Genomic DNA, 71103 nt, shown 5'->3' with positions numbered 1-71103 from the left:
GTTGCTATTCTCAGAAGCTGTGGGACCAGACACCCATTGAACTGTGAAAACTGCATTGCATGTAAGTCCAGTATAAATTTAATTCTAGTTGGGCCAACATTCAAAGAAAACCACAGAGGGTTCTCCTAGTCACATCCCTCAGGTATGAGTATAGGCTGGTGCAATGTCTCCATGAGAGCACTAGAGTACTGTGAAAAATACTGGCTGCCCCTGACCCAGATAGAATCACCAGAAGGGACAGCACTTGTTGAGCTGGAGTGGGGTGGTCTCAGGAATTGGAAGTGAAGAGAGACAAGGAATGTGAAAGAGGGTGTGCCCAAGACCTCCAAAGCTGAAGTGGGATAGTCTGTAAATAACTCCGTAGAATTCCCCATGTGGGCAGAAGCAGTGATTTTAGAAACTCTGGAGTTAGTCTTATGTGTTTTCTGAGATTAATATACCATTGGAATTTCAGAGTGAAAGAATTTAAAATATGGCTCATATTTGTTCAATTTGCAAATAAGAAAGCTGAGGCTGAGAGGTGCTGGGGGACTTGCCACACTGTAGGTTGGAGGCAGCATTGGGGGCAGAAATGGGGGAAGAGAGAGGCCTGCTCCAGGATCCCTGCTCCCTGCCCTGTGCTTTTGCATACTCTGCTCCTTTGTGTGCCATGAAGGAGAAAGCCAGGCTCTACCTGGGTTGTGATGGCAGCCTCAGTTCTTCAGTTTTCACGGCTTTGCCTTGGGAAGGTATCTGAGTGACTAGAGAGACATTGTGGCACTCTGCCTGGCCTTGAGTGTGCATGGGCAGTGCCGTTCATGCAGGACTGTCTCCACTCACAGAGACGAGGAGAGCAGGTAGCTTGGATGTTGGAGGTCTTGCCCTGGTTCTCATTCCGATATGAGGGTCTGGACAGTGAGTGGATGGTCCTGGCAGGTATAAATGAGGCCAGGAGATTGTCATCTCTGATGATTCTGATGGTGACTTTCTCATCACTGTGGGGGATAAAGGATCTTCTGGGGGGCCTCAAACATACTGCAAATTGTGAGTCTGTTCTGGAGGGCCACAGCCTTTCACATTCATGGAGTGTGCTATGAGTCAGTGTGGATGGAATTTAGAAAGGACATTATCCAGAAGTCTGGCTGCTTTTTACTCTGCCAGCCTTCAGGAATGCCATGAAGCAAACCCACTTGCAAAAGGGGTCCCACACTTCGGGAACAGCACAACTCTATGGAGCAGGCTCAGGGTTGGCTCAGCCATCCTGGGCTTTACCTCCTGCCTCTTCTCACTCTGGCTGGTGGTTTGCTGAGCAGTGCTGGGTTTCCCTGCAGCCACAGGGCTTTGATCCATGATGCTGCAATTATAGGCAGTATAGGTGTTGCAGCTGTGTAGGAAGCTGAAATGGACATAACCATTCTCCCACACTTCATCATTGCTACCAAGTCCTTTTCTCATCAAGAAATGGAAATGGGAAGGGGAGGTGAGCTGGTCCCTTCACAAAGCCATTCCCAAACTCCCAACCAATTGTGTTCTCACCCCCCCCCCCCGACCTTCTTCGATGCTTTATTTTTTTCTGTTGTTGTTGTTTTGTTTTACATTTGAACTGGTGCCCAGCTTTTCATCTGCTATCTAAAGGAAGAGGATAGAAATCCAGAAAACATCAACAAAGAAGAGCAGATTTTGGATATTCCAAGCAAAGACTTTAAAAAATAATCTTCAATATACTCAAGGAGATGAAGGAAAATACAGAAAAAGAAGTAATGGATATCAGGAAAACAAAGACTGACCAATATGAGAATATCAATAAAGAGATAGGAAACAAATAAAACTACTGGACCTGAAGACCATAATAACTGAATTGAAAAATTCTCTAGAGATTTCAATAACAGATCGGAGCTGGCAGAAGAAAGAGCCAGTGAACTTGAATTTCTCTGTATCCTCTCCCCACTTGGCTCCTGAATTGGTCCCCTTTGAGAGCAGGGACTGTATCTGACTTTTCTTTGTGGAACAGAGAGCCTTCAGCCCTTGGCTGTGCACACAGGGAAGGCTCTACAGTATCCTTTACCCAATTCTAAAATGACTGCAGTTTACTCTGCCAGCAACTTCAATACAGTTCAATTCTGACTACCTACTCAGAGTTAGTCACATATTCCAGGGAGCCAGAGTTGGGCCAGCCAATCACACCAACTCCATATACTGCAAAAAGTTCAACAACTTCTACAACTCAACAGTAAAAGAGCAAGCAATCCAATTAAAATATGGAAAAAGTTTTAAATAGACATTTCTCCAAAGAGGAAATATAAATGACCAAAAAGCACATGAAAAAATGTTCAATATCACTAGTTATTAAGGAAATGCAAATCAAAACAACAATGAAATATCATCTCACACCACATGTTTTTATTAAAAAAACAGAAAATAAGTGCTGTTGAGACTGTGGAGAAATAGGAACACTCCTTCACTGTTGGTGGGAATGTAAAATGTGAAGGCTCTGTGGAAGACAGTTTGGCAGTTCCTCAGGAAGCTAAATATAGAACTGGCATATTATCCAGCAATTCCTCTATTAGGAATATATCCAGAAGAACTGAAAACTGTGACACAAACAGACATTTGCACACCAATGTTGTAAGTGGCATTATTAACAATTGCCAAAAGGTTGAAACAACCCAAGTGTCTATCAACCAATGAATGGAGAAACAAAATGTGGTGTATTCATTTGATGGAGTACTATGCTACAGTAAGAAGAAATGAAATTCGGACACACATATGATAACATGGATGAGTCTTGAAGACATTATGGGACTGAATAACGCAGTGAATTCAGAGGTTGATTAGAATTGTGGTTGATAGTACAAATGCAAGAATGTCCTTCTGTGGACTAGAATGGATGTATGTCACAATTGCAGGGTGGTGGGAATGTGGAGAAACATGGGAAAAATACAATTAATGTAAACTATGGACTATAGTTAGTAGCAATACTGTAAATTTTTGCATCAATGAAAAAGATGTACTAAGTTAAAAATAGGGGGTATGGAAAAATATGCCAAATATATGCTATGGACCATAGTAAGTGGTAATAGTCTAATGATATTATCTCATAATTTGTAACAAATATTCCACAAAGGTGTGGTGTGTTTGGTGAAGGGTTATTGTATGGGAATTCTACACATGTGCATGATTGTTTTATAAGTTTACAACATCTGTAATAAAAATGTATTTTTTAAAAAGTAACTACCCCTTGGGGTTTTCCTTTCGGAGTAATGAAAAGATTTTAAAATTGACTGAGATGATGGCAGCACAACTCTGTGGTGAAAATGAGAGCCACTGAGTGTACACTTTGAATGGATTGTACAAACCATGGGGTTAGGTAACACAGGGAATCTGGTGGTAGAAGATGGACTGTGGTTAACAGAACAATATGAGAACATTCTCTCATGAACTATAACAAATGTATAAAACTGGTTCTCCTGAGGGCTGCAGAGACCCACAGGCTCTATGGTCATGGCAAATGGCTCTGGAGTTCAGGGCCATGTAAGTTGGCCCTACTTTGGAGTTTGTGTTCCTGAGTGTGATGGAGTTGGACTCAGATATGACCTTTCTACACATGCCTCTTCTGTTACTTTTACCAGACCTGTGGTTGGTGTTTGGGTTGGTGTATATTCAGGAGACTTGAATCTCTGAACTGTCCATGTGATGGCCAGGTCCTGGGCCTCAGCAGACTTACAGCTCCTACCCTCTGGTTTGTTGGACTTACCCTGGCCAGCTGACAGGGAGGTGAAGAAGGTCAACCACCACACCAGGGAGCCAAGAGTACCTACAACTGCAAGCAGGAGAATTGCAACCATCATCTTTGTGGAATCTAAGCTCCCTCTTGATGAAGAGGGTGACTGGACATAACCATCCCAGGGTCCACAGGATGGAGGAATAGAGTATAGATTTGAGTGGACTTACTGGTGTTCTGCTGGGGAACTATTGTGATTAGTAAGGGAAGAAATTGTACTAGTGTTGTGAAGAGGGTGGCCACGTTGGCTGCTGATGGTAGGGAAATGGAAGAAGAGATATGGTGCGGGGGCATTTTCAGGATTTGGAGTTGCTGCAGGGACGGATGCTGGATGTTGTGTGTCCTGTCATGGCCCACTGGTTCGACTGAGGGAGAATGTGGACTACAATGTGGACCACTGTCCATGTGGTGCAGCAGTGCTCCAGAACGTATTCACCAGGTGCAGTGGATGTGCCGCAATGATGGAAGATGTTGTTGATGTGGGGTGGGGGGTATATGGGGACTTCATATTTTTTGAATGTAACATTTAAAAGAAAATAAAGAATAAAACAAACAAATAAATAAATAACCAAAAAGACTAATACAGGGTGCTAATAATTGGGTGGGTTTGAGGAAGAATCCATCAAATACAAGATGTGGGCTACAGTTAGTAGTAATATTTTGATGATGGTATTTCATAGTTTGCAACAAAAATTTCATAATGCAAGGTGTAGGTGGTGGGGTGATGTATGGGAGCCCTGTATGATGATATGCATGTTTGTTTAGTAAGTTCACAACTTTTACTATAAAGTATTATTTACATATGTTCATGTATAAATGATTTACTTCAATAAAATTTTATTCAAAATTCACACCTAAAAAAAATGTTCAACAACTTCAATATAACTCAATTCTGATTCTAACTACCCAGATTTAGGCCATGTTCCTGCAGGCAGCAGCTGCAAGTTCAAGAGCCAAGGCCACCTGTACTTCTGATTAACCAGCTACAAATTTGGGGGCTCCCACCACACCTTTGGGTTCTATAATTCTCTGTAATGATTCACAGAACTCACTAAAAGAGCAATAATTATGATTATGGTTTTATTACAGCAAAAAGGATAAAAGTAAGAAGAAGCCAAAAAGAAAACATGCACAAGGTGTGGTCTGGGAGGGTCTCACACACAAGCTTCCATGTCCTTTCCACGTGGAGTCAGGACATGTCACTCTCCCTGCTCAGCTATGTATGTCTTTTCAATCACGGAAGCTCACTCAGGCTTTGAGTATTCCAAGTTTATATGGCGTTTCATTATATAGGCATGGTTGGTAGAATCAGTGCCCACATGTTGCAACTCAGACTGCAGCTTCCTCCCCTTCCAGAGGTCTGGCAGACCTGAGGTGGTGCAAAGCTCCAACCCCCAACCACACAGTTGGCCATTCTGTTGTAGCCTGACCTCACCCTAAGACTACAGGTGTGGCTGACACCTCCCTGTCATCTCAACGGAGTATAAACTATTAGGTGTGTTCCTGGGCCCACCAATCACGGGCAATCCCACCAAAGATTTAGAAGTTACACACCCAGGGATCAGGGCAAAGACCATACTTCTTTTTTGGAGGCCAAATTCATTATTATTCACTGTCACTGAAAGAAGAAATGCTAGAGAAAAGAGGAAAAATAAGTTAGGGAATGAAGAAAAGAGGAAAAAGAAGAGATATAGAAAAGGAGAGGAAGCAGAGAGCCTTATAATTTCTTTGGAGGCAACTGGCTTCCCAGTAAAAGACTTGGTGACTCAATGCTAGAGCTTTCTGACCTGGAGGACGTGATCTCTGGGGGGTGGGGGGTGGATAGAGTGTCCATTATCAAAAGAGATTCTTTCTTAGGAGTATTTGAGTGCTTTGGAATTCTCTCTCTGACTCTCTGAGTAACATGGGTGGTAGGAGCTATGAAGGCAAAGGAAAGGGTGATAAGAGACTATACCCCTAATGCTGTTAAATTTATAAGATATGTTCTGCCCCCATCACTTTCTAGCTGTGTGACCCTGGTATGATGGTTTGAAGCTGTGTGGACCCCAGAAAATCATATTCTTAAAGTGTCTCCACTACAGTGGGTGTATACTTATTGTAAGTTGGACCTTGTGATGAGGTTACTTCAGTTAAGGATGGCCCAGTGTGGGTCTTAATCCTCTTACTGGAGTCCTATATAAGAGAATGAAATTCAGATGAAGAAAGAGAAAGTCACAAAAGCAGGAAGCTGGAAACAACAAAACCCAGTAGAGAAGGGAGAGAACAGCTGTATTTGTCAGCCAAAGGGATACTGATGCAAAGTACCAGAAATCTGGTTGGCTTTTATAAAGGGTATTTATTTATAAAAGCTGACAGTTACAAGGACCTAAAGAGTCCAACTCAAGGTTACTTCCGTACCAAACTCTATTGCCTCATGTTGAAGCAAGGTGGTGGGCAATGTCTGTGAGAGTTCAGCATTCCTCTTCCCTCTTAAGGCTCTGTGTGTCCAGTTTCTTCCAGTCTCAGCTGTAAGTAGGCATAGGGTTCGTCTCTCTTCCTGAGGTTCATTTTTTTCCAGGCCCACCTGCCCTGGTCTCTGCACAAGGTCAGCTATAAACTATCAGGCGAATGGTTCATCTCTTTTCCCTGGGCCTCTGCTGTGTCTATAGAGCTGTCTCTCTTTCTCTGTGTATCTTCTCTGTGTATCTACTTCTCTGCGTCTCCTTGATTGAGTGTCTGTTTATAGCCCACCAAGGGGGTGGGGACTCAACCCGTGTCCCCTAATCAAAGCCTTAATCTTGATTTAATCAAGTAAACATACAGTCTTTGATTTTAAATCAATCAAAGGGTATCATACCCAAAGGAACAGACCAGTTTACAAATATAATCAATATCTCTTTCTGGAATTCATAAATAATATTGAACTGCCACACCAGCAGATGCCACCATGTGCCTTGCCATGTGACAGAGGAGTCCAGGATTGCTGGCAGGTGGTCTTTAGGAAAAAGGTTTTGTCTTGATGATGCCTTGATTTGGCCATTTTTCTTGGTCTCAGAACTGTAAGCTTGTAAGCTAATAAATCCCCATTGTAAAAGCCAACCCATTTCTGGTATATTGCATTTTGGAAGCCTAGCAGATTAAAACACCTGGGCCAGCTTCTGTCATTTCTGTGCTTATTTTCTCACATGGAAAGGGAGGGCAAGAGCCTGCACCTCTAAGGGTCAGGAATTGTGGCTATTGCTATCATTTTTGCCATTCCTGAGATATAAGATAAGCCCCAGGTTCCCAAGGGAAACCTTGTCAGGCACAGCCTACTTCTGGTCACCTGTACTGCAAACACACAGCTTTCAGCACGACAGTGGGTTCCCTAGGTGCAAAGGCCTGGTATTGCCCAGGAGACCTGAGCTGGGAAGATACTGTTAGCAGCACTGTTGGATGGCCTGTGGTTCTCAGAACTGCTGAGGGGCCGATGGGACAGCAGTCTTGTGGGCACACAGCCAGTATGGAATGGGGTGGGGTGGGTCGAGGTAAGCCTTCTTCTAGTTCCAGATTTGGTCACTGGCTGCTAGCAGGGAGGCAGCAGGTTCAGGTCTCAGCCTCCAGGGTTGAGACACTTAGGAGGAAGCTCCTAAACTCACCTTTTGGGCCAAAGTGGTGTAATGTGGGCTGCAGGAAGTGTAATTCTGCCCCAACAGGATTTGAAATGTTTTATGTACACACAGTCACTTCTCTGGATCCAACCTGAAGGAAAGGGGAACTATGTATTTTTATATTTTAAAGCAAGGTTAAGACTCTCTACTTTTGCCATTATAAAAGTATAGACATTTAGAAAGGAAAATAAGAAAAAGAGCAGGCATCACTTATGAGTTCCCCATGGTTACCGTTGATGTGTTTTTGTGTTTAGTCTTTTTCCATTTATTCAAGAAATACATGCCAGGCCTAGTTCCCCATTTGGGCATACCATCGCAAGCAAATCTCAAAGAGCTTCCCCGCTAGTGATGGGGAGAGAGAAAACAAACAAATAAAGTGCTAATACATAAGAGCCATGGAGAAAACTAAAGTAAGGCACTGAGACTAGGGAGTGTGGGATTGAGGTGGTGATTTATGGAGGTGACAAGGAAGACCTCTTTGAAGAGACCTGAAGAAAGTGAGGCAGGGATCCAAGGGATATCTGGGGACAGTCTTCTGGGCACAGTATGTACAAAGCCCTTGGGGTGGGAAGCATGCCTGGTGGGTTGGAGGGAAAGAAGACAAGCATGCTTGCTGCAGAGGAAGTGAGGGGAGAGTGGGAGGAGATCGGATCATGGAGGGGAACGGCTGGGTCAGGTGGGACAGCACTTCTGGAACTTGAATGTGCACATGCATCTCCTGCAAGCCTGTTGAAGTGCAGGCTCTGATTCAATAGGTCTGAGATGGCGCCAGAGAGTCTGCATTTCTAAGGAGTGCCCAGGTGATGTTGATACTGCTGGGCCTGGCAGGTGTTTGAGTAGGGTGGGTTGAGGATGCAGTCTGTTAGCCAGAGTAAGAGCAGGGGTGTGGCTTTTATTTGGAGGGAATCAGGAATCTTTTTGATCATTCCAAATTGTGGAGGAACTTGATCTGGCCTGTTTTAATGGAATTGTGCTGGCTGCTAGAGGGGAAGGATGTAAGCTATTAAAAGCTTATTGTAAGGTCCCGAAAAGCCAAAACAATCTTGAAAAAGAACAAAGTTGGAGGACTCATATTTCCTGCTTTCAAGACTGAGTATAGAGCTAGAGTAATTAAAACAGTGTGGTAGGGGCATAAAGTTAGGCATAGAGACCAAGGGAATAGAATTGAGAGCCCAGAAATAAACCCACACATCTGTGGCTGTATGATTGTTGACAAAGGTTCCAAGTCCATTTAATAGAGAAAGAACAGTCTTTTCAACAAATGGTGCTGGGATAACTGGAAATCCACATGCAAAAGAATGAATTTGGATCCCTACCTCTCACCATACACAAAAATCAGTTCAGGGGAGTAGATGTCGCTCAAGCAGTTGATTGCCTGCTTCCCACATGGGAGATCCTGGGTTCAGTCCCCAATACCTCCTAAAAACAAAAACAAACAAGCAAACAAATGAAAAAAACAACACAGGGGGAGCAGATGTTGACTCAGTGGTTGAGTATTGGCTTCCCACATACGAGGCCTCAGGTCCAATCCCTGGCCTTAGTACCTCAAAAAACAAAACAAAACAAAACAGAACAAAAACCAAAGCAATCAATTCAAAATGGAGGAATAATTTGAGTATAAGAGCTAAAACTATAAAACTATTACAAGAAAACACAGGGAAATATTTTCAGGACCATGTATTAGGCATTAGACTCTTAGATTTTACACCAAAAGCATGAACAACAAAAGGAAAAAAAAATAGATAAATTGGACCTCATCAAAACCCAAAACTTATGTGCATCAAAGGACATTATCAAGAAAGGGAAAAGACAGGGAAACGGACTTGGCCCAGTGGTTAGGGCGTCCGTCTACCACATGGGAGGTCTGCGGTTCAAACCCCGGGCCTCCTTGACCGGTGTGGAGCTGGCCCATAAGGAGTGCCGCGCCACGCAGGGGTGTCCCCTGCAAAGGGGAGCCCCACCGGCAAGGAGTGCGCCTTGTAAGGAGAGCTGCCCAGCGTGAAAGAAAGTATAGCCTGCCCAGGAATGGCGCCGCCCACACTTCCCATGCCGCTAACGACAACAGAAGCGAACAAAGAAACAAGACGCAGCAAATAGACACAGAGAACAGACAATCGGGGGTGGGGGTGGGGGTGGATTAAATAAATAAAATAAACCTTTAAAAAAAATAATAAGAAAGGGAAAAGACAAACTACAGAATAGAAAAATTATTTGGAAACCATATATCTATCTGGTAAGGACTTACCATCCAGAATATACAAAGAACCACTTTAACTCAACAACAAAAAGACAAAGAATCCAGTAAAAAAAGGGGCAAAGGACTTGAGTAGACATTTCTCAAAGAAGCCATACAAATGGCCAATAAGCACATGAAAAGATACCTAATATCATTAGCCATTAGAGAAATGCAAATCTAAGTCACATTAAGATACCACTTCATTCCTAGGAGCATAGTTATTATAAAAAGACAAAGAAACAAAAACCAAGCAAGAAATAACAATGTCGGGAAGGATGTGAGGAAATAGGAACCCTCATACGTTTTTGGTGGGAATGTGAAATGATGCAGGCCTTCTGGAAAAGTTTTTCTGTTCCTCAGAAAGTTAAACATAGAAATACCTGGCAGACCCAGGAATTCCACTACTAGGTATCTATTCTAAGAACTGAAAACAGGGACTCAAATAGATATTTGTATGCCAGTGTTCATCACAGTTCATCACAATAGCCTAAAGGTGGAAGCCACCCAAATGACCATCACTAGATGAATGGATAAACAAAATGTAGTATACCCACACAATGGAATATTATTCAGCCATAAAAAGGAGTGAAATTCTGATGCATATGACAACATGGATGACACTTGAAGATATCACGTTGAGTGAAATAAGCCAGACAGCAAAGGACAAATATTGTGTGATTTCTTTTATATGAAATACTTAGAATAAACAAATTTACAGAGACAGAAAACAGAGTGGTTACAAAGGGTCAGGGGGAGGGAGGGAGGAATGGGGAGTTATTGCTTAATGGATATGAACTTCTGCTTGGGATGATGCAAATGTTCTGGAAATAATGGTGAAAGTTTACACAATATTTCCAATGTACTCAATGTCATAGGATTGCTCACTTAAAAATGGTTAAAATTATTTTTATGTTATGAATATTTCCCCACAATAAAAAAGTTAATAATTTTTAAAAAAGCCTATTGTAAGAATCCAAAAAAGAGATGACTGCAGTTTGGATTGGAGGAAGAGGGAGGGGTGATGATACGTAGAAGAGGCCAGATGCTGCAGATATTTGGAAGGTGAGCACTAGGATTTGCTGATGAATTGCATATGGAGGGTTAAAGGCAGGAACCTAGGATGACCAGGATTTAGGCCTGAACAACAAGAAAATGTAATTTCCACCTACTGACCTGGGGAGGTTCTGTAGGAGGATCACAGTCTGAGGGAAGAATCCCAAGCACATGACACATTTGAGATGCTATTTAGACGTTGGAATCAGGAGGAATTAAAGCTAGAGATGCCAATTTAAGAGCCTGAGATTAGAGAGAAGCCTGCTCTCTCCCAGGGTAGGGGAGAAGAGGAGAGGGAGGTTTAATGGCTGAGCTTTGAGGAGCACTTCAATACTTTGAAGGCAGGGAGATATAGGGTAACCAGTAAAGGGGGTTGAGAAACAGCAGCCAGTAAGAGGAGAACCATGCATTTCTTGTCACAGTTGTATCAGTTATCTACTGCTGTGTAACAAACCACCTCTAAATTTAGCAGCTTAAAACAACAATACTTCAGTATTTCTCACAATTCTCTGGACAGACAGGGTGATTTTCCTGCACTGTGTAGTGTTGTCTGGGGTCTCCCCATGTGCCTGTTGCGGCTGGCCTAGAACATCCAAAATGGCTTTGCTTATATATTTAAATTGGTCTTGAACATCAGCTGGGGGGCTCAGCTCTTCTCCAGGTAGTCTCTTTCCCTTCAGGAGAGCAGCAGCTGTATCTCTCAGGACCTAGATTTGGAGCTGTCACCTCCTACTGGTCCAAGCAAGAAGGTTAGATTAGGCTCAAGGAGAGGGAAAAGAGACCCCACCTCCTGATAGAGTAGGATGCCATCAAATACGTGGGAAGGGATGAAGTGTTGGTGGCCATTTTGGGAGACCACCTGCCACAGTTATGATTGTTCTCTATTTACAATTTATACAATTTTAAAAATAGGAATTTAGGTCAAGTGGTATAGTAATATTGAAATAGGAGTTTGGGGTGGTAAGAGTGCTGGGTGTGAGTCTTGATCTTCCGTGAGCCAACAGTATGTCTTTTAGGACATCCTTTAACTTGCTTGGGCCTCAGTTTCCTTATTTGTTCCACCCCATTTTTTTTGTGTTTTGTTTTTAAACTAAGTGAAAAAAATGCAAGTGAGCATTTTGCAGGAACACTGCATAATAAATGTTCAGTAAATTCTAGCCATCATCACTGTTTCTTTAAACTTAAGTTTCTCTACTTTTCCACTGAGGCAGGTATTCCACGTTCAGGGCTGGTGGTTGGTCCTCAGGAGAAGCTCCTGAGAAAGGCAACTTCCTCTGCAGATTGCACAGCTAGCATGAAGGAATCCTTCCCAAATCCAAAGATTTTCTAAAATCCTGTTTCCTCTGTGTTTACCTACCTTATTGTAGTTTAACTTCTTGGGATTTGAAATATTCAAGAATCTTGTTGAGACAAGTTTTTATGTTTCTTTCTAGCTTTCCTGGCTGGAAAACAAGAACCTCACCCCATAATATGGCATTGGAATGTAAGATAAGATAATGCAGTAAGAGCTATGAGTATAATAAAAAAAATTTGTTTTTAAAAATTGTCTTTTTTTAAAGATAACATAGATCACAAGAAATGTTACATTAAAAAATATAAGAGATTCCCATATACCCCGCACCCCACCTCCCCCCCACACTCCTCCCACATCAACAACCTCTTTCATCATTGTGGTACATTCATTGCATTTGGTGAATGCATTTTAGAGCACTACTGTACCAGCATGGATTATAGTTTACATTGCAGCTTACACTTTCTCCCGGTCCATTCAGTTGGTTATGACAGGATACATAATGTCCAGCATCTGTCCCTGCAATATAATTTAGGACAGCTCCAACTCCAGAATATGCCCCCATATCACATCTCTTCTTCCCTCTCCCTGTCCTCAGCAACTACTGTGGCCACTGTCTCCGTATCAATGATACAATTTTTACCATTGCTAGAGGCACAATAGTTCTATAGAATATCAGTAAGTCCACTCTAATCCATATTTTATTCCTCCATCCTGTGGACCCTGGGATGTCCACTTCACCTCTAAATAGAGAGGGAGCTTAGATCCCACATGGCTGATGGATGTGAGTCTCCTGCTTGCAGTTGTAGGCAGTCTTGGTACCCTGGTGTGGTGGTTGACCATCTTGCCCTCCCTGTTAGCTGACCTGGGTAAGTACAACAAACCAGAGAGTAGATGTTGCAACTCTGCTGAGGCTCAAGGCCCAGCTGACACATGGTCAGTCCAGAGATACAAGTTTTCTGAGTATACACCAACCCTAGCGCCAACCACAGTTTCAATAAAAGTGACAGAAGAGTCATGTGTAGAAAGGTCACATCTGAGTCCAACTCCATCAGACTCAGGAGCACAAATTCCAAAGTAGGGCCCACTGACAAGGCACTGAACTCCAGGACCATCTGTCATGACTGTAGAACCTGTGTGTCTCCATAGCCCTGAGGAGCACCCCTACCTGGGGTTGTAGCCACTTTGGCTGTCTCTGGGATCCTGCTGAGACGTGCATAAGTGCAACCCCTCTAATGACTTCCCAACTCATTTTGAAGTCTCTTAGCCATTCTATTTCCCCCTTTCATTCAAGGTCTTTTTCTAGTAGCATCACCAGCTGGTAATTGGTAGTAACCCCTTGGTGTCAAGGAGGCTCATCCCCGGGAGTCATGTCCCATGCTGGGGTAAAGGTAATGCATTTACATGCTGAGTTTGGCTTAGAAAGTGGCCACATTTGAGCAACATGGGGGCTCTCAGGAGGTAATGCTTAGGCACCCTGCAGCTCTAGGCCTACTTCAAATTTTAGGTATATGGGCTCATAAGCATACTCATCAGTATCAAGGGCTCATCTTTGGACCATCCTTCTTCACCAGTCTTTGCCCTTGCAGTTGGAGGATTGTTGCTGTTCAATTGGGGAATGTGACAGAACTCCCCTGGATAGGAAGTCAGCACTCCTTCAGTTTTTGTTTGTAACTCTAACTAGTATGAAAATACCCAATGAATACCCGAACATTTTTATCTACCCTATATACATGCCCTGGAGAACTCCCTCCCAACCATGTGCCCCCCTTCCATAACACCCCACACAAGTGTTCCTCTCCTGCCATAGTTGAACACCTCTGTGGTCCAAAACTTCTTCAAAAAAGAAGCTTAATATATTGCCAAAATCAATTAATAGGAAAACAAAATATTAATGATAGGTTAACAGATTACTTGTTTATGGCTATAGTTTCATTGGAGGTACATGTTTGCAATCAAAACACCACCCATGTTACTAGGGTGCAGGCAGGGTTTAATTCCACACTCCTAGCCATTTCTCAGTTGCTATTTCTCATATGCCACCTGTGGTGGATTGAATTGTGTACCCCAGTATTAGTCTACATTCTGGTGGCTGTGGACCCCTTGTGAACAAGATCTCTTCAAGATGCATCTTCAGTTAAGGTGTGGCCCAAGTGTATCAGGTTGGGCTTTAATCCAGGATACTGGAGTCTCTTATAAGCAAAGGGAAGTCCGGCAGAGAAATCACTGGGAGCATCCTGAAGCTGGAAGTCCACGGAATCCACAAGAGAAAGGAGAAGACACGGCCATGTGCATTGTCATGAAACACAGAGCCAGTGACCAAGGAGAGAGCTGGCAGCCAGGCCCAGAGTGACACAGCCTTCTGGTGAAAGCATAGCTTTATTGATGCCTAGATTTTGGACTTCTCCTAGCCTTAAAGCTGTGAGCCAATGAATTCCCATTTTTAAGCCAAAACAGAAACAAAAATAAAAACAACCCACCACCCACAGTGGTGGAACTTCCTATGTGCCAGTTCTGAGCCACATGTTTTGTAAATGTTAGCCCATTTATTCTTCATGAACGCCTGGCCAGGAATTCCCATTTTGCAGAAAAGGAAACTGAGGCACAAAAAGGGTTAGGAACTTGCCCAAGGTCACAGAGCTAGTAAAGAGCAGAGGTGAGGGAATCAGAGAAAATTCCCATCACGCCCAATCTGCGCAAGTTCACAGGAGTGTGTGCTTCTCTGGGGAAGAGGTGCCCCGGTGGAGGGTGAGGCCAGGAGGTTGTGTGACCTGAACATTGGACCCCAGGTCATGAACCCAGGCTCCCATAGCCCCATTTAGCCCATGGGGGTGCCCTTGTGTGTGTGTGTGGTAGGATAAAGGCAGGCCCAATGACATGAGGGGATCCCTCCCAGGTGTGACAAAGGGATTGCTGTTTGGAGACGCTGAGCCGACTTCTCTTGGGTGCTCGATCCCCTTGGGCTCCGGCGATGGCCTCGCCTCTGTTTCCCACTGGACACACGGACCTCAGTTGTTCTCAGTTTGGCACAGCTGCCTGAATTGGAGGAAGCACCCAAACTGAAACCAAAACTGCTCGACTTCTAGCGTTAGTCCCAGAGCCAGACTGGGGCACTCGGCGGACCCGCCAGGGCCCGGGACCACGATCCCCACTTCCGGGGTCCCGGACCGGGCTCTGACTGCAGGCCCCGACCCTGTTTTGCCCGCCAAGGACCCCTCTGCGCCCGTGCTCCCCGGCGTTCCCTCCCCGGGCTGCGCCCCTCTCTCTTCGAGTACCCCTTCCTGGGGATGGGCCCCCAGGAGTGGGCGGTGCCCCAGGAGTGGGCGGTGCCCGGAGGGCGGGGACAGGGGCGGACCCGTGGAGACACCGAGGCGCGCCACCTCCCGCAGTGCTTCTGCAAGCCGACAGATTGCAGGGCGGGATGGCGGTGCGCAGCTTGGGCCGCGGCTTCGGGCGGCTCCTGGGCAGCCTGCCCGGGGTGAGTGCACCGTGGCGGGCGATCTCGGGGCGCACACGCGGCGCCCCCGCCGGAGCGCAGCCGGGCTCATACCTGGCTCTGAGCGCTCAGGCAGCCCAGGAGCCGGCCGCCTTTTGGGGGCCGCTGGCGCGGGACACGCTCGTGTGGGACACCCCCTACCACACGGTCTGGGACTGCGACTTCAGCAGTGGCAAGATCGGCTGGTTCCTGGGAGGCCAGTTAAACGTCTCGGGTGAGTGAGCTGCAAGGGACCCAGGGCGCCCCTATTCACGCGTTCCGTGGGGGCTAGGGGAGGTCCCAGGCTGCAGCAGCGGTCCCCGGGTCCAGCGGATGGCAACCCGCGACGTGGCAGCCCCACCTGAGCGCGCTCTCGTCATTCTGTCCATCTGCTCTAAACCATGGTGCCACCCCCACCGTCGGCCCAACCCCGGATCCCACCTCGACTAGAGGATCCAGCTCCGGCTCCCTGAGCCTGGGCCTGGGGGCAGGGTGAGGGGATAACCAGCTGCTGGCGTGGCACCAGCTTCTCTATCGTCTCCCAAGTTGATTTCCTGGGTTTCCCCGGGCCACGGAGGATGAGCGTGCGAGACACAGCGGGTCGCTGCGGGGCCCAGGCTGGGGTGGAGGGCGCGGGGCGCCCCAGCTCGTGTCCCCCTGGCCGGAGGCGAAATCGAAAGGCGCCTGGCTGCTGTCACTGTCAGCTGCCGCGCCGGGCGGAGTCGCTGCCTGGGGACAAATATGCTCACGTAAACAAACCCGGCTGGAATGACTTGCCCCCTAGCTCCGGACCTGGGAGCATGAAGGAGCTGCGCGGCGGCCCCACTTTTCCCTTCAAAGCCCCAATGCCTGTGGTAGAAGCTTGAGAGAGGTGGAATCCACAACTGTTAACAAGGATACACAGGAACCCCCTACCCCGAGCTTTGGGATTGACAAAGATACTCACGAACCCCCTACCCCAATCTAAAGGGCTAATTTGGCCCTGAGGACGGTGGCCAGTTGCCCAGCTTTTGGAGGAGGGGGCTTCGGCCAGGTGGGGGCAGTAGTGAGGGGCTGCTGAATTGTCCCGAAAGATGGGGATCAGGGTCAGGTGAGGGGAGAGGGGGTTGCAGTTTAAGGAAAGGGCCTGAGAGGTCATATTTGCTTTCTCACCGGTCTTAGTTATTCTACTTCTCTGGATCCACCTTTGTAACATGGGGGGTGATAATGCCCAGTCCCCTAGCGCTTACTGGTGACCAATAAGTAGTAGCAATTTTTAATTTATTATATTCAGAGATAGCTGTAAAATAACAGTGTCTTGTAGTTATTTTTCTAACAAAGAAACTTAAGGAAAAGTTGAGCCAGTTTTTTTTTTTTTTAACTTGTCTTACTTGGCTGGTTTCATCAGAAGCAGTTTCTTAACTACTAGATAAGTGTTTTCCTTAAAACGGAGTCAGCAGCAAGCATCCTTGAATGAGTGGGAAAACCCATTAGACTTGCAGAGCTGGTGGAATGTGTCCTTGAAGGGGAGGAGAGCAACTCGTAGGGGGCGGGGGAGGGAAGAAAGTGTACAGTGCCCTTGGAGGTTGCTGTGGCAACTTCTTCTCCAATGAGACAGGGATTGGATCTCACAAGGCAAATGGCCAGACCTCATGGGTGCTGCTCAGTCAGGGTCACGGTGTTATTAGCAAGCCATTCTGCCTTCCTCTTTCCTTTACTTATTTTCCCCAAAGAAGCAGCTACCTTACCCAGAAATAGGACTTCAGAAAACTGACTTGTAGGAAAAAAACAGCTTTTCAGCAGCATTCTCACCTTGCAAGTGTATGCCAGTCGCCCATCTGGCCAGGAATGCCCCTGCCTTTTGCCAGTATCCACAAACCACAGAGGTGATAATATGAAAAATATCCAGGCCAGGCCACAGCTGCCCAGAAGCCACCTAGAAAGGTGGGATGGGCATGGACACTTTGCCTGATGTGCTTGTCTTGTGGGATAAAGGCAGTATAATGGCTTTGCTCAGAGGGGCATCATATTTTAAAAATCTTTTTACTTTGAAATAAGTTCAAACTTACAGGAAAGTTGCAAAAAAATGATACAAAAATAATACAGAGAACTCTAACATACTACTCAACTAGACACCCAGATTTACCAACTATTAGCATTTTGCCACATTTGTTTATCTATCTGTCATCTATCTATCTTCTAAACTTTTGAGAGTAGGTTCCATATATCACACTCCTCTAACACATAACATTTCCTTATACATTTCTGAGGACAAGCACACTCACTTATGTAACCACCTTAAGTATAGCTATCAAGTTCAAGAAATTAAACATTGATATAAAGCTTACAATATATTCTAATTTTTCACTTGTCCCAATCTGAAGGACATTTCTCCATTATCAGTTTCAGTCCAGGTTCATGGATTGCATTTCATTGTCATTGTGTTCTTAGTCTCTCTTTTTAACCATGCAACATAAATTTTTCCATTTCAATCACCCAAAGAGACATTACTTCTGAATCTTCCATTACCCCATCAGGAATACCAGGGGTTCTCAAAGTGTCTTCCTCAAACAGCATCATCAGAATCATCTAGGAATTAATTAGCAATGTAAATGTCAGGTCTCATCCTGGAATCAGAAACCCCTGGGCATGGGGCACTGCATCTGTGCTTAACAAGCCCTCCAGGAGATCCCGACGCACGTTAAGTTTGAGAATCACTGATACTCCAAACCTGGGCAGATGAAAGCACTTCTAAAATGGGCAGACTTGGAGTCAGTGTCCTGGAAATAACGCTATGACACAAACAAGCAGACAAGCAAGCAAGTCATGGTAACTGGGTGCTGTAGTAGAGTTTAGTGGTCTTTAGAATTGCATCCGTTTAAATCAGTGCTTTCTCTTGCATTGGTCTTGGCATCAGTTTCTACTTCTGTAAAATAAGGACAATATGTAACCAAATTCTCTTCTAGCTTATTGTTGCATATCAAATCACCCCCAAGCTGAGGGGCATAAAACAACCATTTTATTAGCTCTCCCAGGCTCTTTGGGTCAGGACTTTGGACAGGGCTCCATGAAGTTGACTTGTTTCTGCTCCCAGATGTGCCTGGAACTTGAGTCACCTGAAAGGTTTGCCACTCACATGCCTGGTACGTAGGCTGGGATGCCCCTAAAGGGATAGGTTCAGCTCGACCTCTGGCCCAGAGAACCTACACAGGGCTTCCCTGTGCGCTCAAGCTGCTCCCACCGTGGCAGCTGAGACAGAGGAAAGGTGCAGAGACCAAGGCAGGGGCTGGTAAGCTCTTCTGATCCAGCCTAGTTGACTTTGGAAAGATTAGGAGACCTGTTTGCACCAGTTTCTTTATCAATGGGACAATCAACAGTTTAGGGCAGTTTTCTGAGGAAATGGGAACCTGCTTACAGCACAGTGTAAGAATGCAATAACTGTCTATTATTATTTGTTAATGAATCATGGGGGAGGCAGTGTCCTCAGTTGGAGGAGATGAGGTGATGTGCCTGGAAAACCACTTGCTGTTTGCTAAGAGACTCTGCAGGCCCCAGTGTCCTGTCCTCCCCGGGGCTCAGGGATAGCCAGGTATCAGACGAGTGATGGTGTCAGAAGCCAGCCACAGGACTTTTCAGGGGGGTGGGGAGAGAGTCTCTAGTCCTCCAGTGGCTTGCCTGTATTGCGTTTGTGTAAAACTGCTTTGCAGAAGCAGAGGTTCTCTGGATAGCCAAGTTCTGAAAAGAATCCATTCCAGGCTTTTTCTTTCATCTTTCAGGCTCAACAGATGTTTCTGCTCTGTGGTGTGTAAACTCGAGATGCCAGGAAGTTGCAAATGCAGAAGCTGAGAGTCATGACGTGTGTCCTGTTTCAAAATTTGCAACTAAGCTCTATTTTGCAAACCCCCAAAATCTGACTCTGAGTTTTTAAAAAGTGTATATATTTTTACTTTCAAAGCAGGGGTGTAAAGAAACTATTATATTTAGCTAAGCATTTTAACGTTGAGAGATTTTCTGCATGCTTTTTGGGACACTAATTTTAAGAATAGAAACCATTTTACTGCAGGTTTCTCCTCTCTGTCACATGCTTGACAATAACTCAGAATGGCAGATACATGGAGAACAGCCAGAGGTTATTCTCTGAGCTTCCTTTATCTGACATTGATTAAAATAACTTGTGTACAATCTTCCAGGTAGTCTAAATGAAAACATAAGCCCAATCTCAGGAAAAGACTCTGAAATCTTCCCAAGTTGTCATAGGCATGACTCACTTTAAATAGCAGATGCTTCTGGAAAGTCAGCAAATACAATTTTTGTGACTGATGTACTATCTTAAAATGTGCCTGGGAGGTTTGTCATTGCAGAAAACCCATTGTGAATCTTTCTGTGAATGTCAGCTCTCTAGTTTCTCTTGATCAAAGTTGGAATTTCTGTATCTTGGATTTACTTAAATCCAAGGGGAAGGGTGAGGAGGGAGGGGTATATTCAATTAACCAGCAATTCTTGAAAATGTTTACATCAGTGTGTGTCATCTTTTTAACGGAAACAATAATGCTTTTTAAATACTTAAAAAAACAAACAAACAACCCCTAAACCATGAACCTCTGACAGGCATTTGCTTAAATGCTCCTGGTGCTATGTGGTGCCATGTGGCGGGCGCCTGTGCCTGGACCGTGATTTACAAGGAGCTAATCTCATCTAATTCTCATACCAAACAGCAACATCATTGTACAGATTTGGACATAAAGGCTCTGACTCATGTATAGTGAAGACAATCCTGAAAATGCTCCCGTGCTACAAAGCTTGTGTTCTAATGAGGAGTTGGAAAATAAATCAGAGAATAAGTGAAGCCATGCTGGCGTAACTTGAGGAAGGAACCCCCTTAATAAAGGAATCTTTTTACTTCATTTTTCAAATTATTATCATTTTAAAAAAAGATACAGAGATCACACAAAATGTTACATTCAAAAACATAAGAGGTTTCCACTTGCCCTACTCCCTACACCCCCCACTTTTCCCACATAGACAACTTCTTTCATTAATGTGGTACATTCATTGCATTTGATAAGTACATTTTGGAGCACTGCTACACAGCGTGGATTATAGTTTATATTGTAGTTTACACTCTCTCCCCATCCATTCAGTGGGTTATGGCAGGATATATAATGTCCTGTATCTGTCCCTGCAATATCATTGAGGACAATTCCAAGTTCCAAAAATGCCTCACTGTCACACCTCTTTTTCCCTCTCCGTGCCTTCAGCAACTCTCACAGCCACTGTCTCCACATCAGTGGTATAGTTTATTCCATTGTTAGAGTCACAATCTTTGGCACTGGCTCGCTGCCTAGAGTGGGGGTGGGGATGGGTACCAGAATCCCCCTGGGGCAGGGTAAAGAGGTGTTCAATGCGTGGACCACTGACTGAGTGTAATTGGAGCCAAGTAAGAGGGATGAAAGGGGAGAGATGTTCTTTGCTGGGAAATTTTGGAAAATTGTGCTACATCCATTGCCCAACTCTTCTTGGAAATGTTTGGAAATGAAATTTTCTTGTTCTACTTCCAGGTTTTCTGGGTGGAGGTATTTTGTTTTTAAAGTGGAGAATAAGAGTTTGCTTCCTCCCTCCCTTCTTCTCTTCCTTCCTTAATTATTTCTCTCCCTGCAACAGCAGGAACCATGAACATGTATTAAAAGCAGCAGATGCATGGCATTTTAGGGCTATCATCACCCAAGATGCCACCCTGTAAATTTCTTAGGAGTCTCTTTGTGAACAGAGAGGAAGGTTATTCCATTTGCATTTTCCTTGGGAATGCTGCAACTCTATTCTATCCTGTTTTGGAAGCCTAATTCTTACATTTGCCACCAAAGTCAGCAATGGCTGTATCCACCCTGCGGATTAGGGGACTGAGACTTAGAGCAAATAACCTATCCTAAATCAAGACCCATTTGTCTGTGGGTGGTAGTTGGAAAGGACGGACTCCAGCTCATGGACTGATAACCGTGATGGTAGGCTGTCAGCCAGGGAGGGCCGGCCAGCTGTCTTCAGAGACGGCAAGTGTTCCACGAGGGAAAAAATCCTCTGGAATCCCTACATTGATTTATCTGATAATGCTGTCTGTGAAGATGTCGGTACACATGTCTGTCTGTTAGAGTGGGGTCCTGCACCAGCATCATATGGGGATTCCATTAGAAATACAAATGCTCCTCCCCACTCCCTCACCCCTTCCATCCCCAACTCACCCCCCTGCTGAATCCAAAGCTCTAGACTGGGGGCCAGTGATCTGTGTGCTAATAGCTCTCCAGGGACCTCTGATACAATTCTGAAACACTGATTTAGACAAAAATGAGACCTTCTTGAGGGACAGCCACAAAAACAAGAAGAGGTCTGTTTCCCCCACCGCCTGAGGGCAAAGCAAAGCTTTTGCAATTTGGACTCTAGAGCTTCCCCCTCTAGCTTGAGGATTCAAACTGCTCATCCATTACCTTGACTTTTGGTACTCTTCTGTGTTAGTGAATAGTAGGTTTTTTCCCCCTGCATCTATCTTTATTAAATTTTTTGAGATATAGTTTAGCTGCAGTGAAATGCCTACATCCTCTGTGACAATTTGATGGGTTTTGATCAATGCATGCCCTCAGTGTAACCGACTCTGCTAAGAAGACACAGGACAATCCCATCACCCACACAAAGTTCTCTCTTGCCCCTGCCCCAGCAGCCTTCTTCCTGGAAGCCACCTCAGATCAGTGGATTTTGCATTCCAATTTATATTCAGACTTGAAAGTAGGTTAACAAAAGAAAATAATTTAGCTTATTAATTCTCAACCAGCTAATGTTTTTTTAAAAATAATATTACGGTAATGTATAAGACATAAAGTTGTCATTTTATCCATTTTTCAGGATATACCTCGGTGATATTCATCACATCTGCAATGTTGTGTAACCATTGCCACCATCCATTTTTAACATAATAGCCAACCTATTGGGTATGAAGTGGTATCTCACTGTGATCCTTTCATCTCTTTGTGTTTTGTGCCACAGGTCTCTGGGAAATGTCACTCTCTGTTTAAAATGAAAAAAATAATGGGAGGAGGAGATCATTCTTGGGCTGCATGAAGTCTCAGTTTCTCCCTCCTAGGTTATTACCTGCCTATCTTTCTTTTAAGATGCTTGTTTGAATTATTAAAGCAAATGTTGGTTTAGATTCCAGATCCATAAACTCAGACTTAGGAGGATTCTGCACCTGTTAGAATTGGTACCGGGCTTTTCCAATGGAGCTTTACCATAAGCATGGCTCTTTCCAATAGTACGGCCCTCCTGATCCAGCGTCACATAGGAGAAACATGTTTCTCAGTGAGAAGGTGATTTATTGCAAGAGTACAAGCAAGGAACTGGGGGAATATTCCCAAAGTCAGTTTAAAGTGAAAATGAGAGATAAGGTTTTTATAGGGGAAAAAAAAGAGAGAGAAAAGGGATAGATGAGAAGAAAAAAAAAAAAAAGTGATGCCAGGGGTCTTGTGAGGAGGGTGCATGCACTTTGTCAGTCCTGTTCAGTCTCAAGCATGTTCAACTTGTCCTTGGCTTCAGAGGCTAATAAACCACAGTTTAGATATTGTTGTGTCTACTGCTCAAGGATATCAAGCTTTTTTGTCTTTGAGAAAAGTTATAGATTTACTGGGTCATAAGGTGCTCTGGCTTTGCTTTTGAGATATTATCTTATTCCTGTAAGCAAAACTGAGAAGGTCTGGTTAACATCCTTCAGGGAACCAAGTGCAAACAACAAATTTCTAAAATTAGATTAGTAGAAAACTATCTCAATTAGTTTTAGAATTTTCAGAGCTGCTTAAGTGAAGAATTTTTTTTAGTTAGGAAAGTAATTTATTCAGGTGGGGAGGGATGAGAAGTGGCAGAAAATAATAGATCAGGGGTCCCAGATTGAGAGGAAGGGGTTTGAAAAGTAATAAAGTGGACTGATTTACAGGCCACAATTTCCCTTTTTACATTATTAATCCCCAGGTTTACTTGCATGGCCACATGGCAGAGGAAAGACGGTGAGAGTGACACACAGAGGGCAGAAACGGGTCCAGAGGTGAGAGAGCACACGAGAGAGTGCCCATTCAGTCCTGCTCCTGGTTTTTTAAACTGTTAATTATCCCACCCTTTGCTAATGGCAGAAGACAGGTTCCAGGTGTTTGCTGTTTTGATGGATTACCCCACCTATCAGTTCCCCCATGAGGCCCCAGTGATAAAGCCCTTGGGGATTACCCGGGGCTTCTCCTGGTTTTCAGAAGAAGTCTTTGTTCTGAATGGAAGAATCTTGGGGAGGGTCTTCCAGCAGCCATCTTGGGGGTTACTGATGTCTACATGAACTCTCTGCCAGGTTCCAGGTCCATCTATTGATTCCCTATTTTACTAGCATGCTTTATCCCCGGCTCCCCCCCCCCCCCCCTCGAGAGTTTATACCATTAATTTTAAAGGGGTGCTGAAGGGAGATGATCTTTCTTCTGTAACAACTTCCTGCTGGTTAGGGGCAGTAGGCCCTACCTGACAAGGTGTAAAACCCTCCTGCTATTCTATCTCAGTTGGAAGAAGATGGATCTGGCATCCTGGGCAAAGCTGGATGAAGTTCCCATATGGCTAACATGATGTTGATTCTGGAAGAAATAAACCTATTTAGAATTTTGAGATTATATGTTAAGTGAAGAAATTTTAAAAAGCACATTTTCTAGCTTTCACACCCCCTACCATTTTGCAGCTTTTTTCCCTTCTGTGCAGTGAAGTCAGCCACCTTCACCCTGGCCTGCTGTTGGATTCAAGAGGCTGCCAAAAACCAGCCAGGTTCAAGTGGTTGCTGGGATTGATGCAGAACTGTTTGGGTATCTCTTGAAACTTGGGAAACTTGGGAACAGGATGGAGGATGGGTAGGCTTTGGTAAGAATGAGCTTAAGTAAAGATCATACAGATGTAGGATTGAGCAAGTCAGGTTTGAGGAGTGGAGAGGAAAGCCAGCCAGTTGGAGCAGGGGAGATGTGCGCATCTTTGGGGAATGAGGGTGGCAGGGAGAGGGAGACATTAATTAGGGAAGAGCTGTTGAGTGAAGGATTGAGTACTCACCCTCAGCCAGCAGATCTGGGGCTCCTTCTGGTCTCTTCCCACTTCCCTTACTGCATTAGTCTGGGAATCCAGGGCAGGATTACATGTGCAGGGGTAGCATTTATGGAAACACCTGTGTGAGAGAAATGGGAGGTTAGCTGGCCCCACTGGCAGAGCATCAGCCCTGCTAAGCAGGTCTAGCCCAGGTGAAGCTGGGGGAGGAAAAGAGGTGGATATGTTCTAGAATGTTCTAGAAGGCCGTGCTGCCTGAGTGATCAGGGGAACCTGCTGGAGTCCTTGAGCAACTGTTGTTATCTATGAGAGGCTCAGCTGCTACCTGAGCTGGTGCGGCTGGGCCCAAAGGGTTGTTACTGGGAAGTTGAAGACATGGGGCATGGGGCCACATGTCAGCCTGTCCACATATTCCTGCCCCACTGGAGGTGGATTGACACAGCCTGGTGGATGTGGTGCTTGTTTGCTGGATGCCCCTGAGAAACCAGGTACAGATGGCTGGTGACCCGCTATTTCTAGTATCATTTCCCCACATACCTGGGGACCAGCTGGTGAGGAGCTCGGTAAGGGTAAACCTGGCTGTGGGGGTTGGGAGAGCTCCAGTGCCAACCAGCCAGAGCAAAACTCATTGTGAAATCAAATAGAGAGTGAACAGGATATGAGCAAAGGGGCCAGGAACATGATCCTACTAATCTTCAGGTTTATGGTAAACCTGTGGAACTGACCTTCTGTGTTTGTGGGTGAGTCATGTGATTTGAGCTTGGGTAATGAAAGGAGGCAGAGAGCAGAGCCTTCTGGAAAGCCAGGCTGGCACTTTTTGCTTGTTGCATCACTTCTTGGAGCTGAGACATGGTTGCTGTTGACCTGGTGGGGGCCAGCGGGGTGAGGGATTTGGATTCTGGTTCTGGATCATTCTGCTTTTGGTGTATGTGTGTGTGGGGTAGCTAGATGAACCCTGGGTACTGAGAGAGGTGTCAGGAAGGGCTAAGAAGTTAATGCAGGGGTGCCCTGTGTGCTTTAGGAAGCCTTCTTTCCCACGGCCACAAGCTGCTGTGCCCAGCCTTGGCTGCAAGTTAAAACCCTCAAGGAGTTTTGAAAGCAGTGAGGCCCAGGTCCAGTGCTGGGCTGCAGGAGTCAGAGAAGCTGGGGCAGGGCCAGGCCTCTGTACCTTCCAAAGTTCCCTGGGTGATGCCAAGGTGTTGCCAGGGTGGGAATCCCAGGTGTAAAGGGCCTAAGTGTTTGTGGAGACCCTTGTGCCCTATTTGTGTAGGGCTTGTCCTCGTTCTTACAGGTTCTGAGTCACCCTTCTTGAGGCAAGGAAGTAGAGAACCTTACCATTGATGAGGGAAGGTTTACCTCAGTGGAGATTAAGCCACAGCAGACAAGACACCCCCCCCCCCCCCGATTTTACTCTAAAAAAGCCACATGGGTGATGCTCATGAAACCTTCTGTTTCCATACAGTCAACTGCTTAGATCAGCATGTTAAGAAGTCCCCTGAGAACATCGCTTTGATCTGGGAGAGAGACGAGCCTGGTACCGAAGTGAAGATCACCTACAGGTATGGATGTCCCTGCCAGGGTCCATGGCAGCCAGCGTCCTTCTGCCCCCTGCCTTGTTGCCTCTGTGTTCTGTAAAACACAGTCCCCAAACCCTCAGCCTGAATTTTCATGGAGGGAGCTGGCAGCACAGACATGTGCTGCATCTCTTGGCAGGAATGGGATTCCCAGCTGGGAAGGAGACCTGGCTTTCCCTTGACCTTGGCTTGGTCAAGGTCAAGATTCCAGGAGAAGGAGCTAGGTCTGTTGAAATAAAGGTGACTGTATTAGTTTGCCATGGGGCTGCCGATGTAATATACCAGAAATGTGTTGATTTTTATAATGGGAATTTTATTAGGGGAAAATCTTACAGTTCCAAGGCCATAAAATGTCCAAATCCAGGCACCATCAGAGACATTTTCTCACCAAGGGTTGGCTGCTGGCAGATCTTGGCATCCTGCCACGTGGTGAGGCAAGATGGTGGGTCTGCCAGTTTCTTTCTACTTTCTCCTGGAGCTCAGCTGTGGGCAATCAGGCATCTCTCCCTGGGCCTCATCTCTTTGGGCCTCTAGGGCTTCTCTGTCTTTCTGCAGCTGTTGGCAAACCTGGAGTCCTCTCTCTCACATGCCTTGGTCAAAATGGCAGAGTTCCCTTTTCTGCATGTCTCCTCTCTGTTTTTAAGGCCTAGCAAGAGGGTGGAGACTGAACCTGGGTCAAGGCTCCCTGACACAGTCCAATCAGAAGTGATATAATCAAGTTTCCTTAACTGAATTTAATGCAATGAAAGGCCTCCACACCCACAGGAATAGATTAGTTCAAGGACGCAATCTTTTCTGGGATTCACAAAATTCAAACTATCAGTGATGAATATAGAGGGGAAGTTTCTGCAGGGTCCTGTGGGCTTGTCTAGCTTGGGTGGGGGTGGGGATGCATGTTTCAACTTTGCAAAAGGTGCTTTCACTCCAGGAAAAGCAAACCTGTGTGCAAGTGATATAAAACACACGTTGGAGTAACAAAAACCAGTCTTGTACTTTTAGTGCACTTATCAGAGTGGCATGATAAGTAAAATCAAATCTTTTTAAGAGGGGGTACACATGAAATTTTATCTTTTGATTCCTTAAATAAATCCTTTGCACATTGTATGCACCCAGGACCATTCCAAATGTGTGGCGTGAGTGTGGAGGGTATGTGTGAGGGGTTAGGAACAGGATCTGACCTTCCTAAATCCCTGCTTCCTGTAGGGTGTTGCCCTGCTCAGAAGTCTCTGCTGTTTTTTGTGATTGCAGGGCACCAGTTCTGCATTTACCTTGGGTAGAGCTCCCTTTGCTTCAGCCTCAACTTACCTTTGCAATGATACATGAGACCCACTTTGTAACTGTTGTGTGTCCTTTATCACCACATCTTTTCCCCCCTCCTTATAAAGTACCATCACTCTTCTGCTTGGGTGGCTTGGCTTTTCTTGTCCAGTCATTGGACAAGTTTTCATTATACTCCCTCGTATCAGTCAGGTCATGCTGGGATATGTCATAGTAACAAACCGTTCCTAAGTGCATGGTAGAGTGTGGCTGGGTTGTCATTTTAGATTAAACAATTAGGAGGGCCTCTCTAAAGAGGTGACATTTAGGCTGAGGTCCTACTGACCAACAGGAAGGAGAAGGCATGAGAAATGGAGTGGGAGAACCTGAGAGGCAGAAAGAAATCATCATGGGTGATAGATGCGAGGCAGATGTAGTTAGAGGAGTGTTTGGAGAAGCAGGTCTAGATGTCAGGACCTGAGAGCAGCAGTAGCCCCCCATATGTGGGCACTTCTGGGTGGCTGGCACTTGTAGTTTTCTGTTTGTTCTTGAACTCAGACCAAATTCATCAACTCTGGTGAACCTGCAATGTATGGATATGGTGAGGTGACCTCATTAATCAGCTGCAGCCCCTGTGTGCCATGTCCCAGTTGTCCCTAGACCCCACCTTGTCCCAGCTACATCTGGGGCCTGCGCTGCCTTTGCCACATTGATTTTGCTTCTTTGCTCACTTGCCTTCTGCTCCAGACTGAACTCAGGGAATTGTAGGAATTTCTGTCTCTCTGGTTCCTGATTATGTCACAGGCAATCTTGTAACTCTGTGTGGTCCTTGGTGTCATGGGGCCCCTGGACCCCTAAGGAATGAAGGTTAGGGGTCCTCTTCTAGGAGCTGGTCCACAGACCAGCTGGGGCCGATCCATGCACTCTGCAGTTTGAGGAGAGCAGCTTTGATAAGCAAATGGGTGCAGCTACTTCTTTACGATTATCTGCTTGACCGATTTATTTGTGAGCATACCTCCCCCTGAAAAGGGGTTTGGGGTGGTGGCTGCCTTAAAGACCTTCTGCAGTAAAAGATGAAGACTGTCTGCACTGGGGAGAGATGGGGAGAAGGCTCCTGAACTGGGCCCTGGGAGGTGGAGCTGGCCAGTGGACTCAACAGAAGCGTTTCGCAGAAATGTTTGCTTTCATCAGTGTCGGTCTCGGCTCCTTTGGGTTGGAAGTGCCCTGGGTGAATTCTGAGTTAGTGTTTCACAGCACAAAGCCAGGGAACTCAGCTCAGGTGGACTCAGATAAGAAACGTAGCCCACATAAACCATGCCGGACCCTTCAGAACCATGGCCTCTGTGTGCCAGGCCCAGAAAAACCTCAACTCCTTTTCACTACAGCAGCCCCTCTAGGGAGAGACTGAGAATGGGCGAATTATTTTATTATTCTCTCTCTCTCAAAAAAGCAGACTTCTCCTGGAATGACTTTATAGACCTCAGCAGATCTCAGTGCCAGATGATGATTTCTATTTATTGTTTCAATATCCTGTGGTGAAGCCCTTTGAAACAGGGCCATGTTAGCATCCTCGGCCTGAGGTCCAGCTCCTAGAAGATGACCCCTAACCTTTGTTCCTTTGGGGGCCCAGAGCCTCCCATGTCTAGTCTGCAAAATTCTTTTGATGAGAGACAATTCTGAAAAATCACTGTAGCCCTTACTGTAACATGAACTGACAACTCCTCCTCCAAACACCTGCCTGCATGAAAGCCTCTGAGCTCTTACACCACCTCCCATGGCCACTAGTAGGTGATCCTGGTAGGCGTATATCTGGGCAGATGCACACGCATGTGCATACTCAGCCGCATGACACATACGCACATGCATTTAAGTTGTGCTCTTCTCCCAGGCCCATTTCTATCACTTGCTCTGTGTTCTGGGATGCATCTTCCCAGGCCCTCACCCTCACCAGCTGAGCTGTGTCCTCTTGACTGCACAGTCCATGAATTACTTCACCACTGCATGTTGGTGGATCTTTATGTGGCTGTCAATGTTTGGCTGTTCTGAAGATTGGCATTTATTTTTAATCTCACACCCCTTGGGTACAGACCTTGGGCCTTGACCTCCTCGTCTGTGAAATGGACGATTAGATGCACACCCACCAGGAGGGCATGGGGTCAGCAAGCATGGAGGTGTCTACTGGATTAGTCCAACAAGACTTGGCATGCAGCATTGTGCTGAATGTGGTGTGCCCACAGGAAATATGGCACGTGACCTGGCCTTCAGGGTGTCCTTTATCTGGGCAGTTGGACCCACATGCATGAGCAGAGTGCAGCCATCTCCCACCAGGGTGGCCAGAGCTAGGTGGGCACCTGGAGTCTCCCCCTTCCCCCTGAAAGAAAGCCTGTATCTCCCTCTGCCCTGGGGGGTCTTTGAACCTGGCCACAGAAGGGGCTGGGCCCTAGCATGAAAACAGTGGTTCCCAGCAGTAGAAAGCAGGAAATCTCATCAAGAAGCCCCAGGAGGTGGGGGAGAGGGTTTGGAGGGAAATCTTGCACAGGGGTATGTTTGGCAAGGCAGAGAAGAGGGGAGAGGACATAGAGGGAGGCAGAAGGGGCAGTGACAAGCAAGCTCTCTGGGGTAGGCAGCGGGAGGCCCTGGGGGGTCTCAGGGCTGAGTTCAGGCCCACTTGGATGCCTCTCTGTCTGCTGGGTAGGCATGACCTGGAGCAAGCTGCGCCACCTCACCAACCCAAGAAAACCACAGCTGCCCTGCTCCTGGGCTGTGGGGTGCTGCGGGGCCCCTGGGGCTATAGGTCAGGCCTGGGGAAGAAGGCTTCTGAAGATTTCAGAGTGGACAAGGGCCCTGGGCATGGTGGTCCAGGGTCATGGGGGCAGGTGGATGGCATTTTTCAGGGGAAGTGCTTGAGGGTGCTGTGTGAAGAGGGGCAGTGGGTCTTAGGCCGGGAGGATGCATGTCTGCTAAAAGACTGTCCAGTCCCCATGTGCCTGACCCTGGCACCTTGCTCACTCTTGGCCTCCAAAGCAATTACTTTTGCAAGCAAACTCCTTTTTAAAACCCTGAGCAATGGAAGGAAAAATCATTAACTGACCCAAAGAGGTGGTTGGGTGGGGCCCCTTCCCATGTGGGGTAAAGTTGCTATGCAGTGGAGCCTCCCTCTGGGTGGGACAAAGCAAAGCCTTGGGTTCATGGTCCCTTTTCCCCACCACTTCTATCTTTTGAGTGACTCGGATGGTGAAACTTTGAAACTTTGTGCCTGAGTCCACCTGCTGACTTTCCAAATCTGGCAGGAAACCTGGCATTGCCTGGAAAGTGCTGTGAGGTCCCGCCCTTAGGCTGTTGGCTGCAGACGCTGAGGCTCAGAAGTGCCTTGAATCTTTTGAGGGGAACAGCTTACTTTTCTCTATCACTCTTTTGTTTTTATTATTATTATTTTAAAAGATTTACTTATTTATTTATCCCCCCGCGCCCCCCCCCCCATTGTCTGCTCTCTGTGTCCATTTGCTGTGCCTTCTTCTGTGTCTGCTTGTTTTCTCTTTAGGCAGCACCGGGAACTGAAACTGGGACCTTCTGGAGTGGGAGAGAGGCACTCAATCTCTTGTACCACTCCAGATCCCTGGTCTGCTGTGTCTCTTTTTGTTGTGTCCTCTGGCTGCACCAGCTCTTTGCTTGGACCAGAATGCTGTGTGGCCCAGCACTCTGCTTGGGCCAGCTCTGCGTTCGGTCCAGCCCATCATGTGGACTAGCTTGCCTTTACCAGGAAACCTTGGGAATCAAACCTTGGACCTCCCATATGGTAGATGGGAGCCCAGTTGCTTGAGCCACGTCCGCTTCCCTCTGTCACTCTTTTGGACAAGCTCAGGTTCTTCAGATATCATCTTTTAAAAGGTCCGAATCATGGGATTGCAGTTGGGATGACCCCTCTTCCTAGAGCTTTTCTCATATATTGAGCTAAATCCCCTTCATGGGGTCTTCTGGAGGATTCTCTGGGTGTCCATGGTGACAGAGGTTTAATTCGAGGGGCATGTAAGCTTTCAAATGCCTCCCTGGGAGCAGAACCCTGGGTATGTGGACCCTTCCCTACCGTGTAGTATGGCTGGTGGCAGGAGGTCAAGGGCAGGGATGCTGCTGTTGCCCCTCAGAGGTGAGTCTGGTGGGGACTGAGCTGTGCTCTTCCTGTTTCATTTCCCACTCTGCGCCTGGAGGCTCTGGACTGAGGGAATGGCTGTGGCTGGCCCATCCCATGGCCCTGTCCTGGGTCTGGTCAGCTGAAGGACAGGATCCCAGAAGCTTTCTGCCTGCCCATACATTTGCAGGAGCCATGGCTGTTCCCTCCCAGCTGGCTGGGTCTCCCTGAGTGCCCCTTCCTCCTTCTGGGTGGACTATCCTCAGACGGCCTTGGGCTTCCATGTGGGGTCTGATGGAGAAGCAAATGCACTGGAGAAATGTGAAAACCCAGCAGAAAGGAACTGCTTGTCCCACACCTTGAGTTGGTGTTTGCCCCACACCTTCAGTGGGGTGAGGGTGGAAGGAGACACTTGCAGCCCATAGGAGCTTGGCTGCAGCGTCTCTTTATCATGGTGGGGGCAGCCTTTGGCAGCATAGTCCAGGGCTGATGTCTCTGCCAGGGGGGCACTGAGCCCCAGAACAGGGCCTGGGAAGGGGGCTGTAAGGAGGAGTAAATGCCTGCCTGCTCCAGGGTGCTCCCTGCTTGGGGTCAGGCCCCTCCCTCATGCCCAGACCACCTGCTGTGCCGAGACTCCCAGCACCTGCCCTACCCATCCCAGACCTGGCCCTTCCTATACCTGGGCCCCCTACACTTGGTCACCCCCAGCACTTGGCAGACCCCTTTGCCAGTCCCCCCCAGTCCCTAGCCTCCCAGCATGTGGCTCCCTCCCTGCCCTTTAATCCCCTGGCCTTGGCTGCCTAGCACCTGGTTCCCTGGTTCTCAGCGCCCATACTGCGCCTGATCCCCCAGTACTGCCTCCCTAGTAAATTTGCTCTGACCTGACATGACTCCTCTGAGCCAGCTCACTGCCAGCCAGGGCAAGGGGCACCAGGACAGCTCCTGGTTTCTGGTAACCAGTGACTGTGCTGGCTGTGGGGTGCAGCAGGAGGGGCTGGGTGTTGAGGGCCCCAGTTCAGCTCTTTGTTCTCTCCAAGTTCTGGGCCCCTGGGCAGCCTCAGAGCCTTGTCCCCAAGCCTGAGCCAGCTGCCTCAGGGTCTTCCCTGGTTGCCACTTCCTGGCTTGCTGGGCATGAGCTGACACAGATTATCTTAGTCTATGACCTTGGATTTAAGGTCAAGGACACTGAGCCCAGGCAACTTCCAGTGCTTGCTGGAGGTTGGACCTGGGGATTCACTTGGCTTCACCTGGCTGTAGGGCCTGTGCTCTCAGGTGCTGGCCATCCCTGGGGAGAAGGGGCAGTTACTGGCATGGTGGCCCCCACCTTGGTGAACAGGCCCAGAGCACCTGGGTCTCCATAAAACCTCTATATGGGTGTCATTTGCTGGCCGTGGGCTCTGATCTCTGCTGTGTGGAGACAGCACACCTTTCACCACAGATGGGTATGTCCAGACATCTGGGGTCCCCAGAGGACAAGTTGGTACAAGGAAGAGCTGACACCAGTGTAAGAGGAAGGGGCATTGGTGCCAGCTCAGACGGGGATGGGACGGCCAGGCTGGGGTGTGATGGGGCAGTGGGAGGTGGCAGCCCTCGTGGGAAAGGGCATGGGCACTGGAAGGGCCTTGGGAAAGCCCTGGTGGCCTACAGAAAACCTGCCAAAGGGAGATGCCCTCCGTGTGGCTTCCAGCCTTCGTGGCTCATGCCTCTGAGCAGGGCACGAGCTGCTCAGTCATGTGCAGTGGCCCTGGTGACAAAGTCTCCTAAAAGAAGCAGATACAAGAGTGTTCTCTGCTTCTGAAGTGCATTCTGCCCTTGACCCTGAGCCCAATTTCTGAGTGGATGCAGAACCTCCTACCTGCTCAAACCCAGGGTCAGAGGGACTGTGACCTGGAAAAGGAGGTAGGTAGGCATAAAAGAGTTGTTTGTGTTCTCCCCTTCCTTCCGAACTAACAACTTAAAACCAATTTATAATTTTTATGAAGGAAAAAATTAATTGAGGTGAACTTTAAGGGCAGCCTGGGGGTGGGGGAGGGGGTGGATAGGGAGGTGGTGTTCCAGACAGTTTTGGGGGCCTGTGTCTCCTAGGAGAGAGGAGGTGGCTGCTCCTGAGGCCAGCATGGGTTTGGCCATGACACTGAAGGCTCATGGGTCTGGTGATGCTCTGGCTCTTGAGAGCCAGTCATGCCCTCCTTTGCCAGAGCCTTGCTCAGTGAATCCCATTGGTAGCTCAATGAAAGTATTTATACTACCAGAATCGGCAGAGCCTATACACACCAAGACTTCTCCACACTCCCAAAAGCCAGTTGTTAAACAGTTGCCAGGGCACTCCACTGGGTCTACAGGAGCCTCCTGTTCTTTGAGCAGTTTCATGCTTCTCCCAGCTGCTGCCAAGAGGTCAGGAAAGTGACCTACCAAGAGTTTCATACCCTCCAGTTTCCCAAGAGAAACTGTCAGCTGGAGCAAACCTTCCTTCCTTTCCTCTGGATCTTAAATGGGAACATTCCATGGGCTCACAGTGAAACCTGGGAAAGAGAACAACCCCCAATGTGCTTCAGGTGTGAAACATTGCCTGTGAACTTGGTGGCTCTGGGTTGTATGGGTGCCGTTGCAGCCACCTGGAAGTGGGGAGCAATTAGAAAGAACCAACAGCTCACATGCATAAGCCTGAATATCATCCCTTGGCATTTTGTTTTAATCCCAGGGAGAATGGGAGGTTTATAGAAAGCTAAAGCCTAGATGCTCTTTCTTGTCCTATCAGGGGAGGGCAGACCCTCTTTCTTATTCTATCAGAGGAGGGCATTGCTCTGTAGCTGTTTTTGGGGCAGGGCTCAGGGATGGGGTCCACCCATGTGCTCTTGTCCAGGGCTGCCAGTCTGCAGGTCCTCTGGAGTTCCCTTGATGAGGGAGGCTGGGCTTCTGGAAGGAAAAGAGGATCTGTGGCCAAAGGCCAAGAGCTGAGGTCTGAGGGGAAATGTGGAGTCAGCGAAGGATGAGGACAGAGCTTCCTCAAGTGTGACCCATTACTTCCTTGCCCCCAGTGTTTGCTTAGAGGCTTCTGGCAGGCTGGGCACTGGTGGAGAAGAAGAGAAAAAGTTAGGGTGTGGGATTTGAGCTGGACATTCTTGGGGAGAAACCCTGGAGCAGGTGGTTCTAAATGTGGAGGGAAACACTGAATCACTGAATCATGGAGGGAAATGCGCCCCCCCAACCCATCTACCCCCATTCCTTACCTTATTCCCCTCCATCCACATTGCGAGAAGAAAAGTTCAAATGAGCCACAAGTGGGCTTTTGGCATTTCTCTTTGAAACACGTTTTTATTGTGGTAAAATATACACAACTTAAGATTTTCCATTTTAACCATTTTCAAGCAGACAATTCTGTGGCATTAAATACATCCACAATGTTGTGTGACCATCACCACTTTTTGTCTGTGAATTTACTTATTCTAGGTATTTCATATAAGTGCGGTCATAAAACGTTTGTCCTTTTCTGTGTTTAACTTTTTGAGGAACTGCCAAACTGTTTTCCACCTTTGGAAACATTGGAAACTGTGCCAGTTTGCATTCTTACCAGCAATGCCCAAGTATTCCCTGTAGCCCTTCTCTGGCTAATTCCCTTTGGAACAGAGTCAGCCTCAGGTTTGGAACCTTTATTTTCTTTTATTTTGATTTTTTAAAATACTTAAAAAAAAATTTCTCTCCCCTCCCCCCCCAGTTGTCTGTTCTCTGTGTGTATTTGCTGCATCTTCTTTGTCCACTTCTGTTGTTGTCAGTGGCACGGGAATCTGTGTTTCTTTTTGTTGCGTCATCTTGTTGTGTCAGCTCTCCGTGTGTGCAGCACCATACCTGGGCAGGCTGCACTTTTTTTCATGTTGGGTGGCTCTCCTTACGGGGCGCACTCCTTGCGTGTGGGGCTCCCTTACGCGGGGGACACCCCTGCATGGCAGGGCACTCCTTGCGCACATCAGCACTGCACCTCCCATGTGGTAGACGGACGCCCTAACCACTGGGCCAAGTCCGCCACCTTTAGTTTATTTTAAACATAAGTTTATTTTTTAAAAAGAAAACAACCTGCCTTGGTTTCCTAGGGCTGCCATAACCAATTTCCACAGGACAACAGAAATGCATCCTTTTTTGGTTCTGAAGGCCAGATGTCTAAAATCAAGGTGGCAACAGAATCACGCTCCTGCTAAGGCTCTAGGGAAGGACCATTCCTTGCCTCTTCCAGCTTCTGGTGGCTCCTGGTCTTCCTTGGCTTATGGCTATTTTCCCTCAATCCCTGTCTCAGTTCACAGGGCCTTCTCTGTGTCCTCTCCCCTTCTCATAATGATGTCAGCCATTGGACTTCCTAAATTCAGCATATTTCATTTTATCCTATATTAGGGTTCTCTAGGGAAACAGAACCAACAGGACATATCTGTAAATGTAATGAAAATATTCTCATGTGACTATGGGGATGCACAAGTCCAAATTCTTTAGGGTAGGCTGTGTACAGGGAATGCCGATGAGGGTCCTTGCTGAATTCCCCAGAAGGAGCTCGCTGGCTTAAGTGGAGATGGAAATTCTCCCTTCTGACTGCTAAACTCATTGCTTCCCCTTTGAAAGCCTTCAACAGATTGGATGAGACATCTCACATTGCCGAAGGCAATCTTCTCAGTTTGTTCTAGATGTCAGTCATCAGTCATAGATTCAATTGACTTACTGATGATTTAACTCCATGAAATGTCCTTGCAGTAATAATCAGGCCAGTGATTGCTTGACCAAACAACTGGACACCATCATCTGGCCAGTTGACACATGATCTTAAACATCACAATCCTTAACTAAATACACATACAAAGACCCTATTTTCAAAGACGGTCACATTCTGAGGTTGCTGGTAGACATGAGTCTGGGGGAACACTATTCAGTGCCCCCAAGGAAAAATGTCAAGTAACTAATAATATGGTTGGCAAATGGCAGAAATCATGGCACTTAGTAACCTTTGCCATAGGAAATGAGTCATTCCAAGATACCAAGGCTATGAGCATGATCCCTGGAGAGAGTTTGAATCCTGCCCTGACTCTTTCAGTTGAATAGTCTTAAGAAAGTGACTTAATTTATCTGTGCTTCAGTTTTCTCATGGAGAAAATGGAGCTAATGACAGTTGGCACCCCCTAAGCTATTGTGAAGATTCTATGTACTTGGCCCAGGATCCTTGCCTGATGAATGTCAACTGTTACTATGGTTGTTGTTCTGTGGAAGGAAATGTGAATTTGGGGTGGGGGTCATGGCCATCAATACTGAGGAGGTAGGAGAATGTGGACCTGACAGTGGTCTGGGGCTGGCCAAGAGAAAAGGCTCCTGTGGCCCTAGCAAGAAGGTGGGTGGCCAGTGGGGAGTCCCATGAGAGGCTCTGCTCTGCAGATCCAGCAGGTGATGGGTGGGTGCAGAACATGAAGGAGAGGGGCTACCTTCCCTCCAGCCTCTCAGAGTCCTCTGGTTGGTGGGAATCCCGTCCACGGTTGTTCCTGCATCCTTCCCAGTTCTGCTTCTTGCCTCCCTGACTCCTGTCTCCCACTATAGGTAAGGGTGTCCCAGAGTGGTTTGGTGTAACAGGGAAGGGCTTCATACAAGGCATTCAAACACACTCATGGGGCTCATCAATCCTAAGCAGTGACGCGGATACCTGTGACCCAGATGAAAGCAGCTGGCATTCTGCTTCCTCACTCCTGAGGAGATGGCAGGCTTCTACTGAAAAGTTACCAAGTTTCACTAGTTTTTGACCCCATTTCTCATCCTGTCATTTTTTGCAATAGGACACCTTTACCTGTGCCTGGGGCTTCATATTTGGGTCTTACAACCCCCATTTTACAGATGGGACAATCAAAACCCCAGGTGTGTGGGAGCTGGGGTAGGAACCTGTCTCTGATCAGATGGTGTTTGGCTTTCACTGAGACACTCCCTTGCCATGACAATTCTCTGGGCTTAGTACTTCCTAAAGTGTAGCAACACCTGAAGGAAAACATTTTTTTTCTGTAAGAAATTTAGACAGTGCACAGATTCAGTGATCCTAAGTTTACTGGTTGACCTGGTGTTGTGAGTGACGATGCAGCTCTTGTCTCATGTGAACCCTGGCTGTGCCTGGGTCTTTTGGTTGACAAGTGGTGGAACTTTTCATACCTGAGTGTGGCTACTGCTCTATATTTTCACAACAGCTTCTTGTGGTTACAGGCCATGGTCACAAAATCAAATAAGGATGTGGGGAATTTCATATTTGGTTTTTGAGCCTGTTCAGTGAATTTCTTGGGTGGATATTCTCTCAGCGGTAGAGAGGGATTTCATCAAAACTGAGAAATGAGATGTAGTGGCAACTGTGAGGCAGGGTCGGAAGAGTGTGCCAGGAGAGAAGGTGCCCACGGGCCTGGTTCTGTGAGGCCCGCAAGGCCCTCCACACGCCTCTTTCTTCACATCTTCTCTCACCACCTCTATCTTTTAGAAATGGCTTGCTGAGGAAGATATCAAATTCTCAAGACAGTGTACCAATGGCAAGATGAGGGTCTTTTCTAGATCTGCCTTGAGACCACAGAGTGACCCACGCCCTGTCAGCACCTGGGCTTGGAAGAGAGAAGAGAAGGGACTGTATTTGTGAGATGCTTTGGGTTACTTGGGTTTTATCTGGATTTCTGTTAAGGATCTGGGCCTGGTGCTTCTCCCTTTGTTAGCCTCCTGGATGGATTCCCAGAGTCATAGGGAGTGGGCTGTGGGGAGACCCATGGTGATGGGAAAGCCCACTCCTGACTTATTTCTGGTGGGACCCTCTGAAAATGTTGGAGATGATGCTTCTTTCCCCCTGCTGAGGGTACGAGGAGAGGAAGGAGACACAGAGTGGTCTCAGAAGTTGGCCCTGTCTTAGTGAGAAACCCTCATGCAGGCTTTTTGGCCCCTCTTTCCTTGATTTGCCTGCTGTGGAGTCCGGGTGGGGGTTGGGGGCCCCTCCCTTTGTTGGGAGGCCACTTGGGAGGGTGAGGCCCAGGCTTTGAGGGTGCTGCTTGGGGTGGGGGTGGGGTTTACGAGGAAAGTGCAGAGTGGGTGGAACCCAAACCTATCTGCCGACTCCTGCTTCTGGAAGATGGTGCCTGGTATAACAGTCAGACCTGACAGACGAGCCTGTCTGTTTTTGGGGGAAACTTCTGAATTTTTAGGGAAGACGCAGAGCATTGTTGTTCTCTCCCACCCCCTTCCACCACACCCAGGATTTATTTTGATGGATTCGGTGTCAGTTTGGGGTATTTCCATGGTGAGAGCTGCATCACTGACAGTGTCAGTGAAGGGACGACTGAAGCAGAGCCTGGAACAGCCACCCCCAGGGAGCACAAGTGTGGTTCAGTCTTCCTGCCGTGCTGCACACCAGTTGGGCTCTTGGCAAAGCAAGTGGATAATTTTCCAGATTCTTCCTTATCATCAGTTGCCCCTTGAGAGGCAGGCAGCACTCTGGCTGGAGATGTAGGCCTGACAGTTCCGCTGCTACTCAGTAACCACTGCTCCACCCTAAGTGTGTCTCGGGCCTCAGAGAAAGTTGGTGTATGGGTTTCCCTGGATCCAATATCCCAGATGGTCCCCAGCAGGCTTGAGAGTCTGGGGCAGGTTGGTTGTGGAGGCTCCTCCTCTCTGCCCTTCTCCCCTCTTCCTTGCTACCCCTGGTCTCAGGAAGCTGTCCAGGAGGAAGTGTGTGATGGGAGCTGGAATCTGTGCTTAAAGAGAGACCTGGAAATACAGAGGAACAGAGGGACTGACATGGGGGGGGCGGGGGGGGGGGGGAGGGAGAGGGACAGGAAAGGAGATAGGGGAAGAAAATCCAGGAGAAAGGGGAGAGACAGGGGGACCTCAGATGCTACTGGTGAGCAGCCAGGCATGAATACTGTGTCCTTCCTCCACTGGTGACCATGGCACGGTCCCCATAGGTGCTCCCCAGGGGGCTGCCCTGGCCTGGGCCAAACTCTGTGAACTGCGCTGGCTGACAGGGTGTCGTTTGTCCCATGCCCTCGTTCAACCCTCCCACAGGCTGAGAACTTGGGACCTGAACTTCCAGGGCCCCCTTGCCCACAGGGTTCCAATCTAGACTCGACAATGAGAGCAACTTGCGGGAGGCTGGGGAGGAGGTGAGGCAGGCCTGTGGGATCCAGCAGGTGGCAGGGTGAGGTTGTGCAGTAGCTTCCAGGCCTTGTAGGCTAAACTGCAGCCAAGGTAAATGGTGCTTTTCTGAGACCCCTGCCACTTCCTGATTTCCTGAAGGTTAGTGTCAGCTTTCCCTGATCTCTGCTCCCTGATCCTTTTCATGCAATTAAATCCCTTCCTGTAAGAGATTCTGTTTTCTGACAGAATCCTGACCAGTGTCACCTTTCACACAGTTTCCCTTTATCGCCATGGTCTGCTGAGGCAGGTAGATTTATCCCAGCTTTCAGATGAGGAAATGTTTAACTTCAGCAAGTCAGGGTTGGCACCTCAATCTCTCTGATGCCAGAGCTCAGCTCTTGGTCCTGAGCCAGGAAGGAGGAGTGGCACAGCTTCTGGAGCACAGAGCCTCTTTGATGTCACCCACAGGTTGTGGGGCACAGCTTGTTCCAGTGGGTGGATGGCAGCCTTTTCCAGCTCAGACGTGAGCAGCTCTTCGTGGAAGTCTCCTTTAACTATGGCAGCCTTTCCCTCCCAATGAGAAGAACATGAAAAGGAAAATAGCCATGGGTCAGTTCATCAGTGGGGGTGGTCTTTCCCATTTGGTGTCTCAAAGGGGGCGGGGGGGACATTTTCATGCTCATGGGATGTATGGGTTGATGGCCAGCTGCGTCCTCTCAGGTACAGGAACGTGCAGGGTGTCTGTAGATGGACTGGTACTCATGGCTGGGAGTCCATGCTCTGCCTTGCCCTGTGTCCTGCGTGGGTTCTCACCCCTCCACCCTCACCTGCTATTTCCATTCATTCACAAATATTTATGGAGCACTTTCTTTGGCAAGGCTTAGTTCTAGATCCTGGGAATAAAGCAATGAACAGAACACTAAAATCTGCCCTGTTATAGCTTGTATTCTAGTTGGGTGCGGCTGGGGTTTGTTTAACCCCGATGCTGACGGGGGGGGGGGTGGGTCTGGAGGGGTCAGGCTAGACCGCAGCGGCGTCTGAGGCTGCGGCAGACAGCCTCAGAGGGGCTCTCAGGTGTGGAGGACACACGGCAAGGGGAGGAAGAAAGCCGCGGAGACCAGGTCTGTGTGCAAGTCCGGTTTATTGCGGAAGGGGACACAGCTTTATAGGGTTAGAGACTGCGTGGAAGGATTTGATAGGTACGGGCGGGTACTGCTTCCTGATAGGTGATTGTAAGCGGTTGCTAGACAGAGGGCTGGCTGAGAGGTTTGGAATAGGGGAGGGGAAAGGGGGAGTGAGAGCTGGCCGGATGTTGGGCTAGGCGGGAGATAGAAAGGGGGAGGGCAGCGCCGGCCAGCCGCTAGCAGCAAAGGCCTAGTCAGGCGTAGTCACCTTATCTAGGCCTAGTGGGCAGAGGCGGTATCACCTCTTGCCACACTGTTTGCTACTGTGGCAAGCCGGGCGCCCTTCCTCCCACATTTCCCCCTTTGTTTTTAATATGGCGGGGCTCTCAACGCTGGTGGGAGGCAATGGGCTTTCGTGGCTGACGAGGTTGTTGGCTGTGCTGACCGGGTCTTGGCTCGGCGGTGTTGGTTGCGGGAAGCCGCTGGTACCGGACCTGTGGGGCTAGACTGGTGACAGAATTAATCTGGACTTTGACGAGCCGGATAATCTGTTTGATGATCCAGGGTCCTAGGGCTAATAGGAGGACAAGGGTGAGGAGCGGGCCTAGAAAGGGGAGAAAGTAAGAAAGGATTCCATTGGGCAGCCCCCAAGAGAAGGACCATCCGGCTTCACGTTCCTGCTTTCTCTTGCAGAGGCCCTCCCTAACTTGTGCGAGGTTATCTCGAATGAGGCCAGAGTGGTTAGCATAGAAGCAGCATTCTTCTCTTAACGCTGCGCAGAGCCTCCCTCTTTTAGGAGGAGGAGGTCTAGGCCCCTGTGGTTTTGGAGAACGACCTCAGACAGGGAGTTGAGAGATGTTTCAAGGTGGGCCATGGAAGTCTCAAGGCGGGCGATGTCTGCATTGACAGCTTGCCTAAGGGTTGAAAAGGAATTATCTTGGAGGCTGAGAGCTGCAGCTCCAGTGGCTGCGCCGGCAAGACCTAGAAGGGTGGCAATTGTGATGGCGGTGAAGACTTCCCATTTCTGCTCATGCTGCGGGGAGCTGAAGTGCTGCCAGGAGTCAAAGAATTGGTTATCAGTATGAAAGAGAACGCGGGGGGCAATGAGTATGAGCACACAGGTGTTGCTGGTGGAGTTAAGGGTTTGAACATTGAGACATGGAGTGAGGTCGGAGGAAGAACATAGCCATTTGGTATTATTAGGGGGAATTAGGAACTTGGCGGCTGCAGTTGGGCAAATGGACATCTAGAACATGAATATGTTAGCTAGTGATATTTTTATCTAATGAAAATTAACAGCCAGAGTAATTGTAGGAAATGAGCAAATCATGCATTTTCAGAATTTGTTTATTTCTTAAGAACAACAATGAACAAAGACAGCTTATCTTACTTCCCTGGCTGTCATCAGGAAATAGCTAAGGGGGCAAGATACTTCCAAATATTAACCATTAAAATTCAGCTTTGCTTGGCAGATAGATGAATAAATGAATACCATTATGTTTCTGTCTCACCTCTGAATATTGCTTCTAGCTGTTTCCTCTGTTTTTGGACTAAACTTAGATTTTGAGGTTTGGGGGCAATGGGTACATTTATATCATCTTCTTTTGGGCCAGTATGGTGTTGATTGTTGATTAGAAATACTTGCTGTTAGATTGTCTTGAGCATTGGATAAATTGTTTCCAGTTGATGCTTAAGAGTGGTTATAGAAAGTCTCTTTCTTTACCCCATAGCCAGTCACCCAACATCTTCCAGAGTTAAGCACTGGGAAAACAAGGCCAAATTCATGTACATGTGTAAGTTGTATGTGTTTTTCCACATTGAAAGCTTGGCCCTGAGGAGTCTACAGGAAAGAAAAATTTAAATATCCTGTTCCTTAACCTACATGGCAAGTGTTTAATTTCTCTTTGCACTTGAAAAAATATAGCTCTATTCATTTTAGCAACTTGGTTTCTCAAAAAGTTGCAAGTCTCTGTGCCTTTGAAAGCCCACTATGGTGCTAAATAGGAAGAATCTGCTGGTGACAAGGAAACCAGTGTTTCCTGCAGCTACAACTCAAAACACTGGCCACTGGAGCAACTGTATTATCTTTTGGGTACAGAAGTGGCAGTTTAGTGTGTGGAAGTCTCTGAGAAGTTATGGATATCTGAGAAAATGCTTTTGAAGAGTTCCTGAGTACCTGGAATGACAGGCTCACTCAGACAACATTTGTTTTTCAATGATTTAAAGATCTAGGTTTGCTGACCATTTTTCCAAGGTCTGGAGATGATTACTAATGTATTTAATGAAAAAGATCAAGTTTAAGAAATAATGGGCTATCTGGAAATATGAGTAAAAATTGAGAGAATTATATCGAGATAAATGGAAAGTCTTCTTTGAAATATAATTCCATGTCATGCTTACACTACATTGTGAATGTACTTCATGCCACTGAATTTTATACTTTAAAATGGTAAGTTTTTTGTTACATGTATTTTACCATAATGAAAACGTAAAATAACATTCCATGACCATGATTTGGGAAGGCCCTGACTTGAAAGTAATTCTCTTGAATACTAGGGGGTGGGCAATTAGTAAATTTGAGACATCTGTATTAGCTATTAAAAATTAGTGCACTAAGTGCCAACCAGCAATGCATCTGGAAATATACCTTGACCAAAAGGGGGAAATGGTAAATTTAAATGAGTTTTTATGGCTAAGAGATTTCAAAGTGAGTTGGGAGGTCATTCCAGAGGTTATGCTTATGCAAGTCTCAGTAGGATCTCATTGATGGCCACGGTAAACAGTGCTTCAAATAGTGGGGCTCCTGAGAACTCTAGAGATATCCAAAAAACTATAAGCAGGGCAGACAGCTCAGAAATTCAGCATCCTGTCAGTGGGCCTTACTTTGGAATTTATGCTCCCCAGTGTAACAAAGCTAGACACATTTACAGGTTTTCTACACAGGGCTCTGCTGCCCCTTTTATTTGAAACCATCATTACCACAATACTTAATAAATATATGTTTCAGAGACTTAAATCTTTGGTCTATCCATGTGCCACTTGAACCCTGAATTTCAGCAGGGTTGCAACACCTACTCTCCAGTTCATTGGACTCACACAGGACAACTAACAAGAAGATGATGATGAATAACACCCATCCAAGAAACAGAGAGTGTCTGCAACTGCAAATAAGATAGCTCCATCCATCTGCCCCAGGGGATCTAAGCCCCCTCTCAATTAGAGGCAGAGTGGGCATCACCATCCCACTCAAATTCTCAAGACTGGGGAATGAACAATGGACTAAAGTAGCTTATTATTATTCTATTATAGATTTACTATTATTCTAGCAATGGAAGAACTCTTATCATTGATGTAAGGACAGTAGCCACCAGAAGTTCTGAGGGATGGAAGAGGGAAGAATAGGTGTACTATGGGGACATTTTCAGGACATTGAATTTGTCCTGCATGACATTGCAGTGATGGATACAGGACATTGTATATTTTGTCATAAATTACAAAATCATGTGGGACAAAATGTAAGCTATAATGTAAACTGTAGTCCATGGATAGTAGAAATGCTTTAATAGGGTTCATCAATTGCAACAAATGTACCACACTAATGCAGGATGCTGTTAATATGGGAAAATGTGGGAAGGGGAGGGAGTGGGACATATGGGGATCCCTTATATTTTTTATGCAACATTTATATAATCTAAAGCTTCTTTAAAAAAAAAAAAAGAATTATTAAAAAAAAAAGGTAAAAAAAAAAAATTGAGGTCAAGGGTCTCAGTAACCATATTCTGCTCCAGGCTGATACCACAAGGTGTGGGGTTCCATTTAGTAACTTGAGGTCATGGAGGGTCTGGATTTGTGGTTGAATTTGCCAAAGCTGCCAAGGCAAAAACACCAGAAATGTATTGACTTCTATAACAGGGATTTATTAGGGTAAAACTTTACAGTCCTGAGACTGTGAAAATGTCCAAATCAAGGCATCATCAGAGATGCTTTCTTACCAAAGGTTGGGTGCTGGTCGGATTCAGGACTTCTGCCATGTGGCAAAGCAAAATGGCAGCTTCTTCTTGCTTTGGGCTTGCTCCATTGATTGCAGCCTACAGCCTCTCTCTTAGCCTGTCAGTATTTCTCTATCTTCCTGCAGTCCGGTCTTTCACAAGGCAGGGTCAAAATAGTGGCTATCTTTCTCTGTGTTTCTGGTTTCAGTTCTCAGTTTATATAAGACTCCAGCAGAGGGCATAGACCTAACCTGGGTCATGCCTCATGACGTAGTCCAATCAAAAGCCCTAAAGCCATCTAATCAAAAGTGATGTATAAAAAGTTCCCTCAACACAAGGGTTCTTAACCAGGGGCCCGCAGACCCCCAAGGGGTCCATGGAATGATTTCATGGGGTCCATGAACTTGAATTGAAAATTTTAAAAAAACATTATTTTTGTGGGGCACATTGGTGCATATGTGACATATTTATTAAATAATACACAGTATAATGTGGACTTAGTATGATTTTAATTTTTATGTAGTATGTTCTGAGTGCAGTAAATAAGTGCTGCAGCAAGGTTGGTAAGGATGGCAGAGGTGGTTTTAGAGTGCCATGGGAAAACTCAAATATCTAAATGTTTGCCAAAAATGATCGTTGAACATATGCCAAACTGTGTTAGGTTATCAGGTACTGAAATTATGGGAAAGTTGTAAAGTATAATTTTGAATAATCTTAAATTTTAATTTAAAGACATGCCAGTATTGAATGTCATAAAACTATCTGCTGCTACATTATGAGAATGGGTCTGTGGTTTTCACCTGACTGGCAAAGGGGCATGTGAACAAAAAAAGTTAAGAACCTCTGCCTTAACAGAATCTAATGCAATTAAAGGGTCCCACACCCATAGGAATGGATTAGTTCAGAGAAAATGATCTTTTCTAGGATTCACAAAATTTCAAACTGTCACGGTGAGAGAAACCAGGAGAGGAAAGTCTTCCAAAAGGACATGAAGGGATCTTCAGGACATGAAAGGCTTTCATTGAATGACAGATTAGATTTATTGGGCAGCTGCAAAGGTCTCAGCTAGGACTGTGGGATAGAATTTGAAGAACCTGCAGTCTTGGTTCAATTTTCAAAAGACTGTCCTATTTAAAAAACGACAAAGATGGGGGAGCCTTGCGAGATGGTGGTTTCCAGCAGTGTGATGTTTAAGCAGAGGCTGGAGGGCTGTGGGGAAAGAATGTGGTAGGAATCTTCCAGAAATCCAGGAAGGCTGTATCAGTGATATCCAAGGATCCTTTGATCTCAAGGTTTAGGATGTTGACAGAGCAAATAGGAAGCAGAATGAGCATCTGGGCCTAGAGCCCAGATCAACTTCTTCATCAGAAGTCTCCTCTGGACATAGCAATGAGTGTGGCACTTACCAGGCCAGTGCTGTCTCCCAGGTGTCACTACCCCAGCTATGTCTCTGGGCTACAGGGAGGGTCCCTGGCTTCCTTCCTGCCTTCCCTTCATCTCTCCCAGCTCAACTGTTGCTTTCAAGCCTGGGGCGGCAGGCAGGGAGTGGCACTATGTTAGTCCCTGGGCCATGATCCACAAGAGCTAGCAATGATCCATTGGACCAGGTTAGGTTCAGACCTACCTGATGGTTCCCCTCCCCAGAAAATGTCTTCTTGATGAAATCTGTCCTTCTTGGGGGAGGCAAACATTGTTTAGAATTCTCAGAAGTAGGATGATTTATGCTTTGGACACTTTGTGTTCTCTTCTGGTAATGAAGATCTACTCCAACTGGACCTCTCAGCCAGGTGGCTATAAATCTCAGTCACATCTGTCTACACAGTTACAAAAGTTTCTCTATGGAAAAGAACTTTCCATGCTGGTTGAGCTGGGTGTACTCTGCCTGCAGTTGGCTGCATTGGTCTACCCCAAGTGATGCTGCATTTTGTCCCTCCTCCACCTCTGATGGCTCTCACCTCCCTGTGATGCAGGGAGCTGCTAGAGACCACATGCCGCCTGGCCAACACACTGAAGAGGCATGGAGTGTGCCGAGGAGACCGTGTGGCCATCTACATGCCTGTGTCCCCACTGGCTGTGGCAGCGATGCTGGCCTGTGCCCGGATTGGAGCCGTCCACACCGTGGTCTTTGCAGGCTTCAGTGCAGATTCCTTGGCTGGAAGGATCAATGATGGTGAGCATGCGGACAGGGGGCAGGAGGAACCCGGAGTCTCCATGGTCCTGGTTTCTGGACCTGGTCTTCAGGGACTTCTAGTGGAGACAGACAACAGAAGTCACACAGACAAATGACAGATGCTGTCAGGGACAGGCAAATGGCCGGGTGAGCATTTATTTGTTCTGTAAGCTGAGACCCGAGTGCCTTGAATTTAGCCAGGTGAAGGAGGGAAGGAAGAGTTCCAGGTGAAGGAGCAGCCAAGGGGCAGTAAGTGGTGGGCGGGACCCGGCGTTGCTGTGGTGGAGGAGGGGAGAAGTGCATGGGTGACATGAAGCTGGAGACACATGGGGAAGGCCAACAGTTGGAAGCACTGATGGGGCAGACCATCTACAGGAGGCCGGGAACCGGGGGGATATGTGGAGTTTGCGGTGCCCATAGGTGGGTCAGTCTCCTGGTCCATGTGGAGAACAACAGCATCTCTCCTGCTTTTTCTGGTGGTGGAGGGCCAATGTCTGGCTGGTGGCCCCATGTCCATCATAGGTATGACCCCTTTTTGAATAAAATCCCAGAGAGAACCCTGAGTTGACTCCCAGTGAGGTGGCTCCCTGCAGAACTGGAGGGCTGAGTTTTCAGACCCCGCCAATACAGAAAATGCTGGAAGCCTTTCCACCTGGTCCTGGTCTCTTCACTTGCAATCACTCCCAGTGGTTTGCCATCAGCTTCCACTCCCTTGCTCTCTCTCTCTCACCAATGTAGCACCTACTATGTGCCAGGCTCTGTTTTAAGCACTTGGCAAAGGCAATCTCCTTTAATTTAACTAACTCAATTCTCATAAAAATTGTATGAGGTGGTGCTCTCACCATGCCCATTTTAAATATGAAGAAACTGAGGCCCAGCAAGGTTAGGAGACTTACTCAAGGTCATAGAAGTCACACTGTTGTGTGACAGAGTCAGGATTGGAACCAAGGCCTTCTGCCCCCAGAGTTCATGCTCTTAGCCTCACAACAGATTGCCCTTTCTCTTGTTGGTGTGGCCATGGTTACCAGGTGTTTCTTTCCAGCATCTTTGAAGAAGCAAGAAAAAATGGCTGAATCTGGGTGACTGAAGTGTAAATTGGGATTTAGTAGATGGGTGCTAGGCAGCTCCTAGAACCTTGGGATTCCTGACCACTAGGCTGGGAAAAGGCGAGCTGGGTCAGCTCTGAGGGCCTCAGCAGAGTGGTCCTTCAGTCTTCCTCCAGGATCTTGCCATTCAAGAGCTCTGCCCCAACATCCCTCTTGTTTTTTGAAATAGGTGTCTGTCCTCTGGGATCAAGAAGAGAGTATCTTGGCTACCTGTTGCTGTTTAACAAACAACTCCAAATCTTAGTGCTTAAAACAATACTTTCATTTGGTCTATTTCATGGTTCTATGAGGCAGGAATCAGGAGGACACCCTGGGAATGACTTGCCATTGCTCTGTAATGTCTGGGGCCTCAGCTGGGAAGATGCGAATGTGGGGGCAAGCCAAGTACTTCTCTCTTCTCATGCAGTCTCTCCACATGACTAGCTCAGGCTTCTTCACAGAATGGCAACCTCAAATGGGCAGACTTCTTTCATGGTGGCCAGGAGGTCCAAGATGAAGGAAGCAGAACCTGCCAGTCCTCTTAAAAACCAGGCCTGGAATTTGCACAGGGTCACCTTTGCCACACTTTCTTAGCCAAACCAGTTATTAGCCATTCCAATTCAAGGGGAGGGGACATGGACTCTACCTCTTGATGAGAAAGAGTCAAAGAATTTTCAGCCATTTCTAAACCACCACTGAGAGGGCGGGTATGTCTTGTGAGCACAGCCCCGGGGTCTCTTGGCCAGCTGGCCGGCCACCTCGATTAGTATATACTTTTTCAGAGGTGCAGTCTCCTAGCCTGGCTGGGACTCCACAATCTGACCATTCCTTTTTGCTTTATTGTCTCTCTTGCTTTAAGTTGTGTCAAGAGTGGAGAGAGAGGGAGGGATTGTGGGGAGGGCAGAGGTCAGAACAGCTCTGTGGCCAGCAGAATAATAACCTCCAACAGGTCTACACCCTACTCTCTGGAACCTGTGAATATGTTATGCTACATGGCAAGAAGGGCTTTGCAGATATGATCACGGTTATGAACCTTAAAATGGGGAGATAATCCTGGATTATTTGGATGGGCCCAATCTAATCACAAGTGCCTATAAAAACAGAGAACTTTCTCCAGATGGAAGCAAAAGAGGAAGTCACAGAGAATCAAAATGTGAGAGGGACTCAACCCATCATTACTGGCTTGAAGATCAATGCGGCCAAAGTCCAGGAATGCAGGTGGCTTCTAGGAGCTGACAGTGGCCCCTGGCTGACTGCAGGCAAGGAAACAGGGACCTCAGTCCTGTAATCACGTGGAATTGAGTTCTACCAACAACCTGAATGATCTTGGAAGTAGATTATCCCCCAGGCCCCCAGAAGCAGACCCTAAGAGGAAGTTTCAAATGTAGGCAGTTAATTTGGGAGAAGGTCCTGGGAAGTAGTGTAGGGGAGTGGGATGTGAGACTGGGAAGAGGACTCAAAACAAATCAGCCTCCAGAAGGTGACTAGAGTGGCAGTCATGGGGAAAATCCTAAAAGATGGCTTAACATGTGTGCACCAGGATTAATTCACCTGAGGGACAAGGGAGCTGGGGTACTTATATTCCAGCTCTTGCGAGTCGTTGTTTGAGACCTGCTCAGGTGGGGTAATTCACTGGTCAACTCTTACTAAAGATTGGGCTTCTTCTATCACCCTCTTAGGCCTGGAGTGCATGGCTGTACGTCCAGGCTGTGTGGGTCAAAGCAGGGATGGGAACCATCAGAAAAGTCCATGTTGTCTCTTTTAGCCAAATGCAAAGTGGTGATCACCTTCAACCAAGGCCTGCGGGGAGGGCGTGTGGTGGAGCTAAAGAGGATTGTGGACGAGGCTGTGAAGCACTGCCCAACCATCAAGCATGTCCTGGTGGCTCACAGGACAGAGAACAGAGTCCACATGGGGGACCTAGACATCCCCCTTGAACAGGTACATTTACTATGGTGGAGCTCTTCCTTTTAACCTGGGGAGGAGTGGTTGTCATGAAGTTAATTGGTGCCCAGGCTGGTAGGACTGTGGCTCTTAATCTGGGTTCCCCAGAGGTACCTGGTGTTCCCCTGCCATCTTTGATAGACTTGAATCCTGGTTGGGAAATGTCTCAGTTTTCCTGGGCTGCTATAACCAATTACCACAGATGGCTAGGCTTCAACAGCAGGGATTTATGGGCTCACAGATACATCAAGGTATCTGCAGGATCAGGCTTTCTCTGAAGCCTGTGGTGTTCTGGTGGTGGCTTGCCAGTTGTCAGTCTCTGCCTCTGTCATGGGGCAATCTCTCTCTCCTTCTCTGGCTTCTACTGACTAATATGTCTGAATTTCCTCTCCTTAGAAAGCCTTCAGTCATATTTGACCAAGGCACACCCTAATTCCATTGGGCCCCATCCAAATAGGATCTCAGAAGATCCCATTTACAAATGAGTTTCCACCTCTTGGACCAGGGTTAAGACTTGAACATGTCTTTGTGGAGCCATGATTCCACCCACCACTGGAAGGTAGAATTCAAGCACCACAGACCTATCAGAACACTTAAAACCTCAGCCTCCAATCTGAATGAATGTGATAGAAACATCGGGTCCAACCTTCATTCTTCCTTTTCTCTGGATTGGGACTGAAAGGTGGGCAGGGCAGAGAAGTGAGCCTTGAACCTGGTCTGCTGAGTTCCGTGGCTGCTAGGGAGTGAGGTTTTCAGGGCCGCCAGATGGAGGATAGGGCTGACTGCCTGGATGGGGCTATTCTCTTCTCCCTACAGGAGATGGCCAAGGAGGACCCTGTGTGCGCCCCGGAGAGCCTGGGCAGCGAGGACACGCTCTTCTTGCTGTACACCTCGGGGAGCACTGGCATGCCCAAGGGGCTCGTCCACACCCAGGCGGGCTACCTGCTGTATGCTGCCCTGACCCACAAGGTACTGGGGCCTCCCAGCCAAGGACACCAAGTAGGGCCATGGTGTTGGCCTCGAAGAGTGTCCCTGAGCAGGGCTGCCATGATCAGGCAGGGGACTGGGTGGGAGGGCAGCTGTTCCCCTGTCCTCATTAGAAAGGTCTGGGTCTGAATCTGAGCCTCACTGCTGACCTGTGTCCCCAGGCCTGTAGAAAGCGAGCCTGCACAGGTCTGAGGGGCCAGGCAGCCCCTGCCTGTGGGCAGGGCCTCGCTCTAACGTCCAGGGACCCTGGATGGGCATGTTGGCCTTCACGGGCTCTTGCCTCCCTCACAACATATCAGAAGTGACATTTTAAAACTTCATTGGTGTACAGGCAAATATATTATTATATACAGTAGTAGTACGTATTTTAGAATTATATATGAAACCATTTCTTTTGACCTAAAAGTTCGTTTTTTTTTTTTCTCCTTCCAATTTTAAAAGAAATTAAAACATTTTCACAGGCCCCTGAAAATATTGTGGGTTCTGGGTCCTGCCCCCTGAGACCACAGGTAATTTTTAAAAAAAGATTTTAAAAAGACTTACTTTCATAACAAAATTTCAACTTAGAATAGGGAAATTGGATGACAGTAGACCATGCCTTAGGGATGATAAAGCAAATTATACGTTCCCTTTTTTTTTTTTAAATCTCAGGAAAGGTATTGAAACACCAGTGCTCATTTCCAGGTGGGTGGGTAGAGGGCTTGCAGTTTAACGTGGTGTCCTTGGCTGCATTGGGGCATGGCTGGTGCTCCCAGGTGGGGTTGTTTCCAGGTAGCATTTGTGGACCTAGCTCTTTCTGTTGCAAAAGACAAAACTCAACTCAAGCTGGTGTTGGCAGCACATCTGGGCTTGGACAATGCTTAGGCTCAGATACAGTCCTGGGTGGCCCTGCCTGGGCCCCACCATCCACTATGCCGATAGGGTCCCACCCAGATGCTAGTCCCCAGCTTGGCTGTCCCTGGCAGAAAGAGAGCCTCTTTCCCAGTCAGCCCAGCAAAATCCCCAGCTGACAGTGATTGACGCATTCCTTAGTCTTTTTGCCTTTTAAGCTTTTTTAAAGCTATAGATTCCCATTCAGCCCTGTCTTCTCCTTACACTTTTGTCTGTTGTAAAACCTGGGCCATTTGTCCATGGTTTGGGTTTTGCCAACTGTCCCTCTGTCCTCTGTCTCTGTGTTCCCTACAAACGGTCATTCTTTACAAGAATGAGGTGACATGTGACTCTCCTATGTGGTCTTAGATGCTGACAGTGATTGACGTATTGCTTGGTCTTTCTGGCTTTTACTTCTTGCCACTTTAGACTTTTTGAATTGGGATCTGACTTAAGGCAGAAAGGTGCACGCACTGAAATATAAAAAGAGGTGAATTTTTACCTGTGGACACACACGTAGGACCCCCACCCATGTCAGGACCAGGGTCACCTCCAGCTCCCTGGAGGCTCAGGCATGCCCCTCCTGGTCCATCTCTGCCCCTCACATCATAGATGAGCTTTGTCTGGCCTTGACCTTCATGTAGCTGGGATCACACAGTATGCATTCTCCATGCTGGCTTCTCCACTCCCCAGTCCGGTGGCAGGGAGAACATTCCTACTGTGTGTGTATAGTTGATTTCCTTTCCACTGTGTGTGGAGTCATGGCTCGAAGGCCCCCCGAGCGTGCTCACTCATCCTGCTTTCCATGCTCTCCCAGTGCCTATGTTTGGCACTTAGGAGATCCTGCCTGTACAGGGCTGCTACTCAATGCTGTGTGGGAGTGGGGGTGGGGGTGGGGGGCTGAGGACAGGCTCCTGACACCTTCTCCCCCTCTGTCTGCAGCTTGTGTTTGACTACAGGCCAGGCGACGTCTTCGGCTGTGTGGCCGACATTGGCTGGATCACAGGACACAGCTACGTTGTGTATGGACCCCTCTGCAATGGAGCCACCAGTGTCCTTTTTGAGAGCACCCCAGTCTACCCTAATGCTGGTGAGGACATCGGGGTGGGGGTACCCATGCTGGGGGAAAGGGGGTGGGCCTGGGAATTGGGGAGAGGCTCACAAGGAGGGTGGAGGCCTGTGCTCCAGGAGAGTGTGGTTGGTTGGTTCCCACTGGATGGGAGCTGAGTAGGCATGTGAGCTGCCTGAGCTTGAGCCTCTCTGTGTGGAGGGCCAGGTGCCCAGTCTGCGGTAAGATCAGATGTGCAGCAGGAGGGAGCCCAATTGGGCACTGGAGGACATCTCAAGATGGCTCTTTCAGTGTCTCTGTCCCGCTTACGCTGCCTCCTCAGCATTGGCCTTCTCACCTCCTTGGCTGTCTGATCAGACCCCGCCCTCCACAAAGCCTGGGCCAGGGTCTCCTCCATTTCCCCAGAGGGAGGGAGCTCCCCCGCTTTGTGCCTGGGCCTCCGCGGCTGTTTCATGGGGTGGTCGTTTCTCCCAGACTGCGTGGGGCATGGCCTCGAGCTGCCCCCATGAAAGCGAGACTGGTGGATGTGGCCTTGCTTTGCTTTGCTTCTCTTTGCATCTTCCTCCCATACAGCTCCATGTCCCCAGATACCTGTTTGGATTGAGTTGGACCCTGGTGGCTCTGCCAGGAGGCTCTGGCTCAGGGATTCCATGGCATGGAAACAACCTGCAGAGACCTCCTTGCACACTTCCTCTTACTCCTCTCCAGCATGCTAGACGGGGCTCATGCCCAGCAGGAGGGTGAAGCACAGGGGACATGACTTAGGGATTCAGAGCCGTGTCTTCACTGCGATTTCAGGCACTGGAACCTCTTGCAGCCCAGTGTCTGACTATAGTGGAATGCTGCTAAGTTTGTGTGTGTGTGGGGGGCAGATTCCTCGATGCCAAGTGCGTGCCTGCTGGGCACTTTGCCCTGCACACGGGGTTCCTGGAGGGTGGAGCTACCTTGACCAGGGGAGGCAACGAACTACTCCTTCAGTGACTATTTAAATGTGACGGAGCAAAAGGTAGTGCAGTACCATCCTGTGAACTAGTTTATTGCTGTGATGTGAAATCCACCCTGGGGACACAGTGTGCCAAAGCCAGGAGAGGCAGTTTGCAGTGTGCCCCTTCGGCTGGTGTGTGGGGCAAGAAGCACTGGACAGCTTCCTCAGGGTCCAGGAATCCCCCCCCCAACTCACCCCTATCTCCCAGTGAACAAGCTCGGTCCCACATCGGCACAGGTCACCGTCAGCTCGTCTCCAAGTCATATTGAATTGGGGACATTTGGGGGGGCTCTCAGGCTGACAGGGGATTTTGGGCTGTTCCCTAGGTCGGTACTGGGAGACTGTTCAGAGACTGAAGATCAACCAGTTCTACGGCGCCCCCACGGCTGTCCGGCTGCTGCTGAAGTACGGTGATGCCTGGGTGAAGAAGTATGACCGCTCCTCTCTGCGGACCCTGGGGTCAGGTGAGGCTGGTTCTGTGCTCATGGCCATCTGCTAGAGCCATTGCACCCCGAAAATGGCTTTTGTCATGAGAGCTTCCCGGGCCGGGACGCGGGATCACAGCTAATAGAAAGCAACTGTTCCCTGCCCCCACCACCAGCCTGGCCCCTGCCTGCAGGCCCCCTCGCCTGCACAGTATTCCAGATGTTCCCATCCCATGGCTCTCTGCCAGAGTTCTGCAACTTAATCTTTAGGATGGAGTCTCCCAACTTGCTAGGTGAAGCCCAAGTTATTTCATTAGCAGTTGCAGAGAATTGAATTGTGACTTCTTTAATTTACAAGGCAGACCCCTCTTGTTGGGTATCTTGATTATTCCCAAGTACGTGTGTCAAATGTCACCTTGCCCTCTTCTGTCTTCTCAGATGGAGAGGTGCTCTGTTTCGAATTTCGAAAGATATCGTCCAATCGTAGGTCAAGCCTTTTCAGAGAGGTTCAACCGTTTCGGGTCGTGTACCAGTGCCGGGTGCCTGCTGTCTGTTAGGGGGTCCCAGAGGCACCTGCTCTCCTCTCTCCTCTCCCTGTCTTGTTTCACTTCTGCTGTTATATGTGTTGTCACCTGTGGCCATTCAGGAAAAACAAGGCGGCAAGACGACTCATGCTTGGGTGACTACAGTGACTCGCTTTGTGGCCCTCAAGGGGGCAGTTAGCACTATCTCTTCCTGCCAAGTGCATCAGCGGAAGGAGGGGCTTGGGGGTGGGCATTGCTAGTTGGTGACTGCAAGAACCGCTGCGCGTCCAGACAGCCAGTGCTGAGAAAGCTTCACTGTTGGGGCCTCTACTTGGCAGAGCTCTTTGTGCAGCTTCCCTTCCTCCCACGGGATGCTTACCACTTGCATCCAGACAGAAAATGGGCCTAAGCCTTCCTTTCAGGGCTGTGAGGATTCAACAAAGAATATGCATAATGTTCCTGATGCACATAGGCCTCCAGTAAATATCCCTCTCAACTCCCCTTTCACATATTTCCCCTTACTTGCTTAATATTAGAAGTGTTCTCTGTTTCCCAGACCTTTCTTAATGGAAAGACAGAAGAGGTTTGAATGCTATTCAAAAGAGCAGATAGTTGTTAAACACTTTACTCGCCTATCAGCCCTGCGGTCAAACACTGAAACTGTCCCATGTGGCAGAGGAGGAGACTGAGGCACAGAGAGGCTGCAGGGCCTGCCCAAGGCATCCCCTACAGGTCTCCAGGGCCCTGGCTTACGCAACCCCCACCTGCAATGCTCGCTCTCCACCCCCACCCCCACCTCCAGGACCCTGGCCCTCCCTCACGCCCATCTCTGGGTGTCTTTCCCTGATTTATCTCTTTGGCTGCAGTGAGCCTCAGGCTGTGGCTCCTGGATGACTTGGGGGTCCGGTCACAGATTTGGTCCTCCCGCTAGACTGTCGAGCTGGGCCGTGAGCCCTGCATGTCACGGCTGTGTGTTCTCTGTACCTTGGGTCTGGGCAGGGTCTGGCACAGAGCAGCCCCCCATGTTCACTGAACAGAACACTCTCACCATGAGGTTCTCCAAGGTGGAGAAAACAGGCAGGAGCACAACTGATCTTGAGCAGCTGCGGCTGGTGGACTTTATAACCGAATCTTTAAGCAGCCGCCCCATTTCAACATGTTCCACCCCCGTACCTGAAAGAAACTCGGGGCAACAGTGAGGGATGTTCATTCTTGTGCACCCAGAAAAAAGGCTGCTCTCGGGGCTGGTGGTGTGCTGGAAATGGCAGCCGGACAGGCAGGGAACGCTGAGTGGCCGGCTGGGAGCAGAAAGCGCTCTGCGGCCCAGAGGCCCTACACCAAACTGGGCAGTGATGCTCCCCCCAGGATGGGTTTTACCCACCCAGCCCCTCCCTGTGGGGGCCTGCCTCCTGGTGGGGGCTCAGTCTGTGTCTGAAGGCCCCAGTACCTTGACCTTCCCATCTGGGCCCAGCAGAGATGGGGCATGTGAGATCACTTCAGAGAGGGCATCAGCCTCCTTCCTAACAGGGTAGTCAGTTGGAGATGCCTGCATCTGTTTCTGGCTGGCAAGAAACAGCACAAAGGACTTGGGTTCTGCTTTGGCCCCCTCCAGTCAGACAGTGCTTGGGGACTGAGCATAGAGGTGTGGCCAGAGCCACAGATCCTCACTCAAACCCTCCAAATCTGGGCAGGATGCTCCAGCCTCCTAGCTGGTGACTCACTTCTATGCAGGCCAGAGATGCTGCCTGCAAGCTCATCTGGGTAGGTAGGTGAGGCGGTGGGAGTGGTATCCTCCTGGGAGTTTAAGTAGAGGCACGGACGAAGGGCCAGGCTTGATTTCCCATTTGCACTGGTAGGAAGGCTCTTGGGATCCAGATGACAAGGTTTCCCACTCTGCCATTCGTTTCAGGAAGGGGATACATCATAGCAACTGCTTTTGAGTGAGGATGCATGACCGAGCTTGGGTGACATCAGCAAGGCAGGGGGAGGCACCTGAATCTTCCCTCTGCAAGGGCCATGCCAAATGCACTTTCTCTTTTGGATCGAGCCCCCAAGGTGTGCAAGCTTGGCTGGGGGTTTTATATCTCCTGGTCATGGAAGCATATCCTGGCTTTGTAACAAGCCACCAAGGCAGAGCCCTGCAGGGTCACGAGAGCCAGGTGCAAACCATCACTCCACTGCTATCAATAAACACTGCAGACAGCAGGTACAGAGTCCCCCAGAGCAGCACTGTTCATCGGTATGGCTCTGCTGTGGTATCCCTTATCTCAGCTAGACAGCTCAGGCAGATTTCAGGCCTGCTGGATCCACCCTTGCAGCCACCCCCGGCTTGGGAAACGCAACTTTATTTAAACTTTTCCTTGGAAGAATCTAGCTAACTCAAGACTTTATCCCTAGACTTGTTTTTCTTAAAGGAGTTTTTTTTTGTTTTTGTTTTTTGCTCTCAATTTCTTTTTTTTTTTTAATCTCCCGCCACTTCTGGCTTCTTTTTTGCTTGCTGTCTGTTCTCTGTGTCCATTTGCTGTGCATTCTTCTGTGTCTGTATTCTATTTTTATTTATTCCCACCCCCTTGTGGTTTGCTTGTTGTCTGCTCTCTCTTTCCATTCGCTGCACGCTCTTCTGTGTTTTTTTCTTGTCCTCCTTTTTTTTGTGTGTGTCATCTTGCTGAGTCTGTGGCACTTGTCTGCCAGGGGCTCTCCACAACGTATGGGCGGAGACTGCCTTCACAAGGAGGCCCTGTATGTGAAACCAGGGCCTCCCATAAGATAGACAGGAGCCCAAATGATTGAGCAGCAGCCACTTCCCTCAATTTCTTAATTAACACATGAATATATTCTTATGAAAAGGAAATTCTGGAACATTGCAATTCAAGCTAAAGTCCTCTTTGACTGTCACCTGGAGGACACCCTGTGGGTTTGTGTGCTTCCAGCGCCCTTTCTGCTCGGGTATTTTTATGTGCAAAAGCACAGCTCTGCTTAGAGACGTTTTCCTTAGCCTGAGTGCTATCAGGTGTTATTCTGTAACATTTAACTCAACAGTGTTTCTTGAGAGTTTTCCACATCAGTCCACATGGACTTGCTCCACTTTTTGGTTGTTTTGAAAAGTTGCTCCTGCTCTGTTACATGCATTGCTGTGCATTGTGGCTAGGCATGTGTATGTTGGCAGTTTCCCTATTCTTGGACCCAGGCTTGGGTGGAAATGTTACTCCTAGCCTTCCTGTGGGTGTGCATGAGCTCAGGGGTGACATACAAAATGCTTCACCATCGGTGAGACTGGCATTGACCATTCCAAATGGATGTTGGACATCCTGCCAAGACAGGGAGCAGAGAGCTCTGGGGCTGTGGCAGACAACTGTGAGATTTTAGCCACAGTGCGTCTAAGCTGGCAGGTTGCAGGTGATTGTCCATCCATGTGGGTGTTTCTAGGTAGACATGGAAAAGTCAGATTAGGAAGTCATAGGGGTTAAGTATGTGTATTAGTCACGGTTCTCTAGGGAGACAGAATCAACAGGAGATACTTGTAAATAGTATGAGATTTTGTAAGATTCTCTCACGTGACCGTGGGGATGCACAAGTCCAGATTCCTCAGGCAGGTTGCAACCTGGGGCTCTGATGAAGGTCCAGAAGGTCCTTTATGAGTTCTTGGGAGATGTTGGCTGTCCAAAGACAAGCTGGGAAATTCCTTCTGAATGCTGAAATCACTTCCCCTTTTAAGGCATTCAACTGATCGGATAAAATGTCATTCATTACTGACAGGAATCTCCCTGGTTGATTGTAGATGTAATGAGTCATCTATGCAGTAAACTCACTGATGTCCTTGTATTATAATTAACCCAGTGCTTGCTTGACCAAACAACTGGGCACAATTACCTGACTAAGTTGACACATTAGCCTTACCATCACAGTACATCTACTCTTCTTTCTGTTGAGGTATAAAATAGAGCAAAATGTTCAATTCTTGAGTGTTCAGCTTGAGGAACGTTATTATATATATACATATATAAAACCACCACACAGCTCAAGAAGCAGAAATTGCAACCCCCAGAGGCTCCATTATGCTGCTTCCAGGCAATAACACCCAACCATCCCACCTTCTCACCTCTATCGCATGGACAAATTTTGCTTGTTCTTGAACTTCATGTACTTGGGATCCTTCAGTGTATTCTCTTTTGCACCTGTTTTCCTTTCTCAGTGTCATGACTCTACGATTCATCTGTGGTGTGGGTGTAGCAGTAGTTTGTCCATCTTCTCATTGCTGTGTAATGTCCCTCTGCATGGGGACACTTCCCTTTATTTATCCATTTTACTCTTGGTTTTAGCTTGGGGCTTTGTGAACAGGGCTGCAATGGACATCTGCACTTCTTTTGCTTTGAGCCAACTGAAGCTTCTGGGAACAATATACCAGAAATGGGTTGGCTTTTATAATGGGAATGTATTAGGTTGAAAACTCACAGTTCTGGGACTGTGAAAATGTCCAAATCAAGGCATCATCAGAGATGCTGTCTCACCAAAGGTCAGTTTCTGGTGATCCTGGACTCCTGAGACATGGCAAGGCACATGGGGGCATCTGCTTCTCTTCTGGGTCTCATTGCTTCAGCTTCTGGCTGCTCTGTCTGTGGCTTCCTTTCTCCTGGTTCCTCTCTGAGCTCCTAGGTTTCTTCTCTGTTTGTAGCAGCTCTTTTCTCTGTGTGTGTCTCTCTATGCCTTCTGTCCTCTGTTTGTAAAGGACTCCAGCAAGAGGCCAAGACCCATCCTGGGTAATGCCTCACTGAAGTAATCCAATCAAAGCATCCCCCTATTGAATCCAACCTAATAAAAGACTCCCACACCCACAAGAATGGATTAGCTTTAGAACATGATATTTTCTGGGATTCACAAAAGGCCTCAAACTGTCACATAGGGTAAACATATATTTAGCTTTGCAAAGTAGTTGTGTCAGTGTGTGAACTTTTAAATGTTAAAGGTCCAAATTGAGCCCTAAAATTGTGTACCAATTTATACTCCTGTAGTGTGGTAACATCATCTTTCCCCTACCATCTTGCCAATTTTGTGACTTTTGACTCTCTCATGGTGAAAATATCTCTGTAACTTGTGTTTCTTAGATGACCATACACATGGTCCATCTGACTGCTTTTTTCATGTCTCCTTTTATATCCTTCGAAAAAATTACATAGTGTCTCCTCCCCACCCCAGTAAAGATCTTTTCCTTTGGCTTCAGTTGCCTTAGAGGGCTGCTAACATCTTTTTCCCTTCCCTGCATGGTTTTAGTGGGAGAACCCATCAACCAGGAGGCCTGGGAGTGGCTGCACCAGGTGGTGGGCGATGGCAGGTGCACACTGGTGGACACCTGGTGGCAGACAGGTGAGTGGGTCACCATGGGCAGGGCGGGGCATGCAGGACACTGCTCCTGGCCTGGCTAAGGGGCCCCTTTTAGCATGATCTCAAGGCACACTGAGGACGTGTAGCTAAGTGCCACCTCTGGAGTGCCAAATGTGAGGATTGGAGGGAGTTTTGTGCTCAAAGCATGAGAATGCAGTGTTGCTGAAAACCTGGCTCTGAATGTGAGAAAGCTCTGGCATGGGGTCCAGCTGTTGCTCATGAGCTGCAAGAGTGGGGATGTGGAGTGGGGCTTCCGTGAAACTCAGTTTCTTCCTCTGTGAAATGGGTGCTGCTTCTTCAGCTCTGGGTGAGGGTTTAGTGAGAGAATCTAATGTTCAGGGCCTTGAGTACCTACTCAGCTCACTTAGCTGTCTGCTCTACTTTGATGGGGAAATTTTCCAAACCCAAATCTTTCTGAGGATGACAGTCCTGTAATTTAAGGGACTATGAATCTAAATGTAAACTTTAGTGGGAAAAGGAATTTTTTCCTCTGGCATTTTGCTTCACTTCATCCCCTCCTCTCTCTGGAATCTGATTTACTATGATGTTTGGAGGAGAGAGATCTGAGATGGTAATAATAAACATAGCTATTTGAGGGCTCATCCTTCAAGAAGTCAGAAGTGAGATGCTCCTAATAACTTAGGCCTCATCCCATTCAAAGGGGTGCATACACAGATTTTCTACCATGGGGGTCGCAGCAGACATTTGCACACCAGCTGGCAAAGACAGAGCTGCATTTGAAAATGGCTTGTGGGTCCCTCTTTCCTTTTGGTTGTGGCCATCCATGCTGAGTAGGCACTGGCCTCTGGGCAGCTCTGTCCTGTCTTCTTGTGTGGTTTGGTGGGCTGTGCCCATTGCTACCCGATGAGAGCCTGAACTGCAGGTGAGCAGAGGTAGGCCACCCCCACCAAGCTGTTGACTCCAAACATCTGGAACCTGCTCCCCTTCTCCATAGGAAGCCAGAACCAGATTTAGTTTCATCCCAGACAAAGGCCATTTAGAAACTGGGGAATTATTTTACCCACCACCCACTCTGGGAGAGGAACCAGTGTGTATCTTGGCTCAACCCCCATGACCATGTGCTGTGGATAAATGGATCATTCATCAGCAGTCAGTCTAACCCAGTGCCTGCTTCTCACTTATCCTCTAGAAACAGGTGGCATCTGCATTGCACCACGACCCTCAGAAGAAGGGGCCGAGATTCTCCCTGGCATGGCCATGAGGCCCTTTTTTGGCATTGTCCCTGTCCTCATGGATGAGAAGGTGGGTGATGGTCCATGTGGCATGGCCCCTCTTCTGCCGTGTCTGGCTGAGCCATGCCCAGCTCTCCCTCCTCCTCCTCTGCCACGTCATGCCCAGCTCTGCCCTCTCCTCCTCTGGCTGTGCCTTGCCCAGCTCTGCCCTCTCCTTCCGTGCTGTGTGGCCCCTGTGGGTCCAGAGCTGGGTCCTGGAGATAGCCCTGACAACACCAGTAGGTGGGGCAGGCCAGGTACCTTCTTGGAACCACGGTGTGCAGCTCCTCATGAAAGAATGCTCTAGTTAGATCTTTGGGGGCACACAATAAGCTGTTTTCTACCATGTGCCAGGCAACATGTCCACTCTTGGGATCTCCCCAAGGACCAGCCACCCATTCTCTCACTCATGTCTTTGCATCCGTAGGGGAACGTCATGGAGGGTAGTGATGTCTCTGGGGCACTGTGCATCTCGCAGGCCTGGCCGGGCATGGCCAGGACCATCTATGGAGACCACCAGAGGTTCATGGATGCCTACTTTAAGGCTTATCCAGGTGAGTGGCCAGTGGGGGTCATGCCGAGCCTTCCAGCAGATGGCCAGGACCACATTCTTGGCAAGTAGCATTAAATTCATTCTAACTGTGAGTGCCATGTAGCCAGTGTTTAGGAGCAGGCTCATTAGAGGAAAGCATTTGAGTCCTGCCATCACCCTTCACCAGCCTCCCTGATGCTTCTTATCCCTGGAGTGGGAATAGTGGCCCTACTCTGGACACTGGTAGGCCTGGGCCAGGGTCACCATCAGCACCTTGGCAGGGCACCTGGCCTTTGTTGGCTATTAGGAAAAGAGTGACAAAGTCACCTTGGAGCACTACTAAGGCAAGGAGTGAGGTCAGGCTGACTTCTTATTTCTTTCCATCTTTGCTTCTACATCTTTGTGTCAAAATTTACATGAACGCCCTTCCTGCATCTTAGCACCACCAATGATATTCAATCTCAAGCCTTTCAGTGAGACTACTTTTTGCTTCTGGAAACTTCTTGACTTGGGCTGCTCGCATACCTCCTGTCCTGAGACATTTTCAGCCTTGATGTCATTGATACGCTGATGTCTTGACACCTCTGCCCTTTGACTAGCACCCAGTCGAGCAGCACTTTAGAGAAGCCAGGCAGGGCCTGGACTTGCCAGGCAGGGCCCAGCCAGCAGACTTGCCAGCTTCACCCTGTAGAGCATGGCTGGGGTGTGAGACCTCCATACCCTTCTGGAAGGTGTGGAGTCCCTGTGATTCAGGGACAAACTCAAGGCTGGGCTTTTGGTGCTGAATTCCCCTTGTTGGTGCAGGCTATTACTTCACGGGAGATGGTGCATACCGAACCAGGGAGGGCTACTACCAGATAACGGGGCGGATGGACGACGTCATCAACATCAGCGGTCACCGGCTGGGGACTGCGGAGATTGAGGATGCCATGGTGAGCCCGGGCCCACTTTTCCTTCGCCCTTGCAGCCAACTTGGGGGGATACCACCCTTGGCCTCTGACTAGGGGGCAGCTTGCACCTTGAGCTGGCAATCTCACCTCTTTGCTCCCTGTCCTACTCAGGAAAACCACCCCGCTGTGCCGGAGACTGCTGTCATTGGCTACCCCCACGACATCAAAGGAGAAGGTGAGCATCCATGAAGGAGCTCATCTGGGCCCCCGAACTGCATGCCCATCACGGTCCCCTCCATAGAGGAACAGGCGTCATGGTGGCCAAGGAGGGTTTCAGGGGCCAGATTGTGGGTCTCCCGCGCTCTCTCATGAAGCTGTGCTTCTGCAGCGGAATAAGATGCATCTGTGTTGGGATCAGATGCCGAAGCCTGGGTGCCACGTGCCCATACGGGCTGTCTCGACATGGGCCAGGCCAGCACTCATCCATGAGCAGCCAAAACCTGCTTGACTCCAGCTGAGCACAGTGAGCTCCCTCCCCTGTCCTGGGCAGCATAGGCTGGAGCCTGTTCCAGAGAGTTCCTGTAACCACATGCCTAGCTCCCCAGACACGCCCCCTCCCCTGCTCGAGCCTTCCTTTCTGAGCCTGGGCATGGGGTGCTGGGGCCCTCTGCTGCAGGTGCTGCACTCATAAATCCTGTCCTTTGGGTGTAGTGGGAGTCTTTTTGGAGGAATTTGATCTTTGGCTCCCATTTTACGTGGACGTGCTCAGGTATGCCGAGTCAGAGAGGGTTGGGACAGTCTTTTTTATCAAGAATGTCTCTGGACCAAAGTCCCCCGTGTTCAAAGGGTTGGGTGTGGGAAGGGGCAGGAGCCCCAGAGGTCATGCTGGCCTGGCCTGGCATGACCTGGACACAGGCTGTTCCCATACCAGGCCGCGCCCTGATGAGTAGCTTGGACTGGGCACCCTCCCAACCTACTGTGCGAATGCCCTGGGCCCCAACACATCCCTGGCCTCGTGTACCATTGGTGAGCTACTGCTCTAGTATTTACTCACACATTTCCTTTAAATTGGCCCATTTTAAAATTTTAAATTTATATAAAGGCTTAAAAGAAAAAGGATGTTCACTTTCCATGAGAAAAATGTGCCCCTGTGGCCTGCTGACCATTTGAATAAAGGGAGATTGGGGAGTGCCAAGAGCTGCCCAAGGCTTGCACCCAACCCAAATGAACTACCAGATAGAACAGAAGGGACAAGAGTGGGCTCAGGTGGGGGCAGTTTCCCATGTGGGACTCGGGAGTCGACAGTTTCCCACCTAAAGGCATCTAGCGCAGATGGGAGTCTGGGCCCTATGCTCAGGGATCCCTGCAATTGTGTTTGTGGGGTCTGGGGTCCTGGAGAGGGTTGGGTAGTCCCTCTGGTTTGGAAGCTCAGCCCACATCAGAGACCTGCAGCCGAGAGCAGTGCTGTCCAGTCAGGGACCAACCCAGTGGGAGGGTGAGAGTGGGAAGGGGCTGGGACTCCCTGAGCGAAGCCTGCGACCCCAGCCTTTCCCCCTTGTTCTAGGGCTCATCCACCTTTGGATGAGTCTAGAAAGTAAGTGCAAGACCAAGAAAGGTACATTGGAAAACAGATTTTAAACAAAATTCGAGGGAGTACTGAATTGAGTATTCACGCTTCAGTTTTGGCCTTCCCCCCCTGCTGGGTTGTGCTGGCGTGTGTAGCCTGCTGCATCTGGGGCTTCCCAGGACTCCGCCTTTTGGGCTTTCTCGAGGGCTGGAGGTGGAGCTTGGGCAGCAGGATAGGAGCAAAGGTGGTTCAGACCTAGTCTGGAGGTCCCCCCAGTTGGCGCTGCTCAAGGCAGCCCCTCAGGACCTCCTTCCATGCATCTTGAGCAACTCTTGGTTTCACAGGTTTTTTAAAGGTTGCCAGTCTGATGAGAGAGGATTTGTGTATCGTGGTTGTGAAGATATGCATTTTCCTGATTTCTAACCAATTTGAAAGTCGATTGCTCATTTGCAAGAGTTGAATAATCCCTTGCTCAGCTCTTGCTCAGCTCTCAGGCGAGCTATGAATGTGGTTGCTAATATATCTGACTCCCATTCCCTCTGCCATGCACTTTCACTGATCTAGAAGAGCCCAGGGGGCCCAAACCTGTTGAGCCTCTGGAGCCTCTGGCCGGCCCTTGTTCCTCTGACTCCCATGTCCTGGGCCTCCACCACCTAGCCTGTCTCACTGGTCCCTGAGCGAGGCCATGCCCACCTCCCGTGGCTCTTCCCTGGCCCCTCCTGCCATGCGGCAGCTCTCTGCCTGCCATCTCTGCTCTCTGACCTCCACAGTCCAGGCTATATGTTTCATCAGAGGCTATAAGTAGCTGGTGCTGAATACAGGCCAGCTGGGAAATGTGGCAGAATAACCTGTCCTGGATGATCCTGTTGGGGTCTAAAAGGTGGCTGCCTGTGCATAGACTTTAATTTAAAAGATTGGATCTGGGATGCAGCCAGCCCCTGCCACGACCCTGCCAAGTGCCGGGCTCCGTGGCCCTCACACTAAGCCCTGATGTGCAGCCACAAGGGGCGTTTTGCAGGTGGGAAATGGAAGCCCAGAAGTGTGAAGGCCACACAGCTGACAAGTGACTGAGTCAGAATTTGAAGGCTGAGCTGTTTCTCTTTACCATTCGATGGCACTGCCTCTCGAGGGTTGGATGCAGTTTTAACTTCACATGCTTTGACTGTGTTTTCATTTTTGGCAGTCAGTTTGTGCTGCTTTTGTGATTTTATTATTTTAATTTAAGTTGTTTAAATCCATGCCGACCTCTCTCAATGGGCCTTCCCAGCTGGCTTATTTGCTGGCTTCGTCCCCTTCCTCTGAGCCATGTGGGGTGGGCATAGCATGACTGGTATCACCAAGATGAGAAAAGTGAGGTTCTTGCCTTCAAGGGTCTCACATCCCAGCAGGGAATTGGGAGGAGGGGGTTGGGGATGATGCAGCAAGTGCCATGCCTGGATTTGTGGACAGACTAGGAGAGGCTTCGCAGAGCACAAGGTGGCTGAACCTAACAAGGTCTTGAGGGATGAATAGGAGTTTGCCAGGTGTAGTCAAGGGAGGGGGCTTTCAGGCAAAGGCTCCCAGTCTCCACAGATGGTAGCTCATTCAGGAAACATTCCTGGATGCATTCAGCAAACATTTCTTGAGCATGAACTATGCCCTGGGCATGGTTTTAGATGATGGGGATACAGCAATGAAAAAAACAGACAGAAGTCTCTGGACATGTGGAGCTGACATGCTGGAGAGGTCAGGGATGGAGGGGAGAGACAGATAATAAACAATAAGCATGATAAATGAGGGAGCTATGGGTGATAGGTGTGGGGGAAGTAATTCATTAGATGGGATGTACAGGCAGAGGGGTAGCTGGAAGCCTCGCATATGTGTAGAAACTCCATATCTGAGAGAGGGGACATTACAGATGCGGGAAAGGGCAGGCTGTCGAGAGGGTGCTAGGACCAGGGACTGCTCATCTGGAGAAAGAAAACTGGATGCCTGCATCACACCATACTCAAAACTTAATTCCAGGTGGGCTAAAATGAAATGTACTAGAGGCCTGTGAGAGCCGCCACAGGTCCTTTCTGGAACGTCCTATACCTGCACTAGGTGTGGAGTCCCCTGCTACAGGTGTGCAGCCAGGGATGGTATCAAGTAGCACCTGAAATGGGGCTCTGGTGAATGTTTGATTGGATTTCATTTAAATTATTATATTTTAGATTTAAACAGCCCCTCGTGGCTGATGCTTCCAAGGAGAGCACAGGTTTATATGCTACCTCAGCTGCAGGCTTGTTCCTGGGATGTTAGCAGTTTATACCAGAGAGCCCTTTGTTCTGGAACTCTGGAAGATGTCACCAGCAACCATAACTGTGGAAGTCTAACAGCCCACATCTAGGTTATTTCACCGCTAAGGGGGCAGTTAAAGAGGTGAAATCACATGTCAGCCTCACCCACAGCCAGTCGGACCCAGGGCCCCTCTCTCAGCCCCACGGGACCACCACCCTGGGTTTCCTGAGGGCTGTGACAGCCACTGTCACTTTAAGTGGAAATGGAGATGCCTCCAAAAGGCTGCTGTGGTGTCACCAGCGAGGGGTTTAAAAGTCCTCTGGAGTCATGTGTAAACATTGCTTTGCCTTGGGAGAAGGTTCATAGTCTAACACACACATACACATATACCCTTTGCTCTCCTTCCAGCTGCGTTCGCGTTCATCGTGCTGAAAGATGACACAGAAAACTCGGACGAGGTGGTGAAAGAGCTCAGATCAGCAGTGGCAGCCAAGATTGCCAAATACGCCGTGCCAGACCAGATTCTGGTGAGCAGAGCCACTCCCTCCTGTGGGGCTAGGTGCATTTTTAAACCTTCTCCCCTTCCCACAATTAACTGATAACTGTGGTGCATTATGATCCCTTCCTGTGAATGTCAAGACTGACATGAGTTGTTAGGTTTTCCCTGGGTGGTAGGTGAGGATAGTACATGGCTGCATTGTCGAGGGCAGGAGGGTGGAGGGGAGGAGGGAGAGACAGAGGAAGGGAGAGAGGAGGGAGACAGAGGGAGGAAGCAAGAGAGAGATGGAGGGAGAGAGAGAGGGAGAGAGAGAGGGAAGGAAGGATGAGGGAGGGGAGAGAGAGAAGACAGAAACCAGAAGGATTTAGGTGATAGTTCTAGTCAAGGTTAGATACTCTGGACAATTTCTCTCTCAGTACCTTTCCTGGTATCAGCAAGGGAGAAACACGCAGAGCCATATATAAGAGAGTCTGTGATTGATTCAATTCCTGGGGAAGACGTGGGCCACCTTTTCATCCCCTTTAGCTTTTCCGTGCCTTCCACCATGATTCCTTGGTTGGGTGGTGGTCCTCCATGGCAAGAGGGCCCCAGCTTCACTTGGTGTGAGAGTTCAAACCACAGGTCTGTTGACCAGAGTTTCAGGGATTCCTCAGGCAAACGGAAGTATTTGAAAAGCCAGCATCACTTCTAAGGTCCCAAACATAGCTCTCAGCATATTGCCACTCACCTGGGTCCTCGTTGTTTGAAAATTGTTAAATGTTAAATTTTAAACCTTGAGTGAGACAGACTTCTTCTCTTAAGCAGCTCTCACCTCTTACATAAGATGAAACAACCAAGTGCTTGGCTGGGGGATGGAGACGTGGCACCAGGCCACCCTGCCCCAGTGTATTGCTCTCTGGAGAACCCCACAGGGTGTCACTGGAAGGAACAGCAGCACGTACGGTGTGGTCGAGCCCTAGTCAGGGACATCTGGCAGCTGGTGGCCTCTGGCTGCCCTGCCCCATGGGGGCTTCTGCAAAGCCCTGTCCGCAGGACCAGTATTATGAGTCCTGTGCTTTGGGGGGATTTCAGCTTTAGCTCCCTCTCTGGGGCAGGGCCATACACGTCAGCCATGAAGGGACACCTCCCCTGACCACAGGATCTTCGATGTGGCTTGGCGTTGGGGGCTCCACGCCCCCTGCTCTAATACTATGCTTCTTGCTAGGTGGTGAAGCGTCTCCCCAAGACGCGGTCTGGAAAAGTCATGAGGCGGCTCTTGAGGAAGATAGTCACCGGGAAGACGCAGGATCTGGGGGACACCACGACCCTGGAGGACCCCAGCGTTATCACAGAAATCCTGAGCGCCTACCAGAAGCACAGGGACAAGCGGCCTGCCTCGTAGCCAGGACATGCGTCCTCCTGCAAGCCTTTGACCAAACCCAGAACCCCAGGTCCTCCTTGTTCCTTCTCAAAATGTGGCTCCCACATTGGCCGGTTCCTCCCGCCCTCGATGCCTTCTTCGACGATGTCCAGCCTGGCACCCAGTCCTCGCCACCCCGAAGGCCAGGACCGTGCTCACATTCCTTTCTGCTGGATGCCCCAGAAGCACGGAGACTACCACCAGCAGTGGTTGGGGTGTGCTCTGCTCATCCTGAGTCAGGTTTCCTGGATTGGAAAATCACTGCCATTTGAGTGTTTTCTCGAGAGTGCCGCCGAAGATGAAGCGCTCGGTAAATCGTGCCTGCTGCGACGACTTAGACCTAGCAGCAATAAGGTCTTTCCCCGATGTTTCAAAAGGCAGAGATTTTATTTTTATACTTTTATATTTTGAAAGAATAAGGCGCAAGCCCTCAAGTGTAGCTGGGTGAGTTTACTTTGTAGTCGCTCTTTGTGACATTCAGAGTTAGGAAAATCCCCTTTTCTGCCCCCATGGGCGGGGAGTTGCCTGAGAATCCGGGTGGCACCCGTACTGATAGTGTAGCTGGGAAATCTGGATGGAAAACGTTCACGCCTGCGTCTAAACATAGCCACCTGGAGAACTTCCAAACCTGCAGTGTGCTCCCTGTGTGTATTCTTACTGAGCTTTGTTTCTGGGTGATGAAATTAATTCCTAAAAGCAATGATGTGAGTGGGCCGTTCCAGTCACATGTTCTTTTCTCTCCAAGCCATGATCTGAAAAGATTTTTTTTCCTGGGTGCCTCTTAGCAGAAAGTCAACAATGCTCCAGCTTTATGAGATTGTCAAGGGAAGCCAATGGAAGCTAGAACTGGCTCCTTGCAGAGATTGCCATTCTTCCTTCTGTGGTTGGGGCCTCAAGGACCCATGGGGTCGACAATGAAACTTAGAGATTTGAATTGGGACTTTCATCTTATTGTGCCTTAAGTCTCCTAGACATTAGCCTGACGGTGTAAATTGCTGAGTCATAGTAGACTTCTTGATAAGAAGCTTGTTTCTGTGCAGGTGCTCAGAGGGCCCCTGGTGGACTGAACACCTCCCAAGGGCCAGTAGCTGTGCTGGCCTCTTGGGCTGTGAGGCAGTGCACCCAGATGGTCCACAGAGTGGCTGGGGCCGCTAATCACACATTGATCCATGGTCTTTTGTAACAGAATTTAGTAGCCAGTACCATGTACTCTGACCTGTCTCATCTCTGTGGGAATTGGTGGCCTGTAGTCATGGAGCTGTTCATGAAATAGCTTTGGTTTCTACATTGCTGATTTTAACTGAGACAGCAGTCCAGTTGATGGAATTAAAATAAAGCTTTATTTTGTTTCATTCTCTTCTCTGTCCTGCAATGTTTTCAAGAAAAGAATGCTCTTCTCTTGTGTGGAATATAATCCTAAGGGCAAAACTGGAAGGGGTCTATTCACTTGAAAGTGAAAAGTTCAAAGATTAAAATTCATCTTCTTACAGGAAGAAAATAGGCAGTGACCCCTCAGCTATCTTGGACTGCTATTTGGTAAATTTACCAGTCTCTAGATGACTGGACTGTCTGGTACACCAGCTACCTGTAGCTCTTTAGGTTTAAATGAAATAAAAAATTCAGGCTCTTGGTCACAGAAGCCATATTTGAAATACTCAGTAGCCACAATCAGCCAGTGGCTGCCATTTGAACAGTGCAGGAAGGAATATTCCCATCACCACACTCATTTCTATAGGTCAGTGCTGGTCAAGAGCCCGGATGAGAATGAGGAAGCAAAAAAGGTCTCCTGGCAGCCAACACCAGTGTCACAGACACCTACTCAAGAAGCACAGCTTTCCAGGGAGAGGAAGTGAATAACCCAAGTTACTCTACTATAGGCGGATGGGGTTGTCTGTCTCCCCTGCTGAATCTAAAAGCAGGTCCTTTCACAGAAGGGCATACTGAATTTGTGCTGCAAAAGGTGAAATCAAAAAGGCCTGACTTTGTTCCTGAAGGGCCTAGACCAACTGCTGCTGCCCTCTAAAGGGGGCACCAGAAATGGCGGTTTCCAGAGGCATGGTCTCTACCTATATCAGCGAGTTGAATGGGAAGGGGAAGAGGAGGACGGAGACAGAGCAGGGGGACTCCCAGATGCCCAGCTGAGGGAGATACTGAATCCCCTGAAAGGCAGCTCAATGGGAAAAGGCAGGTTTGTAGCATCCGGGGACTCTGGGAATTCAGGGTATGCTTGCTCCCTTATGGAAAAGTTTTACCCTTTCCAGGGATAGCAAAAAGGTTACATATGTAATTTTAACAAATCAGGTCATTTGTCTTTCCTGCTTATCCCCCTTCTGCTAAAGATGTCCTGATTTCTGTCCAGGGGACCCTCTTCTCCCCTGTCTCATTGCTGACCCCACTCCCAACTCCAACATGCATCTGTGAGGGTCATTCATAGCGTCACACTTCCCTAGCCTTAGTGACAGGCTTGGGGCTGGCCTCTGACAGTGTGGGGGTCACCAGAAATAGACATGGCAATGGTGTTGGGAAAGGAACTGGATGTGAACCAGGTGGGGTGCGAGGTTGAGCCATGACAGTCATTTCATCCCC

At 48.2% G+C, this 71103-nt stretch overlaps 1 protein-coding gene across 1 annotated transcript; it reads left to right on the top strand.

The window, feature by feature from the left end:
- The first annotated feature begins 15319 nt into the window (after positions 1–15319).
- On the top strand, positions 15320–69869 carry ACSS1 (acyl-CoA synthetase short chain family member 1). Its single transcript, XM_004485211.4, has 14 exons — positions 15320–15679; positions 25979–26075; positions 46672–46871; positions 49722–49897; positions 50717–50869; positions 52700–52847; positions 54138–54275; positions 60029–60121; positions 61290–61402; positions 61799–61925; positions 62708–62835; positions 62965–63028; positions 67028–67146; positions 68323–69869. The coding sequence occupies exons 1-14, from the start codon at positions 15391–15393 to the stop codon at positions 68497–68499; spliced, it is 2022 nt and encodes a 673-aa protein (XP_004485268.2). The 5' UTR covers positions 15320–15390; the 3' UTR covers positions 68500–69869.
- The last annotated feature ends 1234 nt before the right edge of the window (positions 69870–71103 follow it).

Source organism: Dasypus novemcinctus, chromosome 24 (genome assembly GCF_030445035.2).
Source record: "Dasypus novemcinctus isolate mDasNov1 chromosome 24, mDasNov1.1.hap2, whole genome shotgun sequence".
Classification (NCBI taxonomy): domain Eukaryota; kingdom Metazoa; phylum Chordata; class Mammalia; order Cingulata; family Dasypodidae; genus Dasypus; species Dasypus novemcinctus.
This window is presented reverse-complemented; position numbering and strand designations above follow the sequence as displayed.

Bases quoted from the DNA above. Each gene is read 5' to 3' on its own strand.
- ACSS1 (XM_004485211.4), top strand. From the start codon at position 15,391: ATGGCGGTGCGCAGCTTGGGCCGCGGCTTCGGGCGGCTCCTGGGCAGC. The intron at 52,848-54,137 runs GTGAGGACATCG...GCTGTTCCCTAG, and splicing joins CCCAGTCTACCCTAATGCTG to GTCGGTACTGGGAGACTGTT. The intron at 62,836-62,964 runs GTGAGCCCGGGC...TGTCCTACTCAG, and splicing joins CGGAGATTGAGGATGCCATG to GAAAACCACCCCGCTGTGCC.